The sequence below is a fragment of the Musca domestica genome, unplaced genomic scaffold (assembly GCF_030504385.1).
Source record: "Musca domestica strain aabys unplaced genomic scaffold, Musca_domestica.polishedcontigs.V.1.1 8, whole genome shotgun sequence".
Classification (NCBI taxonomy): domain Eukaryota; kingdom Metazoa; phylum Arthropoda; class Insecta; order Diptera; family Muscidae; genus Musca; species Musca domestica.
Genome location: NW_026712409.1, coordinates 3977668 through 4049756, shown reverse-complemented (window position 1 = coordinate 4049756; position 72089 = coordinate 3977668). Strand labels below are relative to the sequence as shown.

The window sequence follows — 72089 nt, the reverse complement described above, 5'->3', positions numbered from 1 at the left end:
GATTGATGGGTTGTGATGACGAAATTTTATTCACTACCTTTCATAGCCTGGGCATGCCTTTGTTTACATTTTTGTTTTACTGTTGCTCTTGGATACAGGAGAGCAGGGAATTGAACCAAAAACAAATGAACATTTCATTGCATCAGAGGGGTTTCCAAGGAAAAGAAAAACGCAAGAAGGGATGAATTGAGTATTTTTTTTAAAGAAAGAGCTAGGTACCTGGCATTGATGCAAGGAGAGGTAGATAGATGTTGTTTAAATAAATTCTCTCTCTCTGAAAATACCTTTGACAAAGTGTAATGATGAAAAATGTTTTTCAATTGGGTGGGTATTTCACTAAAAAATAAATGAATTTAGTTATTTTTCAATTATTGTTTTTGTTTCTGTTAAATTCATTATCATTCATGGGAGATCAGAATAACAAACTTGTTTTGCAAAATAATCTATTTTTCGCCAGTCATTATCTCTAGTGGCAGTGTCACTGATTGAGTGTTACTAAGACGTTGTCAAATCGCGATTGAATTTTTACCAAGAGTTGCCTTCAAGTATCATCAGACCTTCTTCCCCCAATTTTGTCTAATCACAAAAACAAAGCCATGGAAATCTACGCTAAGATGCGTGGCAAATATCGACGATAACCATTCCGGGAAGAATTACCATAAACTAATTTAAACTGGTGGGAGCAACTTTGTACCTTTAAAGCGATTTGGACCTACTGATATTGTACGGAATCGGAATGATTGGAAAACTTAACAATTTGGGAAAAATACTGAGCGGTTGGATCTTAAAAAATTAAAATATATAGCAAAGTTTTAATAATCAAATAAAAACAGTACCCAGGCACAATTGAATCTCCTATAGAGGTTGCTTAAGGTGAGAGTACGTAAAAGGCTTTTTAGACTGGCTTCAGTCATCGGCTGGCTTCTTCGTATAGGATCAAAGGAGTATTAGGTCGCCTTAGTTGGATTTTGGTCCTGCGCTCCTTTGTTATACCCTCCACCATAGTATGGAGGGTATATTAAGTTTGTCATTCCGTTTCTAAAACCTCGAAATACACATTTTTGACCCCACTAAGTATATATATTCATGATCAGCATAAAATTCTATGTCGATTTAGCCATGTCCGTCTGTCGGAGGAAATCAGTCTAGCTTCAAAACGAAACGAAGTAGGCGGATAAAGTTTTACTCAAATGTATATTATGTCTGCAGGACGTTTGGTATTAAAAATGGCCCATGTAGGTCCACGTTTTGGTGCAGCCCCCATATAATGGTACCTCCCTATTTTCGGTATTTTGGTGAGTCAAGCGACATTATTCACCGGAATTGTTTCAAATTTGGTATTTGAAGTTCTCAATGTCAAACGGCTCAAACGTCATATATAATGGTACCTCCCGATATTCGGTACTTTGATGATTTTAGCGACATTATTCACCGGAATTGTCTCAAATTTGGTATTTGAAAAAATCAAATATAATATTTGAAGTTCGTAATGGATACTACAGCCTAAGAAAGAAAAATGTCTGTGCAGGTCCATGCTTTGTATAGCCCCCATTCTACCTCACCACCCGATATTCGGTATTTTGGTGATTTTAGCGACATTATTTGTTTCAAATTTGGTATTCGAAGTTCGTAATGGTTACTACAGTCTATGACAGGTAATATCCTGTGCAGGTGCACGTTTTTTTTATAGCCCCCATGTAATGGTACCTTCCTATTTTCGGTATTTTGGTGATTCAAGTGACATTATTCACCGGAATAGTTTAAAATTTGGTATTTGAATTTCGTAATGGATACTACAGCCTATGACAGATAATTGTCCGTACAGGTCCATGCCTTCGTATAGCTCCCATATAATGGTACTTCCCGATATTCGGTACTTTGTTGATTTTCGCGACTTTAGTCACCGGAATTGTTTCAAATTTGGTATTTGAAGTTCGAAATGGATACTACAGGCTAAGACAGAAAATTCTTTGTGCAGGTCCACGCCTTCGTATATCCCCATTCTACCGCAACTCCCGATATTGGGTATTTTGATGATTTAAGCGACATTCATCACCGGAATTGTCTCAAATTTGGTAATTAAAGTTCGTAATGGATACTACAGCCTAAGACAGAAAATTGTATATTCGGTATTTTCAATATTCACCGATTTTTTTCAAGTTTCGCATTTGAATATTGTAATGTGTTATGACAAAAGTTGCGTATGCATTTCTACGTCGTCGTATAGACCCTAATATAACAGCTACATTCGGTATTTTTAAGATTTTTAGCGGATTCTTTCTTTTTTTTTTTTGAAAAAAAAAATTGCCATATTCGTTCCATATGGTGGAGGGTATTCAAAGATCGGCCCGGTCGAACTTATAGCTTTTTTACCTGTTTTTTTTTTTCAAAGAAAGCCAGCCGATGACTTAAGCCAGTCAAACGCTTTTTATGTGTTTCCACCTTTAGCCAACCAAAAATAGTCTTTTATGTACTCTCACCTTTAGCATATCTATTTCTCTTGAAGAAAGGTGTTAAAGGCCCAGTAAATTCATTTCCTTCCTCTTCAACAAGTTTGACTGTGACTTAGTTCTTTTGAATTTGACCTACACCCCCTCAACAAGAAAAACTAGCCTAAGTCAATATTAAAAGAGGCACGTCGTTGTTTACTTTTTCATTGACACCTGTTGATACACAAAACACGGGCATGGCGCATTTCTGATATAATCAAATTAGGATGTAAAATGCGTGGTAGAAGAATAAAGGTAGGTGCATGAATGTTTGTGAACACTTATATGTCAAAAACTTTAAAATGTTTTGACAAAAATAAGTAGGTTTTTATATGTTTTCTTATACCACAAAAATCGAGGGTTGTTATGATATGCATTTTTCAACAATTTTTGTAAATTTCAATAACTTTTCATTCAAAATTTTCCATTCTAAAATTGGTTTGGTAGTTCATTGTGCCAGCAGCTGTGTTGATGCGACTACCTTTATTCTTCTACCATCGTAATGTTTATAATTAAAGGCTTGTTTAAACAGAGCGTTTTTTAGTGAATGGGTTATTTAGATTGTCAATTCCTTTGAATCATGGTAGAAGAATACAGGTAGATGGGAATATTGATATTTCCAAATTTATAAATGTATTTTCTAAAATAAGTTGATTTTTATATGTTTTCCTATACACGCTTTAGCAAATTTCAATAAATTTTCATTCAACATTTTCAGTCTCAAAATTGGTTTGACAGTTTATTGTTGCAGCAGCTGTGACGATGAGACTAACATGCTTTGAAGATGCTTTGAATAGACATACGTCTAATCAAATGAAGAATTTTCGTAAAACGTGTCAGTGTAAATAAGGCTTTAGGGAGAAAAGATATCTAAAAATCAAAACAATTCAAAATTCTCTTCTAATAAAACCAAATATTAAAAACGTGGTGAATTTAAATTTAGTTAGACAATTTATTCACTGTTCACAACCACAACAATTTTTATGTAAGATATAATAGCAAAGGTACGGTAAGACAAACATTGTAGTATTATGTACATACTTAAAAAAGTCCATATCTTATCTCTTATTGTTTTTGTTGTTATTTCTATTTAGTACTTATTTATTGCAGATTTTATTCTTTCATATTAATTTTTTATATATTTTCCGACAATTTTGCCACTCACCTGTCGTTATCTATAAGGGTTTGCCTTCTTTGAAGAGGAGCTAACGAACTGCCTGAACTGATTTTAATAAAAGCAACCAGATCAAATTTTATCTTTAATGGGATTTGTTTTCTTTTTTCGAACTGATAACAAAAAGTTTTATAACTGTTCTTTATTAAACATCGTAGACAGCTTGTTTCCGCAAAAGTCGTAAAACGTTTCGTTATCAAAACTGAGATTTGTAAATTATGTATTTATTGGACGGACGCAACAATATTATTTGAGGAGATTCATAGAAATAATGTAGTAAAAATTATATTATTACAGATTCTGAAGAAGTTTGATGTTGGGAGATAGGAATATAATTATAAGTTCTGGAGAAATAGTAATTTAATTTATTGTAAGTTTATGAAACGATTCGTAATTCTAAAAAAATATATATTTCGAGTCATCATACCTCTAATTTATTTAACCCCCTTTTGAATTACGAAAATGTTAACTACCATTTCAGTTGGAGTGTGTCTTTGCTATTTCTGAAACTACAAATCCATTTACGCCAACAGATGGCAGACTTATGTTTGTTAACGTCAATGTCCCAGACAAATTTAACACATACTCGCCGAACGGCGTAAGACAAAAACGTATTGAGCTGTAAACACCGACCATGATAGAATGAACACGGTAAAGTCGTGCAATCATATGTTCACAATTTTTTTCAAAATTATACATTTTACAACATCTCATTGTCAAAATTTGTACTTGTGAGTTCATTGTTGGTACACAAATCAGAGAAGGAAACCTGTTTTCTATGCAGTTAAATTTGACAAGGTAAATTACAGAAAATGCACAGATGGATATGCTTATTTGAAAGGAATTTACCTTCTTAATTCTACCATGATGCCGACCATAATAGAGTAATATTTAAGGTAGATGGTCTATTTCAGAGCTGCAAGAATGTAAAACTTTCTATTACGATAAGCGATTTTTCCTTTATGTTATCGAAAAATGTTACAAAACTATTAGATTATATACATAAAACGCCTTTTCGACTGGCTTAAGTCATCGGCTGGCTTCTCCGTAAAGGAACGAAGGAATTTTAGGTTGACTTAGTTCGATTTCGGCCCAAGGCTCCTTTATTCTTTTCCGAAGAAGCCAGTCAGAAAAGCGTTATATGTATTTTTTATTTTTGGAACAGACGAAGAGCCATGGCAAAATAGTACAGGTAGCTGCATCAACATAGCTGCTGTTACAATAACTGTCAAACTTTTTTAGAACTTTAGAAAAAGTTATTTAAATTAATTAAATATTGAAAAACACATATTATAATAGCCTCTGAACGTCAGCATACTCGAAAAAAGTAAACAATCATGTCAATGTTCACAAGTGCTAATGCACCTACCTGTATTCTTCTATCATAAGCATGTGCATTATTTAACACATATTTGGGTTATCGACAAATATTGGTAAAATTAAAATTTAACTGTTCTTCTTTTATTTTTGAGCAAGAAAAGTTAAAAAGTTTTTATTTTGGAATTCGCAAGGCTAATTTCATGGTAGAAGAATATAGGTAGACGCGTCGGCACAGCTGCTGGGACAATGAACTGTCAAACCAATTTTGGAATTGAAAATGTTGAATGAAAAATTATTTAAATTTGTAAAAATTGTTGAAAAACGCGAATTATAATAGCCTCCGAATGACGTAGTATAGGAAAACATATACAAATTTACTTATATTTGAAAAAAACATTTACATTTTTTTGACATATCAATGCTCCCAAGCGTTGATGCATCTACCTGTATTCTTCTGCCATGGCTAATTTAATGGAAAACAGACTTTTTTTTTGATTTACGTTCTCTGTTTCTTCCTAATACAGACAAATTTGACAAATCAGCTGATTGCTTGTAAGCGTTTGCTGGGTTTCCGTCTTATTATTTTCCCATTTTTATTGCTAAAGAGGTTTTTTAAGACTTTTTATTGCTTTAAGATGCCAACGATGTCTTAAGCGAGTCAAAAAGCGTTTTATGTATTCTCACATTTAAGCTAGTAAAAAAGCTTACATTGGTAGACCTCTTCTGGTATTGCTACAAAAATATGACTAAAATATTTAGGAGAAAAAGCTAAGAAAAAGATTAATTTGTATAGTCTGATGTATATTTTTTAAAGAAAAAATCATAATATTCTTAAATCGTCTTCCATATTAATATTTTTATACATTTTCCACTGAACTGGAACCTGGGGTTCCCCTTAGTGAATATTTCCAAATGATTATTGGTACCACTCCCAAGTGATTTTACATACAACATACGGGCAACCATTTCTGGTGAATGACATCAGGCGGCGCGACAGATTGTTTACATATTAAAAGTTTCATATATTTATTTATTAAAAAACCAAAGTTTAAATGAACTGACTAATAATTATTATCAATTAAAAGCTAATCTTAATTAAAAACAAAACAACACTAAACAAATAAGCGATTTCTAATGTTGGGCCACTGTTACGAGTGCATTTAAAATCCAGGTTATCCCACCAAGTTCGTAAGTCCTGAATAACATATTTTGTCTGATTGGAATAATTTCTGAATTTTGAATTCATGAGTGGAGGATAGTACTCTAAACAACACATGACACACTTTGTGGCACTGAATTTCAGGCTCTACATTTCCCACAGTGAAACATTTTATTCTAACCTGTCTTCAGTGCGAGTTCTGTGGCTTTAAAACGGCTCAAGATATTGCTATTTGCATATTCAAATGGAATATAAGTCAGAGTGCCATATATGTATATATTGGAATCAATAAAACAATGTAACACAAACTTCAGGCTACTAAATGGTCATATATCATTGTGTCGGTTGCATAATTGAAGAAAGGACTCACTCAAGATCGAAGCATATTGCGAGTCACCCAGAGTCAGTATGACACGGTGGCAAACACACTAGTATCTTCCGTCCAGACATTAACATATGGATCTGCTCGTTTTAACATTTGAATTACGGGAGCCTGTAAAAAAGAGACAGCTGTAATAAGAACACCACCTAGTATATGTGCCTTGCTATGGAGCCAAATTGGTCAGAAATATCTAATAATGAAATATTCAAATAAGAATATATTGTAACTTACCAACATGTTGTCCACTGAGGAACCAAGTCTTACACTGGGCTTATACGTCATCGATTACTTTTGAAATTATGGCCTCCAAGAAAAAGCTTCATATATAAATATTTTAAAAATGGAATTGGAAATATAAGATCCATGAAGTTTTCCAGCTCCTGTTATCTTGTATTATCATTCCATGATTGTAAAAAAACGTAATTTCGGACGTATTTCTTACCTGTTGTACTAAAACTAACCTAGAACAACATTAATAATTGATGAAGGCACCTTAAAAACTCACACGACAAGGCAACAAGGGTGCAAAATGCAAATTTCAACCACCGCCAACGAACTAGTCAAGCTCTCTCTCTTTCTCTGCTCCCAAATGTCTGTGACCAGTTGCTTGTATGGTGGCCTCTACTATGACACAAACTGCTTGTTTTGTTTACATTTGGAATAGAAGCAGCAGGAACAGCAACAACAAACTGACAAGAAACCATCATCCACCACGAACAAGAACAGGAGCTGGAGTAGCAACAAAAGTGTGTAGATATTTGAATTTCATGCAGCAGAGTCCTTCTTATTGCTCATTATGCGCATAATTTGAGTAAGACGCAAGTGACAGTAGCAAACGACGAGAAAGAGAGTGGATTGAGCGAATGTATGGCGGAGAGAGTATGCTTCGCTTGTTGCAGAGTAGTAGAGGTCGTATTTGACATATATTGGAGAGGATATGTGTATATTTTCATCCTTTTTCGAAGCCTCCGGAGATGAATAAGACAATGATTGTAAATCAACAGTGAATTATTTTGAAATTAGCATATACTAGATGGTGTTATGAACGACGCTAGACCGACTTGCTGTATTTTTTTTAGGCAATCGGAAGCCATGAATCATTTCTTTTTTGGAAATTTATCGCCGCTCGCATGGAGGAAATTAAAACGAGGTCAAAGTTGATTTAAGGCAAATGTTTGTGTTGTTTGTATGAGGCATCGCTTTATGGGTTGCAGTTTTTGATTTCAAATGAATGAAGGAGAGACTCACATATATACCTGTGGCTTTTACATGGAGACACTTAAGTTGATTTATGACAATATGGGATGCCATGGGGTTGTAGGTCATGGTAGTCCAAATGGGAAGAAAAGTTATATTGTAGTTAAAAATAATACAATTTGTAAGGACTATATTGAAATGTCATCATTGACCCTATCTACAAAAGAAATACTCGTATCCCTACAGAATTTCGCAATCAAAGATAAAAATTCATTTGAAATTAAAACAATCAGATTTATTAGTCTGAGTTGGTAAAAATGGATCCATATGCTTCGAAAATTCTGAAAGAAATCATTCAGTTAGAGCAGACAGAATTTTCTTATCTAATTGGATTATAAAAATTTCAATTCCGTATTATAGCTTCGTATTCCGACTTACAGCATTTTGGAAAGTTCAACAATATTTTCAGCAAAATGCTTCCCCATGTTCAATGGAAGAATCAAGTAATTTGTAGAATGTTTAAAACGGATTCTCTAAAATGTTATCCATATGAGTACAGTTTATTATACCCACAGCCATACGGCTAGAGAGGGTATATATCATTTGATACGATCAAAACGTTCCATATCGAAATAACGGTTTTAGACCCTAGGTCTCTTTGGATCAAATCCGTTTCAGAACATTTGGGGTCGATCTAGCGATTTCCGTCTGTCTGTCTGGCTGGCTGGTGCGCGCGATATTATTTTTATTAACCCAAGGTCTTGTCTGAATATGGAATATATCGGTACACTCCTTCTGGTAACTCCCCCACAAAGGTTAAAAATTTTGAATATCCATGAATCTCATAAAAGACGAAATTAACACCAGATTCCATACAGACTTGGCACATCTCAATATTTCCATCAACACAAGATCTGTTATAAAGATGGTGGAGATCGGACCATTCCTTCTGGTACCTCACCCACAAGGATTCAACGTTTTGAAAAGCCAAAAATATGAAGTCCGAAATAAGCATCCGGTTCTCTTCAAATTACACTCATCACAATATTTTTTATTAGCCCAAGGTCTAGCGTTGAGGTGGAATATATTAGTCCTTCCGGTACCTGCCCCACAAGACACAAAATTTTGAATATCCTTGGAGTTCATAAAACACGAAATTAACATCCGATTCCATTTAGACTTGGTAAATCTCAATACTTCCATAAACATAAGATCTGTTATAAAGATGGTGGAGATCGGACCATTTCTTCTGATACCTCTCCCTAAAAGGATCAAAGTTTTGAATAATCAAAACGATCATAAAATCCGAAATAAGCATCCGGTTATCTTCAAATTACGCACATCACAATATTTTTATTAACCCAAGGTCTGGTGTGAAGATAGTATATATTAGTCCAATCCTTCCGGTACCTGCTCCACAAAGGGTCAAAATTTTGAATATTTTTGGAGCTCATAAAACACGAAATTAACATCCGACTCCATTCAGACTTGGTAAATCTCAATACTTCTATAAACATAAGATCTGTTATAAAGACGGTGGAAATCGGATCATTTCTTCTGATACATCTCCCACAAAGGATAAAAGTTTTGAATAACCAAAACGATCAGAAAATCTGAAATAAGCGTTCGGTTCTCTTCAAATTACACTCATCACAATATTTTTATTACCCCAAGGTTTGGTGTAAAGATGGGCTATATCGGTCCACTCCTTATGGTATCTCCCCCACAAAGGGTCAACATTTTGAATATCCATGAATCTCATAAAACACGAAATTAACATCCGGTTCCATTCCAACTTAATATTTCCATAAACATAAGATCTGTTATAAATATGGTAGAGATCTCAACATTTCTTCAGGTACCTCCCCCACATATGGTTCAAGATTTTGTAAACAAAACGCAAATTTCACACATATAAATTTTTTTGCTACCGCAAGATCTGCTGTGAAGATGATATATATATCTGCCAACCCCTTCTGGTACCTCACCCACTAAGAGTCACAATTTTCAATACTTATATCTGTCATAGCTTGATCCAAGATCCTTTACAACTAGCCATTTCTAAATATTTCTCTTAACCAGAAATCGCATAAAATTGGATATAAGTGTTCGATTTCCTTCAAATTTTTCACATACCAATATTTTATCTGTATTAGATGAAGTATGAAAATTGAATACTTCGGTCCGCTATATATGTTACCTCACGCATATTTCCACATTTTCCAAAAATTTGCACATATCTTATATAAGGTATAGGAAGTATAGGAAGACCTAAGTACAGTCTTAGGTCAGATACGAATTGGTCAATATTGGCCAACTGCTTCGGAACCTACCCCATAAAGGGTCAACAGCTTGAATAATCATAGCTCAAGACTGCGGGTATACATCTGTCTGTTTTAAAGTAGATATTGAAGTCATAGGAGGACATTACTCAAATTAGGTATTTTGACGTTCATGAATAGCTCTATTTCTCAGAAATTAAAACATCCAGGATATACCACCATGTCACAAATAACCGATTTTCATTTATTTAGCTTTAAAGTTATTTCGGGAAAACAAATCAAATATGCCACATCTTAACTCCACACAATACCTCAATGAATTCCGCATACGAGGTGTTTCAGATTATGTTTTTCAATTTCATAAGTATTTTGCAAGTTATTAATTTTTATTTTCATTTTCATATAAATGATTTTGTCTGATTATAATCACCTTCTTAACCAGACAGCCATTACCACAATGAAACAGTTACGCACGTACACATTCTCGCACGCATATGTGTGTGTGCGTGTGTGAATGATATATTTTTTCAAAGTAATTAACATAAAACGCTTTTTATATTTGCAGACATGCATTTGTGAAATTATCCTTTTAAGCACTCTCTGGTGTTTTCATTTGACAACAACAGCAACCGACCACGACGATGACTACGACGGCTGGTGACACATTTTTAATGACAAACATGGGTAATTACATATGTTGGGATTTGAGAAAATTCACACTAATGCGTAATGTCAATGCATTAGGATAATGAAAATGACTTAATTTTCAATGAAATGAATGAAAAAAAGTAATAACTTTAAGGATATCCATTTTGTTTTTGATTTGAATCGAAAACAGAAAAGCATCTGAGACCATAGTCCATTTGCTCTTAAATACTCCAACATCTCCAAACAGACCGGAGCAGTAGTCACCAGGCTCCAACCCCCAAAAATTATATCAATACTACCACACACACACTCGTCGTCGAGCAAGAAACTCTCGCCCATACAACGAAGTCGTCTACTCTCACGCAAATCATTGCCTTACTCAATGTTTTGTGCTACATACAACAACAACAGCAACAAAAGCAGCAGCAGCAACAATTCACAAGAATATTCCTTAAATTGCGAACAAGCAAAAAGTTCTAGTTGAGTTTATGTAGAACCGGGAACGCGTACGGAGGTCCTCTCGCAACGACACAACGCAACGTTGCATTTGTTGTATTTATCCCCACAAAAACAGAAAAGAACCAGAAGAAAAACAAGAAAATAATAAATAACTAAAACTAAACTAAAAGCCAAAGGAGTTGAATACAATTGCTGCTCCTGCTCTACAACTGTCGCCATCACCACCAACACGACAAATAACGAAGGAGCACAGCATACGCATACAGAAAAACACAACATAAAAAATTCACAAAACGTAGACGAGAATTAAATTGAATGTAAAACGAGCCAAACAAAAAAAGTAGAAAATAAAAGGAAATAAAATTTCCCAATAAAACGCGACATTTAACTGTGCGGCAAAGGTGTCAACAACTTAACACCTTCTTCCACAACCCAACAAGCAAGCAAAAGCGGAAATACAATAATTTTCAGTTTAGAGGAAAACAACAAAAGGTGCCTTGAAGGTTCGCCCCCGAAACAAACCTCAAAACATATTGCAATAGTCAAATGAACTCAGAGAAAACAAGGAATCGAGACGGAAGAACATATTTTCATTCGAAAAATCTCGACTCCGGTCTCCAGAAATACCATTGGAATTAGTTAGGTGTACGTGTTTCCCCATAGCTCTCCTTGTAACTCCGACAAGATAAGCTGCTGTTACTCCCAACTAAGATTTGTAGATTTTTATACAAAACAATAACACCAGTTTTTGAAAAAGAAGAACAAACCCTTGCCATAACTCCTTTACAACGCACCCAGCAATGTGTCGTCGACTCTGTCTGTGAACTACGAAATTCGTCAAAACGAAAACAAACCCAGGGAGAAGGATAACGCGGACGTTTTGAAGTTTGTGTTGTGTTGTGTTTCTTGGTTCTCCCTAATCCACAGTCACACATCTCTTTTTGGGCACCACGTCAGCCAGGCAGGCAGTCGGCAAGGAAGGACGATACGAACGAAACGACCTCAAAAACTTGTACCGAAATGCAATTTTCATCAACAACCAAACGAAATTCATTTGGATGAGTGGCTGAAAGAGAGTTCTTGCTGAGTGGTGCATCCAACGTTTTGGAAGCTGGTTTCTCAAATTCAAAAAAGAAAAAAAAAAAAAAAAAAACCCAAAAGAGAAAGAAAACTAAACCGGATAAATAAATAAAAAAAAAAAGAATTGTTTTAGTGTTGTTTTGTTTAAATTAAATCTACGTTGTAATTTTATATTTTAGTAATTAAAGTAAAGTGAAGAAAAAACGTGCCTACTTTTAGGAGCAACATAATTTCCAACATTGCAAAAAAAAGTTCGTTGTGCTCTCGTTTTATGTTTCTGATTCATTTTGTTGTTTCAAGAAAGTGAGATAAAAAGCGAACAAAAAACACACATTTATTCGTACACTTTTAATTAAAAATTCAACGGGCAAAAATAAAAGAGTATTCCGTTGCTGGCAAACCACCACCAACCAGAACTAGCATCACCAACACCAAACCGCCTATAAAAACCGGACCAGCTCCTGCTCCCGCTCCCTCCCCGTTGACATCATTTATCACATTGGATTTTCAAAATGACCACAGATTTGTTATTTCCCAAAATTGCTGATTGTTCATATGTCTCCTGCTATTGGTGAGTAATGAAAGAATGATAATCACTCTGTTCGTATTTGTTATTGATTGATAATCATTTATTCGAATTTTTCTTTAGTTGTGTGGAACTAAAATATAATAATTTTCAATGAAGAATATATATCATTTTAGGAAATAGTTGTAAGATCAGATTTAAAGTAAAGTAGAAATTAAAAATCTTCAGAGACTATACGAAATAAACATGAAGTATAGAGTTTATCTTCATGTCCTTCAAAGAGTAATTAAATTCCTTTTAGGATAAAATTTAGAAAGATCTGCAATAAGTGATATTAATCCGGAAGATGAAATAAAGAAAATTATAAAATAATACATATCATTGGACCTTGAACAAATATTAATTTCAATATCAACAGTTCGTGTATCCGAACTCAATTAGTTGTCAATAGTGACTCACCTTAAAATAATCATGCTCTGGCTATATGTAAGTTCAGAGTCGCTTTACCCTCGCCGGTATAATATAGTCCGTACTATTTAACTTCTGACTAGAAATTCTTAAATTTAAATAGCCTGCTATACTAGGTCTATGTTTGGGTTCTGCTCCATATATAGGGTGAGATAAAAAAAAAACTGGAACAAAGTCAAACGCCATAATTTTTACATTTTTTTTAAATTATATTGAATGAAACCAAAAATTGCATCAAATTTAAGAATAAGTTTAGATTTGTTCGAATTGGTCACCTTTGGCACGAATTATGGCCAAAGAAACCGTCACACGCTGCCCGAATGTTGCTCTGCGGTATTTTGACCCATTCCCGGCGAGGCGCTTGCTTGATGTGATCGACACTTTGGTATTTTTTAGTGAAAACCTTGCTTTCCATAATACTCCAGACACAGTAGTCCAACGGATTGGTATCCGGAGATTTTGGTGGCCATTGTGCGCTGGAAATGAAGCGAGGAACCTCATTTTGTAACCATTCTTGGATGTTGCTGAGTTCTGTTGGTTTTGCGGCCAAAATGTTTGCATGCCCAAGTCTTTAACACATCCTCCAGAATATTTTCGCAATAATATTCGGCATTTATTCTGATGCAACGGTCAATTAATACGAGCGGAGAGCGACCTGTTATGGCGGCCAACACCATCACCATGGCCGCGCTTGAGCTCTGGTGGCCAACCGAAAGTTCAAATGTTCAGCTGACCTCTATGGCAAGTAAACACGATCATTTTCTTTGTTTACAAACGTCTGGACAACGAATGTTTTCTCATCGGAGAAAACCAAATTCGGCAGTTCACCACTTTCGGCCAAGCGAAACAACTTTTTAGCTTTTTTGAGTCTATTTTCTTTCTGTTGCGGTGTAAGTTCTTACACTTTTTGGAATTTCAATGGCTTTACGCCGAGCTCATTTTTCAATATTTGCCGAATGGAATATTGCGATATGTTCAGCTCGCGAGCCACTTTTCGGCCACTGCGACGCTGGTTTCGATCAAGTTGCTTCTTTAATTTTCGAACCATTTCTGCTGATGTTGCTGTTTTCTTCCGTCCACTTCATGTTGGGCTATGCTACCAGTATCACGGTAAGGAGAAGACACAAAAGATTTATTCCCATTTAAATGCTGGATTGCCCTAAGGATAGCCCCTTGTGATTTTCCAGCCAAATATAAAGAAATCACACTATCATCCTTGAATTCCATCGCGAATAACTTTTTTTCTGGCGTCTAAACAATATAATGAGCTGTCACTTTAATAATTTTAACAGCTGTCGGACGAGTGGCTTAGTAATGACAGCAGTCTGATTTTGGTTGCAGTTTTTTCATCTCCCCCTTGTATATTCATGATCAGCATAAGTCGATTTAACGATGTCCATCTGTCTGTCTGATGAAATCACGATCAGTCCACATTATTTGACGTAGAGCTTCAAAATTTGGCAGAATAATTTGTATTGCTTTTAGAATGGCTGGTATTGAGAATAAGATAAATCGGTCCACCTTATAGTATTGCCGGAACCACTTGATATTCGTTATTTTAATGGTTTTCGCCACATTTTTCCATGGCTTTGTCTAAAAATTGGGATTTGCTGTTCATAATGGTTTTCAGCTAAAGTGGCAGAACATTGTACATACATGTGCACGTTTTCATATTGCCCGCCTATATCGGTACCCCCCGAATTAGGTATTTTAATGGTTTTTGCAATATTTTTCACAGATTTGTCTAAAAATTGGTATTTGTAGTTCGTAAGGGGGTTCTAGATCCGGTGGCGAAACATAGTATATAAAAGTCCCCGTTTTGGTCTAGCCTCCATATAACGTTACCTCCCGATATTCGGTATTTCGATGATTTTTGTCACATTTTCCCACGGATTTATTTAAAAATTGGTATTTGTAGTTCGTAATGGGTTTCAGCTACGGTGGCAGAGCATTGTATATATAGATCCACGTTTTCATATTGCCCCCCAATAACGGTACCTCCTAATATTCGGTATTTTGATGATTATCGCCGCATTTTCCGACGGATTTGTTTAAAAATTGGTATTTGTAGTTCTATATGGGCTCTAGATGCGGTGTCGGAACATAGTATATAAAGGTCCACGTTTTGGTATAGTCTCCATATAACGGTACCTCCAGATATACGGTGTCTTAAAGGTTTTTGCCACATTTTTCCACGGATTTGTCCATAAATTGGTATTTGTTGTTCGTAATGGGTTCCAGCTGCGGTGGCAGATCATTGTAGATATATGTGCACGTTTTCATATTGCCCCCATATAACGGCACCTCCCAATATTCGGTATTTTAATATTTTTCGCCACATTTTCCCTCATTTTTTTTAATGGGTTCTAGCTCCGGTGGCAAAGCATTGTAGCGTTGGTCTAGCCCCCACTTCCCGATATTCGGTGTCTTGATGATTTTTGCCACATTTTTGCATGGATTTGTCCATAAATTCGTATTTGTAGTTCGTAGTGAGTTCTAGCTCCTGTGGAGGAACATAGTATGTATGGGTCCAAAATTTCGTATAGCGCACATATAACGATACCAATCGATATTCGGTGTCTTAAAGTTTTTTTCCACATTTTCCCACGGATTTGTCCATAAATTTGTATTTGTAGTTCGTAATAGGTTCTAGTTCCTGTGACGGAATATATTATGTATAGGTCCACATTTTCGCATAGCGCACATATAACGATATCCACCGATATTCGGTATTTTGATAATCCCAGTCTCATTTACCCACGAAATTGTTTCAAATTTGGTATTTAAGAAGATTTGGTAGATGACAAACCTTGAAGTATAAAATTGTCGAGAGAGGTTCCCGTTTTTTATGGCCTCATACAATGGCTTCACGCACTTTATGATGTTTTGAAAAGCTTCAAAGCAATGTTCAAACGGTCTTACTCATATTTGTAGTTTAATGTGGGACACGTTTGAATTCGGAAACAAAGACATAGAAGTGTAAAGATAGGACAAGACAGAGGCAAAATATGGCAGCACTGTGCAAATACCTCTGTTGTTACGATATCATAACAGCATAGTTATCAACCGCTAACGCAATATTCAAATTTTTGGAAAGGTCTATGGATAAAAATTTTGAAACCAAAATTTTGGATTTTTCAATTTTTTATTTTTATTAAAAGTTCGAATCGGCCAAACTTAATGTTTTCTTACTTGTTTTTTTAGGTGCAATATATTTTATTTTTGGAACTTCTTATTTCTAATTCAGGGAAGTGAAATTTGGCAATTGGTAGCGTCGGAAGGACAACTCTACTAAAAGTTCTAAATTGTTACGCAATGTGATATAACATACCCCTCATATAATCCCATTCTAATCCATTTAAAATATTCTAAGAGTTTTGGGAATTCCCCTCACTTAAAATGATAAACTTCCAAAAACTTGATAATGAAAGACTAACTGGCTAAGCCGCCAGCTAGCCATTATTTAATTTATTTAAATTAACAACCCGAATATCTCCCGTGGGAATGTTACAGTCACTTAGGTGAACGTTTTTTTCTCCCCATTTAAATAATGACCTAATTATGGCCTTCAACAAATAATTGCTGTACTGCGTAGTTATTTAAAAGCCAAAAACAACAATAACAACGACAAATTGTAATGTAATTTGAAAATTCCGTTTTCAATTTTTCCCTATCTCTCTCTCGAATCGATGATACCTCAGCCAGTGATCAATGATTTATTAGAAACATGATATCCTTTGGCATTTGCAACTCGGTTGAGTTTGTGCCTCGAAAGGCATCATTAATTTTGTCTCTGCTCTCGGCAATGTGTTGGGGGAGTGGTGGATGCGTTTGAATGTGACGCTCCACCTCAAAGAGAGAGAGAGAGAGTGAAAGAGCAACGCACAAGGTCTGATGGCAAGCCACCTTTTAAGTGAATTTGTTAAATTTGCATTAATTAAAAAGATACAAATCGTTGGAGAATATACGATGCCACAGCAACAACAACAACAAGAACAAGACAAGAAGACAGCCAGCCTTGTTGACCTTCATCCTGTTTCTTGCGATGACGATGACGACGACGTCGTGGTTACGGAACGACCTACCGGTTGGCTTTTACCTTTTGAACTCGACCGAGTTTAGTTGTTTTTTCTTTATTTCTTCTTTTTTTTTCTTAATCTATAAAAATTTATCAAATCAGAAGCTACAAGTAGACTGGAACACACAAATGCACACATACACACGGCTACACGCACATTTCCAGCTCTGCCAGCCCATTCAATATCAGCATTGAACCATTCCGCCTTTACCCCCATAGCTTTAAAAACGATTTCTTTTCAATTGTTTTGTTTTTGATTGTTGTTTTAATACCCTCCACCATAGTATGGCGGGTATATTAAGTTTGTCATTCCGTTTCGAAGCATACATTTTAGACCCCACAAAGTATATATATTCTTGATCAGCATAAAATTCTATGTCGATTTATCAATGTCCGTCCGTCTGTGGAAATTACTTTAGCTTCCGAACGAACTGAAGTAGGTCGATAAAATTTTACTTAAATGTTTATTATGTCTGCAGGACTTTTGGTATTGAAAATGGGCCATGTAGGTCCACGTCTTCGTATAGCCCCCATATAAAGTTACCCCCCGATATTCGGTATTTTGATGATTTTAGCGATATTATTCACCGGAATTGTTTAAAATTTGCTATTTGAAGTTCGTAATAGATACTACAGCAAAAAAACAGAAAATGGGCCATGTAGGTCCACGTCTTCGTATAGCCCCCATATAACGTTACCCCCCGATATTCGGTATTTTGATGATTTTAGCGAAACTATTAACCGAAATTGTTTCAAATTTGGTATTTGAAGTTTGTAATGGATACTACAGCAAAAAACAGAAAATGGGCCATGTAGGTCCACGTCTTCCTATAGCCCCCATATAACGTTACCCCCCGATATTCGGTATTTTGATGATTTTAGCAAAACTATTAACCGAAATTGTTTCAAATTTGGTATTTGAAGTTTGTAATGGATACTACAGCCTATGACAGAAAATTGTCTATGCAGGTCCAGGTCTTCGTATAGCCCCCATATTACGGTACCTCCCAATATTCGGTATTTTGATGATTTAAGCGTCATTATTCACCGGAATTGTTTCAAATTTGGTATTTGAAGTTCGTTATGGATACTACAGCCTATGACAGAAAATTGTCTGTGCAGTTCCACGTCTTCGTATAGCCCCCATATCACGGTACCTCCCAATATTCGGTATTTTGATGATTTTAGCGTCATTATTCGCCGGAATTGTTTCAAATTACGTATTTAGAGTTCGTTATGGGAAAAACAGTCTGTGACAGAAAATTGTCTATGTAGGCCCAAGTCTTCGTATAGGCCCCATATATCAGTACCTCCCTATATTCGGTATTTTGATGATTTTAGCGACACTATTCACCGGAATTGTTTCAAAATTGGTATTTGAAGTTCGTAATGGATACTACAGCCTATGACAGAAAATTGTCTGTGCATGTCCACGTCTTCTAATAGCCCCCATATAACGGTAACTCCCAATATTCGGTATTTTGATGATTTTAGCGTCATTATTCGCCGGAATTGTTTTAAATTACGTATTTAGAGTTCGTAATGGAAACAACAGTCTGTGACAGAAAATTGTCTATGCAGGTCTAGGTCTTCGTATAGGCCCCATATATTAGTACCTCCCTATATTCGGTATTTTGACGAGTTTAGGTACAATACCGAAATTGTTTGAGATGTCATATTTGAAGTTCGTAATGGATGCTACAGCCTGTCACAGAAAATTTTTTAATGATTTTATTTTTTGAAATTTCCACCAAATTCGTTCCAAATGGTGGAGGGTATTCAAAGTTCGGCCCGGCCGAACTTACTGCTTTTTAACTTGTTTTATTTTTTTTTATTTTTGCCTTTCGTTTCATGCTTTGGCATTCCTTTTCTGGCCATTCTTTAGTGTTGTTATCCTTGTACGTTTGGTTTGTTGTAGAAGAAGTGGATGCGTATGGGTGTGTGTGTGTGCGGAACGGACGATTCTGCATTTCTATCCAAGAAGAAATAAAATGCTGATTTATAACTCGATTTAAAAAAGATTGATTTCTTGCTAACAAAGTGGAAAACACAAAAACTTAACAAGCAGCAGCAGACCGACTGACCCGCCGACCGATTGACTGACAGACAGGCAGGCAGGCAGAAAAACAATAAAGCATGGAAAATCCATGGGAGATTTAGTTTGGTGGGCAAGAGTGGTGGGTATTAAGATTCTACAATGTGGTCATTTATGTCTAGTTATTTTCTGTTTGTCCCAAATCAAGTTATCCGAAAAAAGATTCAAATAATCCCTGTCCTTGTTGTCATCAACATTATCATCATCATTATTGTTGTTGTTATTATTATTTTTGTTATTATCAGCATCGTAAATGTGTGGCCATTATGACCGAAGATTACCATGGTGGGCGTTGGAAAGTGGGCGGGGAAACAACAATAGTGGGAGTAGGGAGTATGAAGTTGATTGTTATTATTACCATTCCAGTTATCATTAATAAAATTAAGCATTAAATTGAAAATGTTACATTTATTGCGTTACCAAAAAAAAAACAACAACAACAAAATATGGAAACTGATTATGAGCCAGGGTAAGGATAACAAAAGAGTTTTGTTCATCCTTGCTTTTATCAGGGATAGGGATAGGGTCGGAGGGATAAAGAAGAATAAAAAAGAACGACCATTCCATTATGACTGGTTCATCCACCTATAAAAAAGGGAATAAGAACACCCCAAGCACCCTGTCAATGGCAGTTTTCTATGAAGATTAAATGAGACCGGAGAGGAGAGATTGAGGAGGAAGGATGGAGGCAGGGTTAGATGGAAAACCAACCTTCATTAATGAAATACCCAAATAGTCTCTTCTATCTCAGTGCGTTTCAACAGTGGCAGCAATATTTTGTTTTCGGAAAAAATAAATCATTAAAAAAACAAAGGGTCGGCAAAAAGTTGTTTTCAATAACTAGGGTGGAAGGTGTAACAAATTTTACTAATCACATATTTCCATAATATTTAAAAATATCCGGCACATTAGCTTAATATTTTTGTGGTGATGTTTTGAACACCTGTCTTGATTCCGGTTAGAGAATTTTCTAATTTTTTTTTCAATAATTCGGCAAGTTATGTTTTATGTAAAGGTGGCATTAAAAGTTAGCTCTACTTTTACTGTCGAAAAAATCACTTAACATATAATTCGAACATGACCTCAAGATGCCTCCTTTCCTAGATGGGTAAAACTGACGAAATAAGCAAATTCAATATCATCATCTTACAGTTCCAAAAGGATATAATTCTTAAGGATTTAAGAAAGATTAAAATCAGATTAACCTTAAAAATACTTAAAAAAACGTCGGCCTTATTGTTCATAAAAAAATATGTACGCCTTAAAATATGCAATATAAATCGATCAAATTTATTGATGCTGCACAAATTTTGTAAATGAAGGAGGAGAGTCTCAAAGGGTCTGGAAGTTACTAAAGCCGAAGTGGAGGGCGAAGAAGTCTTTGTAGACATGAAGTTTTTAACGACTGTAGCTCAGTACCCTGCTGTGGAATCTGCTGGAGTCTCGTAGAGGGCCAGTGGGTCTCTATAGGCGGGCCGGAGTCTCGTAGAAGGCCAGTGGGTCTCTATAGGCGAGCTGGAGTCTCGTAGAGGGGCCGGTGAGTCTCTATAGGCGAGCTGGAGGCTCGTAGAGGGGCCAGTAAGTCTCTATAGGCGAGCTGGAGGCTCGTAGAGGGGCCAGTGAGTCTCTATAGGCGAGCTGGAGGCTCGTAGAGGTGCGAGTGAGTCTCTATAGGCGAGCTGGAGTCTCGTAGAGGGACCAGTGAGTCTCTCTATATGCGATCTGGAGTCTCGTTGAGGGGCCAGTGAGTCCCTCTATAGGCGATCTGGAGTCTCGTTGAGGGGCCAGTGAGTCCCTCTATAGGCGAGCTGGAGTCTCGTAGAGGGCCAGTGAATCTCTATAGGCGGGTCTCGTAGAGGGCCATTGAGTACCTATACGCGAGCTGGGGCCTCGTAGAGGGGCCAGTGAGTCTCTGTAGGCTAGCTGAGGTCTCGTAGAGGGCCAGTGAGTCTCTTTAGAGGCTAGCTGGGAAGTCAAGAAATCCTTGTAGGCCAGATAGAGTCTCTATAGGCAAGCTGGAAGCCAAGAAATCCTTGTACGCGAGATAGAGCTCGAGACGTTCTAGAAAGTCCTTATAGGCTCGAGAAAGTCCATGAAGTCTTTATAGACAACCTGGAGCTCAAGGAAATCCATAGAGCTAGAACTGGAGGAAGGCCAGTAAGGGAAGTCCTTGCAGGGGAGATAGAGCTCGACAAGGGACAGGGATTCTTGAAGGAGAACCGAAGCTCGAGTTACCGGCTTATGTACGAACTGCAGAGGTATAGGGAGCTCGAGAAGGACCTGGTAGTATTTATAGACAACTAGAAGGGCTGGAGAGCTCGTCCTTATAGAAGGGCTGGATAGCTCGTCCTTATAGAAGGGCTGGAGCTCGTCCTTGTAGAAGAGCTGGAGCTCGTCCTTATAGAAGAGCGGTAGGGCTATTGGATCTCTTCGTAGTTGATCTGGAACTCGAGAGCCAGACAGTTTCTTTATAGACCAGCCGTAGCTCTGTGCCAAGGGATGCTTATGGGGAGGGACCAGGGAGCCTTTTCATACAGACATTAACTCCAGGAAGTCTTTATGGAGTCTGGCGCAGCTGCTATCATTCCCATTTCTTATGAATTGGTAACATTTTCGGGAAAATAACATATCTGGTTAGAGGAAAGTTTCATATGAAAGAGGATAATCTACATAATGATAGTAAATAATCGAAATTTATAGCATATAAGAATATAAACGGCCAAAAAAATGCAACGCCTTTTCCAAAAGGAAATGGGTCTTTTCTATTCTACTTTCAATTCTGTTATTCTTTACAAATTTTCCCTGTAAGAATTTTGGGGATAGTATTTATCCCGAAAAACGGGATTCTGGCACAACTATGTCCTTTACTATAGGTCTTATATTTAAGATTTTTTTTAATGTTAATTGTTCTCGATATTAATTCGGAAATATCCAGCCCAGGGTATATCTCCTACAATCGTTTTCTAAACAAATTCCACCCCTTTGTTAAATTTTGCCATAAAAGAAAATTATGGTTTTGAAATAACCTTTTGATTGTAAACATAATTTAATTTATTCGGAAAATAAGCTGCCGCATTACTTAACTTCCGCAAAAATTAGTCCTTGTGCAAACAAATACAGGAATGGCTTTCCGTCTTCCCAAAACTTTTCTATTGAGTTTGGAGTTTATAAAAGAATTTTATTTATTCTCAACTTTGGGACTTCTGCTGCCCGCGATTTCGCTGCTGTTTTTTGTTGTTGTTTTTTTTTTGTGTTTATCAAAATTTACCGGCCGTGAAAATTTACATTACGATTCGCAAACAACACGGCAATATCCCTAAAAGTGCGGTGACTGGACATTTCCAAAACATTGAAAATCAAACAAGCGTTTCGTTGAGGTTCAATTCGGAGAATTTGGTTTGGTTTTTCTTTTATTTTTTTGTCGCGTGGAATGAATCTGTCACATGTTTATTTTCCCATGAATCCCACTGTTGCAGAAGTTGTAGAATTTCATCTGAAGCAAAAGTTTTGTACGAATTTAAATGCCAGACAATTCCGAAGAATACCCTCAAGCCGAAATAGAAACGTAAAATGAAACACAGCGGAGAAAACAGAAAAAACAAGGGGAACAGAGATGAAAGGAGGTTGGGGAGATCCACCACAACAATATCATAACGACGATAGCCAGCCATGATGTGATGACGATGGCGACAAACAGTAGCAAAAACAAAAACTAGGTAGTGATGCAGAATCTGAGAAACCAACTACAACGAAGGACTTTTCCTAGTGCATAGTTGGCAGAAATAATCGGACATAGCAAGGATAGATAACACGAAAGACAAAAAATGAGGAAAATGGTGTTAAATTCGAGCAGGACGCACTTTATCTACTCTGCTAAACTACCAGTTGTTAAATATTTATTTTTTATTAAGGAAGCTATGGAGGAACTATAAAATATTGGGATATAAATCAAGGTGGCAAAATCCAAACAAATGTTTTCGCAACATATGTTTTGGAGAAATCCATCAAGAAAAAGAGAAACATTTTTAATTTCCCCTCCTCCCTCTCCCCTCAGCCTCAAAAACAAAAAAAAAACTCAAAAAAAAAGAAACAAGTATCTTACAACCGAATAGTGGAAAACCAGAGCAAAAGCATACGGATTATAAACTCTCATTCGCACAAACCAAAAAAAAAAAAAAGAAAAACCTGGATGAAATGAAAAAAACTAAAAGTGGAATGAAACGAAACGAAGCACCAAGAGCAGACAGACGAAACATCGGCCAAAGCAAAGGCAGAAGCAGAAGCGAAAGGAGTTAAAAACCATAACATTTCTCCCTCTAAGCGTGAGCATGACCGTTTGACCTAATTTCTGACGCGTTTGAGTAATGAAAGTATTTGAATATGAATAAAGTACAAAAGTGAGTGTGTGTGTGTGTGTGTGTGTGCTGCGTGTACAAAACTATGTGTGTGTATATATTTATGTGCGATACAACTAAACAAATTTGTACAAGAAACCAGAGTATGCATAATGTCGCTGTTTGTGTGTGTATGAACAGCTTTTATAATATAGCCACAAATGCCTACATGCATATTTTCATATCAAACTTTCAGAATTTTGAAAATGTTTTGGTCCCTTAGTGGGGGAGATATATAGAGTTTGGCATTCCGTTGATATCTCCTTGAAAAAGTGAGAAAGGTTCGAATTGCTACCTACTGGCGCATCGATATCTGTGTGTGTGGGTCATGTCCTTTATTATTTTACATATTATCATATGCGACAGCGCACAAGATCACTGAATTCTACACATGTGATATTTTCTAGCAGCTGGAAAACTGATATTTTGGAATCTTCATTTTTAATTGTTAGAATTTCCCAGCGCCTCAACCGCTCTCAAAAGTATGTACGAAGTATTTTGTACGCTCCTCAAAAATAGGTCCTATTTTTAACAATAAACCCCACTGCAGTATTTATTCACAAAAGTATGCACAATAAAAATATCACAAAAAAAATTTTGAAATATAGGTGGCGTTTATTGAAATGGCTTCATTTTAACCGTTGTAACACTTATCCGTCAAAAGTATGCTCTATGTTCCCCAATGTATAAAATTATGCTACTTACTCATAACATGGAAATGAAAATGGTGTTCGTCACAACAGCTTCATTTCACGGATGGTATTTATCCCCTAAAAGTATGCACCCTATCCCCCAAAGTACCCACTATAAAAATATGCTAACTAATCTCAAAATATACACAACTATAGATGGGGTTCGAACATATAGCTTCATTTAGGGACAAGTTTTCAAAAAAACTTACCTTTAGAAAGCTGCTCTCAATTAAGGCCAGTCTCATTTGTGCTTTGAAGTTCTGTCCATATGTCACTGATCGTAAGTTTGGTTAAAATACAGACAATTATTGGTTGGCGGGCCAACAATGAAAATTATAGGGAATAATTCTACTTTTGTAAAAACTCTTAGCTTTTATAAAGTATATGTACCCTGAAAGTGTTTTTTGGGATATCCTTTCCAATGGTAGCCTATTCAACAAGCGGTCACATGATAGGGCTTTTTATACCCTCCACCATTTCATTCCGTTTGTAACTCATCGAAATAATAGTTTTAGACATAACAAAGTACGTATGTTTTTGATAAGCGTAAAATTCTAAGACCTTTTAGCCCCGTCCGTCCCTCTGTCCGTCTGTTTAATGACCCTAGACTCAACACAAATAAAGGTAGGAAGCTAAAATTTTGCACAGATCTGTCTTTTGTCTGCAGGCAGGTCAAGTTCACAGATGGGCTATATCGGTCCACGATATCGTATAGCCCACATATAACAGTACTCACCGATGTTCGGTATTTTGGTGATTGTAGCCAAATTTTCAATGAAATTGTCTGAAAATCCACAAAAGTTCCCTCTAAGTACATTATCACCTGGAAGAGAAATGTCTATATAGGTCCACGATATCGTATAGCCCACATACAACGGTACCCTTCCGATATTCGATATTTTGACGATTGTAGCGAAATTATTCAGCGGAGTTGTTTCAAATTTCGTGTTTAGAGTTCGTAATGGATTAAAAAAAATCTAACGGATTTTTTTAATATCTAAATGGTGGTGAGAATCAAAGTTCGGACCGGCCGCACTTACGGCTGTTTACTTGTTACTTGTTAACTGATGATATTAAAATTGTCCAAAATTAAACGAAAAATCGAAAAAGGGTCTAAAAGAATATATTAAATAAGCTCATCTTGAATCAGGAATATCGGGTCAAATATGTGGGTATCCGGGTTCAAAAAAAAAAAAACAAGTTAAATAGTATCAGTTTTGCCGACTGTTGTTTATGAGGGAGGTTCCGAAACAGTTGGCCAATATTGACCTAAGACTGATATAAACATTACATCCTACCACATTTGGACTTTATCGACTACTTCCTATACTTTATGTGCATATTTTTGGAAAATATGGAAATATGCGTGAGGTAACAGATATAGGGGGCCTAATTATTCCGTTTTCATACTTCATCTAATACAGATAAAAGTATTGGTATGTGCAAAATGTGGATGAGGTACCAGAAGGGGTTGGCAGATGTATATCATCTTCACAACAGATTTTGTGTTAGCAAAAATTTTTGTATATGGGGAATTTGAGGAGATGGATGGATTAAAAGCTTATTTCGCTTTCTTTGAGCGTTTTGTTTTTGAACCCTATGTGGGGGAGGTACTAGAAGAAGTAGTGCGATCTCTACCATCTTTATAGCAGATCTTGTGTTGATAGAAATATTGAGATGTACCAAGTCCGGATGGAATCGGATGTTAATTTCGCTTTTTATGAGCTTCATGGATATTTGACCCTTTGTAGGGGAAGTACCAGGAGTGGACCGTTGTATTCCATCTTCACCCCAAACCTTGGGCTAATAAAAATATTGTATGTGTGTAATGTGAAGACAATCGGACTCGTACATTGCATTTTAGAAGAGTTATAATTGTTCAAAATTTTGACCCTTTTCTGGAGGAGGTACTTGATGAAGTGGACCGATGTTGTCCATTTTCTCACCTGACCTAGTACTAATTCACATATTAGGATTTGTAAATTTGGAGCAAAATCGGATTATCCTTTCTCCTTCTTGCAGTATTTTTTTTTTTTTAATTTCGTATTTAGTTTACCTACGGTATATCACTGTGCATGATGTTTTACAACTCCAAATCATATTTCCCTCAGATTTCTGTTTTCATGAAAATTGGCATCACTTTTTTACCAATTTTTTGAAAGCGAGCTCCTTGCACAGCCCGACACACACACAATTCATACACACATGCATCCATGGTTCGCACAGATTTTCCATCTTGAGTTTTATGAAAGGAGATCTTCTACTTTAACAGACTCCTAAACTTACAGACATGCCGAGACACACACACACATAGAGAGATGTGCGCTCACACACATAAACACACGCTTAGTGAAGGAAAAATTGGCTGGTTGTGTCCTTTTTTAAAATTTAATGAAATCTTTGCTAGCATTTTTCCACGACAAGAAACAGCACAACCTGTCGTTTGTTTATTTAAGTTAAAGCCCGAGGCTAGGCGAGCAGGCAGACTTCAGCTGGTGCCACTGCTGCTTGCACAGAAAGCCCAATGACTTGGCTGTATATGAGTGAATGTGTGTGTGTTGGTGTTTATATATTTTAGCAAGTCTGTGAATGTCTATGAAAATCTTGTTTGAATGGAATTTGGCTTTTGTATCCTGGCTGAGGCTGCTTGCCATTGTCGTCTGTTTTATTGCCACTGCCGCTGCTGCTGTTGTTTGTGACGGCTTTGTTCTCTTTCTTTCTTTCTCTCTCTCTCTCTCTCTCTCTCTCTCTATTTTATCACAAGATATTCCTATGCAATTTTTATTCAATTTCAATAGAGGATTTGATTAGGTTTTTCGTTTTTTTTTCGGGAGTTCCTTTTTTTGGAATATAATAGGAGCATAGCTTCAGGGTGGAGATGGTGGTGTTTGTAGGTAATGATTGAAATAGGCTCTAGATTGAATGTTTGTTTAGGGCTTTTGTAAGAAAAAAAGAAATACAACAATTTAGGAATTAAAGCCCCAGCAATATCTGCACTTGAGAACGTTTTTTTTTTGTCATTGTTTTCTTTCGCTTGAGGAAATTCCCAAACCTTGGGCAAAAAGACAATAACCAAATCGTAGTTAAACATTTGAAAGGACATTCACTGATGATGATGATGATTTTTTTTTTTTGGAGAAGAAAACTTAAGTTGGCCTAACACAACACGAGTTTCCCTCTAATGCATTTGGAGAGGTTTTACATCCTGGAATGTGAATTTGCCAGGGAAATGTGTCTGTCTCATTGGAAATTGCCCGAATGCGATGGGTGATTGTTGTTTTTTATTTGTTTCGTTGTTTTGTTTTTTCTTTTGCCTTTTTATTGGGAAATCGGATTTGAAAGGTGAATTATTCAAAGTGAAATTAAAGAAAACATTGAAATGTTTTGATTGCGGACAAATGACAATGATGTGCCACGGAGGGTTGGAACATTGAGATTTTAAGTCGTATATGAGGAATTAAAGAGGTTTTTCAAGTTTATTTATTTTCCTTAAATTAGAGAAAGAATTGGGTAAAAGCATATCACTATGTTTTCTATGCTTAGGAGAGCTTCTGTAGGTATTCTGAAGATGGTTATATAGCTCTTCTATATATAGAAGACTTACAAAATTTATTCCGAAGGTTTAGATCAGTTTAAGTCGCCTCAAGTTCTAGCGGACATAGACAAAACCATGAAGTTCGACATGCTTTATGCAGTTTTAAGTCGTTTAGTATACAGGGTGAGATAAAAAAAACTGCAACCAAGTCAAATGGCATTATTTGTACATTTTTTCTAATTTTATTGAATGAAAGCAAAAAATGTCTGAAAAGGCATCAAATTTTATAATATGTTTAGATTTAGACACTGCCCGAATGTTGATCTGCGGTATTTTGGCCCATTCCCGGCGAAGCACTTGCTGGAGGCGATCGAAGCTTTGGTATTTTTTTGTACCATCCTTGCTTTCAAAAATACTCCAGACACAATAGTCCAACCGATTGGTATCCGGAGATTTTTGGTGTCTGGAAATAAAGCGAGGAACCTCATTTCGTAACCATTATTGGATGGCGCGAACTGAGTGCGATGGTGTAGAGTCCTGTTGGAATGGCCAAGGTCTGCGGCCAATATGTTTGCGTGCCCAAGGCTTTAATACACCCTCCAGAATATTTTCGGCATTTATTCTGGTGCCAAGGTCGATTAATACGAGTGGAGAGCGACCATCGGCTGTTATGGCCCTCACGGGCCCACACCATCACCATGGTCGGCGCTTGAATTCTGGTGGCCAACCGAAGGTGCACATTTTCAGCTGAACTCTTTGGGAAGTAAACACGATCATTTTGTTTGTTTCTTTCTAGTACGGTGTAAGTTCTTGCACTTTTGGGAATTTCAATGGCTTTACCCCGAGCTCATTTTTCAATATTTGCCGAATGGAATATTGGGATATTTTCAGCTCACGAGCCATTTTTCGGGCACTGCGATGCGGGTTTCGATCAAGTCGCTTCTTTACAGGCGCTAGGCAGCAGACGTTCTTTAGCTGCAATGGTTGGGGGTACTCCGAGGACGGCATTAATTTTATAACTGCTAATAGCATCCGCGACTGCGTCGGTATGAATGTCACGCCTTGCGGATCTTGTTGCTACTTTTCATCTTGTCGCGGAATACTTGAACATGCCGTCGAATGTGAGCCCTAGAATCTTGGGATAGTTCGTGGTCGGTATTAAATTTCCCTCGACCTGCACATTTAGCTGTGGTCATGGTGTGGGCCGCCATATCAGCCGATGGTCGCTCTCCGCTCGTACAGGGTTGCCCATATTCGACGGACCCATGACTCTTTGGGCCCATTCTAATCGACGAGGCTTGTCCGCAGGCAACATTCTTTGCGTCAATTGAATTTTGTACGGGAACAAATGCAAATCAATGTGAATAATCCGTTGTAAAGTGGACCGAGCCAACTTCTGAGAACGGCGCTCATACGGCAGCGACATTCTCGGCCGATCGCCTTGGTCGACTTTTATATGGCCTCTTCGGATTAGAAAGAGCCTTACCAGTCGAAAATTTTTCGTATAAACGCTTAATGGTGTTCTTAGAAGGCGCACTTCTCACATTTTTTAATGTTTTAAAAGCACGTTGAGTTTTCACAATTGACTTCTTGTAAATTTCAACTATTTCAGAGCGCTCGCTTGGCGTGTATTGGTTCATGGTAAAAATCTGCTTGGACTGACGCTTCAAACGCGGTATGTCATTAAGCGATGTGACATCTCTGTCAAAAGTTATGGCGTTGCCAGATGGGTCCGTCGAATATGGGCAACCCTGTAAGTGTCGATCACCTCAAGCAAGCGTTTCGTCGGAAATGGGCCACAATACCGCAGAGCAGCATTCGGGCAGTGTGTGACGATTTCATTGGCCGTTTGAAGACCATAATTCGTGCCAAAGGTGACCAATTCGAACAAATCAAAACTTATTCTAAAATGTGCTACTATTTCCGACATTTTTACTTTCATTCAATAAAATAAAAAAAAAATTTAAAAATTATGGCGTTTGACTTTGTTGCAGTTTTTTTTATCTCACCCTGTATTTGGAGTTGTGACAATCTATTTCGATGGAACGAACTAGTTCCTAACCTAGTTCCGGGGACTCTAGTCGTTTGTATGGTAACTCGGCGTATGAGTGACGTGAAGTATATGAAATCACTCATACGTTTAGGAATTGGTGTACTGAACTGTGAAATAGGTTGTCACAACTTAAATCCTATTAGTGTGAGGCTTAAGAGTATGAGTTTTTAAAAATTCTAAGTAAAAGTACTAATAATTTTAAATACTGTAAATTTGGACTTCTGAAGTTTCGTATGTGGTTCCTTCTAATAAACTTAAAATATTTGCCTTAATTCGAGTTTTAAAATTCTCAAATCTCGATAATTCAATTTTCAAGTTTATAGTTGTCTTTATATTATTCTTTAGAAAATTTCTTCTAACCAAAGATTCGACTCAATAATTGATAATCGCTATAATGGGAAAATTCAATTTGCATATTAAATTATCCATCAATTATGGCAACACTATGGCATTCCTCTGTGGTTAACCCAAAAATGTTTTCAAGTATCACGTGTAGTTCTCTCCCTCCCTCCCTCTCCCTCTCCCTTCACTCAATCCTAATGAGTTGCAATCATTTGCAATTTCCGTTGTTTTTTTCTTCTTTCATTCCAAGGAAATCTTAACAATTTCATGATGTATGGCTAACGATTGATTTGTGGTTAACCACACAAACACACCGACCCACCCTCACACATTCACATCACCACCAAGTGAGCCACTAATGGTTGTTTAAAGGAGTACATTCTACTTCCCAACAAGAACAACAACAGCAACAATATCGACTAACCGCCAAACATCAATGGTAAGCAAACATTAACGCCCTCTTCTAAGCCATACTTTTTGCCACAAAAATGCACCAACAACAACAACAAATAATAGTAGTTTAAACCAATGTCAAGAAATTCTAAACAAACATCCATCCACCCGCAACCACCCGCACACACACCCATAGACATTTACCCAGATTGCCAGTTGTTTAAACCAATTCAATAGCAACTACCACCAGCTCCACCGCCATGTGGTTGTGAACCATCGACATGGGCATCACATCACCATCGTCATCACCGACATAGGTCTCGAAGTTTATGCCTCGTCATCATCAGCATCAGCATCGGCATTGGCATCTCCTCGCTCTGTGCTGTCTCGGTGTGGAACAGCAGGGCACACAACTTGTGGTTTCTTGAGGTATGGCAGAAATTAAATTAGTCTGTAGTTGACTCTAGGACCATGACCTAAAGACGAACAAGAGAAGGGCCATTGAGGATGGGCAGGGCATGACAGGGCACGGCAGCAGACATTTTTCAATTAAACTTCAGCTGAATAAAACTATTTTCCCGCCACGCCACCCCGCCCTCCACACTCCCAACAGAATTCCAAAGTCCTTGCAACATACGGACGTAGTAGATAACCTTCAATATTCATTCATTCACTCATTCACTCACTTGTTCCACATTTCCTGATGCCTGTCATCATGGCATCAGTGGTGGCTGGAGCACCAACACCATCACCATGCGAGGCAGGTTGCATCACCATCATAATATTTATCCATCATTCCATCCATAAACATTCTCTAATGAAGATAATTGAATCAAAGAGCCAGAGCTTTCAATCGAATCATCATCCATCATTCGCCAGCAACTATGTGCCATGTTCGCCCCCCTAACTCCTCCTCCTCTCCTCTCCCATCCAGCATCCATCGATTTGTCATTCATTGAAATCAGCCAGAAAAATAGTTGTGGCCACATTCCTACTCCTACAACCACATGTCCGTAATGTGGATTGTCTCAGCCCATTGGTATGCAGCTTGCAAGGTTGACCATCCTCGCAGCATACCCATCATCGACAGCAGCAACAACACCAACAACATCATCATCATCTGTACAGTTCAAGTATTTATCGCTCCATTGAAGAGCGGGAGCGAGCGAGCGAACTACACAAGACAATAGTTGGTCCTTTAAAAAATTGTTAACATTAAACAATCCTTAACATTTATCCTTAAGCCATATAAAGGAAAGGAGACAACAACAACGCCAGCGACACAATGCCAGCTGAGCACAGAAACAAAGAAAAAATCGCCAAAGTACCATCAAAAGACATTCTTTTGTTTTCCATGCTCATCCATCGCAAGTCCCCAGTGGTGGTGGATGTGTGTCTCCGACTGGCTCTGCTTTAAGATCTCCATCTTTAAATGTGTGTGTACAATACAAATATAAATATTCAAGACTGGGGGAGGGGTGGGAGGAGGTTCCACCAGCTGCCTGGCCGCCTGCCTGCCATTCGAGTATTAAGAACGAGTCAGCTGTATTATAATGGAATCATAAGCAGTCGCAGGAGCAAACCCACTCAACCGAACAATCCACAGTCGTGGTAAGAACGGAAATGGTGGGTAACAGAAAGCAACCCCATCAGAAACCAAATGTGTCATGTGGATTTAAATGGAAAAGTTTCGTTTTTTTGTATTTTTTTTTTTTGTTGGTCGGTTGTCGCATGTATTGGGATGGCCGTATTCAAAATTAAATTATTGAAATTGAGAAAATTTTGGATATATTAGGGTTATAGATAATATAAGACGTATTTTTTCAATGGAAATCCTAAAATTATGAAAATTTTCAAATGGAAAACGTCTTCTGTTCATATAAATCCTCACACTTCCTAGAGGCTCCTAAGTCCATCTGTAATAGAAGATAAGCCAAGAATTGACATCTTTATGGAGGTGTATGGATGGATTTTTATAGTTCCTCCTCTCTTTGAAAGTTCCACCATAAAAAGAACACCTTTTACTGGGCTTCTATTCAAAGAAGGCCTCCTATATATGTGGTATACCAAAAATAGTTTTCTATATAATAAATATCTAGAGGTCTTATATTTGAAGAGTGGTTCCTATAGGTCCTCTGTACAAAAAGACCTAGGAATCGTTTATACAATGAAAGTCTCTTGGAGATCTTCCATAGGATTTTCATAAAAAGTGGACATTCTAGAGTTCTTTTGAGTAAAGACGACCTTCTACAGGAATGTTCTCTATAAGTCTTTTGTTTGAAAACTCCCTTCTAGACATATTTAATACAAAAGAGGCTCTCTAGAGTATTAACGATAAGAGTATTAACGATAAGAGATTTTATAGACAAAAAGTTCTATATAAGAGAAACATTCGAAAGGTATTTTAGTATAAAAGACCTTCTGAAGGTCTTCCATATAAAGAAAATATATAGAGGTATTCTGTAAAATGAAAAATTTCTAGCTGCTTCTATAAAAAGTCTCCTAGAAATTGTCTGTACAAAAGAGGTCCTTCATACCAAAAAAAAAAAATCTAGACGTCTTCTAGAAAAAACGTGTAGGTCTTCTTCACAAAAAAGGTAGCCATAAGTCTTCCAGAAGGTTTCCATACACACTAGATATTCTGGAGCTTTTCTGCACAGCGAGGATCTTATGTAGGTCTTCCATAATGATCCTCTAGAAATCTTCTGTTTGAAAAATCTCTTCTACACATATTCTATACAAAGTTGATCTCTTAAAAGTCTTCTATAGCGGAATGGGTTTTCTATACAGGGGAGACCTTCTAAAAGGCCTTTGAAACGGAAAAACTTATAGCTGCTCCTATACAAAAAAGGCTACTAGAAATGTTCTGTACAGAAAGTCTCTTCATACCAATAATAATTTAGGGGCCTCTTAAAAGGATCCTGGAGGTTTTCTTCCAAAAAAGGGTAGCCATAAATCTTCCTGAATGTTTCCAAACACAGAATGTATTGGTCTTTGATACAAGGACGGTCCTCTAGAAGTCTTCTCTATGAAAAACACCTTCTAGACATCTTCTATACAAAGTAGGCTTCTTATAAGTATTCTATAGATGTATGGATTTTCTTCACAGCGGAGCCCTAATGGCCTGCTTCTATACAAAAAAGTATTTCTAGAAATTTCCTGTGCAAAAAAAGGCTATCATACCAGAAAAAATCTCAAGGCCTTCTAGAAGAATTATAGATGTCTTTTTCATAAAAAAGGTTAGTCATAGGTCTTCCAGAAGGTTTCCATACACAGAAGATATTCTGGAGTTTTTCTTTACTGAGAAGACCTTATATACTAGGTCTTTCATGACGGTCCTCTAGAAGTCCCTCTATATGAAAAACACTGTCTAGGTACCTTCTATACAAAGTAGACTTCTCAAAAATCGTCTATTCAGGGAAGACCTAGAGGCCTTTGGACATTCTAGAGGCCCTAGAGAATGTATTGAAGAGTTCTATACAAAAAGGCTTTCTATATGTGGTCTATAAAATGAGACCTTTTATAGGTCTTCTCTACAAAAACAACAATATATGAGGTTACTGCACAAAGAAATTCTCCTAAATGATTTATAAGCAAAGGAGGCCTCCTACATATGTTCTTTACATTGAACCATCTGAGAGTTCTATATACAGAAGATCCTAGACCTAGTATTTTCTATTGAATAGCATTTAGAGATGTGCCCTACAGATAAAATCTTCTATAGGTTCAGTATAGACAAGAGGTTTACAAAGTTCTATACAAAGATACCTTTTAAGGGTCTTCTATTAAAAGAATGTCTTCTGGGAGTCTTCGGAACCAAAGGGACTTCTGGAAGTCCTCTATAAATAGAAGTTTTATATACAAGTTTTATAGGTCTCCTATACAAGTAAGATCCATACAATGGAGCCCTTTAGAGATCTTCCATACAAAAAAACCGTTAAATCCAAGAAGACCATCTGTAGGACTAGAGGTCTTCGTACAAGGATGGCCTTCTGCAAGCCTTCTATATACGTAGAACATTCTACAGGATTCATATATTTGAGGAAGACCTCTAAAAGAAAATTGAGACCTCTTAGAGGTCTTCTTTACAAAAAAATTCGTAGAGGTATATCATACAAAACATATCTTCTAGAGATTTTAATACAAGGAGATTTGAAGATTTCTATGCAAAAAGGACTTTTAGAGGTTTCCTTCACCTAGGAGACCTTTTAGAGGTTCCTATAATAATAAGAAGTCCTTCGGGAGGTTTTCAATGATAATACGACCAGTGGAGGATTTCTTCGAGGGAATACCTTCTGAGAGTCTTTTTTAGAAAATAGTCTTTATAGTGGCCTTCAACACTCCGAACGCCTCATAGAATTCTTCTGTATAGATAAGACTTTTCAGAGGGCTCCTATGGCAGAAGACATTTTAGAAACCTTTTGTAGAAATAGAACCTTCCGAGCTGTCTTCTATACATAGACAAACTTTCAGAGGTCTACTTTGAAAACCTCTGAAGGTTCTTCTTTATTTAAAAGTCCTCTATAGGCCCTTTTATACCTAAAATTCCCCTTGGATGATATTTCCCATTCATCATTCCAACCTATTGAACACTGCCACGCATTTGTTTATCATACCACCTCCCCCCCCCTCCTCTCCCTTCCTCCCACATGTTTGAGGCTGAATTGAGTTTGAAGTGAACGGAACAGAACGAAACAAGTGTTTGTTCGCCTGTCACAATGTTAAGACTATTTAAACAGTCAAACATTCCGCATACATCATCTGAGTATTAAAATGACAATTTCATAAGAAACTTTCTCTTTGTGTCGGAATATCCAAAGAGATATCCAGTCATTCATCCAACCAGCCAACCAACAAACATCCACACACACACATGTGGTTAGTAAGGAACAAGTTGATGGGGTGGGGGAGGGGGGAGTGTGCATAATAAAAATAAAATATTCTTTGTTTATAAATTTATTACTGATAAATGTCAAAGTTGCTCCGTTCGGCTACTTTAAGTGTAGAACAAATGTCATAAAATAAATTTCCAAAAAGAGAATTAAGAGAATAAGAAAAGTTTTGTTGGGGGGGGGGGGGGGGGGGGGGGGGTGGAAGAATGATGAACAACTCTTTTAGGTTATGTTTAGGATTTTAGGGGTCACAATAAGTACAACTTCCATGTGTACGTTGTTCGATAGTGATAGTCTGAAGTTGGAGGGAATAAATAATTGTCAAAAAAAAACTATTTTCATAGGAAGGGGATGCTGTAATTAAAGTAAGGTGCGGGGGAATATAGGACTAATTGGATCAATTTATGGTTTGTTTGAAAAAAAGGAAAAACAAGAAATCCGACATTTGGAGTTGATCCAGACTTGTCCCTGTCTGCCTGAATGGGTCATATCGGTCAATTACTTCTGTACAAAAACTAAGAAGAGAAGAGCAAAGGGAAAAAGCAAGGGCCGGTAAATCTTCTGTATAAGAATGCCAAAATCATAGTGTTGTTGTTGTTTTTGTACAGAAATTTCAACGCTGTTTTTCTCCGCTTGGCTTTTGTACAGAAGTAATTGACCCACTCGTAATTGCCCTTTATCGAATTAGCCCCTCTCAAATTCGGGCATAGAACAAAAATCCTTCGAATTAATTTCGGAGGTATGCATAAATCACATATAAATCGAGCGGATTCCACGCATTTGTTAAAACTTTTGGAAACACGATGAAGATTGACCTAAGGTCCATCCATATCTTTGGGTCACACATGACTCGTAGGCAAATATATGTATTATATGCGGATTTTTTATACCCTCAGCCATATGGCTAGGGAGGGTATATGTTATTTGATACGGACAAAACGTATCTAATCGAAATAACGGTTTTAGACCCTAGGTCTCTTTGGACCAAATCCGTTTCAGGACATTTGGAGTCCATCTACCGCTAGCACCGTCTGTCTGGTTGGTGCGCACGATAACTCACGAAGGGAGTATCCGATTTGGTCCAAACTTGGTACACCGTAATATTTTTTTCAAACTTAGATCGAGTTCGGAGATGGGCAATATCGGTCCTCTCCTTCTGGTATCCTCCCCAAAAAAGGTCGATATTTTGAAAAAAAAAATATTTTACTCAGAGAGCAGAGTACAGAGAGAGAGAGAGAGAGAAAGAAAGAATGGATAATCCAATTGTCCTTTAACTTTGCAAATCCTAATATTCCCATAAGTTCTAGGTCAGGTGCGAAAATGGACAATATTGGTTCAATCCATCAAGTATCTCCCCCACAAAGGGTTAAAATTATGAATATCCATGAAGCTCATAAGACGCAAAATTAAGATGAGATTCCATTTAGACTTGGCACAGCTAAATAGTTCTATCAACACAAGATATGTTACAAAAATGGTGGAGATCGGACCATTTCTTCTAGTACCTCATCCACAAAGGGTCAAGATTTTGAAAACCAAAAACGATCATAAAATCGGAAATAAGCATACGATTCTCCTCAAATTTCACACATGCCATTAGTTTTACTAACACAAGAGCTGCTATATATCGGCGCACTCCTTTTGGTGCTTCCCCCAAAGGATTCAAAATTTTTGAAAAACTAAACGCTCATAAAACTCCGCCAAGTAACGGTTCCTCCCAATATTAGGTATTTTGATGATTTTAGCTACAATTTTCACCGGAATTGTTTCAAATGTCGTATTCAAAGTTTGTAATGGGTACTACAGCCTATGCCTCAAAACATCGTATGCATGACCACTTCTCCGTATAGCCCCCATATAACAATTTTCGTTCAGGCTGTATTTTTCTACGATTTTTTTTTTTTTTGTTTATATCCATTCCAAATGGTGGAGGGTATTTAAAGTTCAGCCCGGCCGAACTATGGCTCTTTTTTACTTGTTTTTTTTTTCTAGAGTAGGGTGTTCTCTCTATAGAATTAGAAAAAAAATTAATCAATTCCCTGGCAATTAAAATAAAATTATAAGCCTCAGATATCTTTTTTTTCGACCCAGCCGCATATTATCTTCTTGACCGTATTTTTCTAAGTTTTATTGGCCACAGTTTTATTTTAATTTTCTTTTTTTATTTGAATGAAGGTCATATTATGACTAAATTTGATAGACGTTGAAGTTTTAATTCATGTTGGCCTCAAAGAAACACCTCAGAAACCAGGCAACCAGTCGGACAAACAAAACAACTAATCCTCTCAACAAGTTTGCAATTCTGCTTCTCTTTTTCAAAAAAAAAAAAAAAGAAAAACAGAAAAATTACTCGGAATCAAAATTGAAAGTTTTGCCCCCTGCCCTTTGGTTGGGCCATGCCAGGGACTAGAACATCAATAGATGGCACAGAAACAAGAGGACTATTATGGCACTTAATCGAAAGCAATCATCTCTTTTTTAAGGGGGGAGGAGGTGGGAGTGTAGATGGGAGCAATATATGTTTTTGCAATTTTTTGTTTTTATTTATTTATTTATTTATTTTTTTTTTTTTTGGTTAATGTGTCTCTTAAAAAATACTGGGGATGTGGGTCCTTTTTGTATGTGTTTTAGTATGTTAGGATGGAACTATCATTTTCCAAAGTTCTCTTACCTTTTTTATTTGGTTTCCTTTGATACATCTTTTTTTTTTTTGGGGGGAGGGGGGGGTGGGAGAGGAGGAGCAGAGCAACAGAGAGACACTGAGCCATCCAACCATCCAGGCAGCCACATGATACAATGAACATTCCACCAGTATCAAATGACAACGACGAAAGAATGACAACCAAAGTAAAGTGGTTGGGATACGAAAAATAGACAAGAAAAAGAATTTGATGATGTTGCTACAAAACTCCCCGCCTTGGCCCCCTCTAACCTCTCATTCAAGCTCCAGAGTCGCCGCCAGCATCAAAGTATCATCATAAAAAAGTGTAAAGCACTTTTGCTCCCTCTCTCACTTTGCCAGGGAAAAGTTTCATGCTTGTGTTGGCGTTATTATGAGACGGAGAGACATGAACACATACATATAGCCAGACAAACCGACAGACATACAGACATACACACCAACGTACATGCATGCACGGACTGAATAGAGATGTAGAAAAACTAATGCTTTTGGCCCATAAACTCCCGCGGGAGATGTTCATTGATTAATTCACAACAGAATAAAGTCGTGAAAGTAGGTGGATGGATGGATTCAAATGTGTGTGTGTGTGCGTGTCCTTCCCCACCCCCTATACCACCCTTGGCACAAGATGTATGTAAAGTATTTCAGTCATGAATTTTAGCCCACAAGTAAAAGAACAACAAAAACAACAACAAAAAGAACAAGCAATAAGACATCACATCAGCCGAACTACACACATAATACTTTATGCTTTACGTGGAAAAACTAGATGTAGACAACGGTATTTCATTTGCAGCTCAGCCACCGCCCTCCCCGCCCCAGTGCACGCCATCAAACATCTATCCGCACGCTTCTCGGGTGCTCATCTTTAACTTTGATTGGCATAATGGAGCGCTGCTGATGATGAATGTACACATATTCATTTGGTTTTATTCTTCCTCGAAGTGGATGAATATTTCATATGTCAAGCCAACCCACAGTGGTGGCAGATTTTTAGATGGACTAAAAGTTATTCTGTAAGCCGCTTATCGCGACTAAGCCATTATCGGGAAAATCTGATGACAAATCTTTCTATGGAAAAGATTTTATGAGGTTTGAATTATAAATATCATTTAAATGCTCTCATGTGAATAAAAGTCCTTTGGAGAGTTATTTTTAAAAAGATTGAAGTCCCCATATAGGTCTTCTGAGATGGAGTCGTATATAGGGTAATATACAAGCAGTATACAAAGAGATTATCTTCTGTAGGTTTTCTATATAGAGAATAGCTTCTATAAATGGGAAAACAAATAAAGCAGGAAAGTAAATTCAAAAATTTTCACAGGTTTTTTTTATAGAAGGACATCTAAAGGTAATATAGAAAATATCTCATTTATAGGAACCTTCTTTAAAAATACGATTTTTGGTCTGATTGTCCTTGCAAAAATATACCCATTGATGACTCATGAAAATATATTCTTAAAAAGTTGCACGGTCCCTTAAAAATATTTTTTTTTAACCATATGGTCAGAGGATCCTTATGTATTTATTTGAAAAATTTTCGATTTTTGGATTGAGGGTCCTTAAAAAAATATTATTGAAAAATTCACGATTATTTGTCTGGATGTCCTTCAAAAAATATTCTTAAAAAATCTTTCAAATTCGATTATTAGTCTGATTGAGCACAGGTTGGTCCCGGTGCAAAATTTTTCTTAAAAATTCGCGATTGTTGCTCTGAGAGTCCATGTGAAAAAAATTTTAAAAATTGACGAATATATTTTTTATGATCCTTAATGAAAAAATGTCCTGAAAAAAAAACTTCTTTTAAAATCCACGATTACAAGTCCACAAACCTTGAACTGAGGGTCCTTGAAAAAAAGTGTCCTGAACGAATGGGTTTTAAATATCAACGAAAGGTAAAAAAAATAAATAGTCTTTAAAAATCCATGAATATTTGTCGTTTGCTCATTGAGAAATAATTTCAAAAAAAATCCTCGATTATAGGTTTGAGGGTCCTTGAGAAAAAATTGTTTAAAAATCCATGATTGTGAATCTGATGATCCTTAAAAAAATAATTTTTAAATCCACAATTATAAGTCTTATGGTCCTTGAAAGGAGCTTCTTTTAAAATCCTGTAAATCCTAGTCCCCTAAAAAAAATGAAATTTATGATTATTAGTCTGAGGGTCCTTGATAAAATATTATTAAAGAACAAGGCTTATTAATCTACAAGTCCATGAACAAATAGTTTCTAAAAAATATCACGGTTGTTGGTCCGTGTTTAAAATCCATAAATATTTGTCGGTTGTTCTCTGAGAAAAAACTCATCAAAAATCCACGATTAATAGTTTGAGGGTCCTCGATAAAATATTCTTAAAAAACAAAGCTTATTGCTATACTAGTCCTTGAAAAAATAGTATTTCACAATTCAGGGCTATTGGTCCGAGGGTTCTTGAGAAAGATTCTTTTAAAATTCATGTTTATTTTTTGGTTGATATTTGAGAAAGATTCTTTAAAAATCCGCGATCCGCGTCCTTGAAAAAAATTCTTTAAAAATCCACCATTATTGGTGTGAGGGTCCTTAACAAAAATTGAAAATCCATGATTATGAATCTTTAAAAAATATTCTTTAAAAATCCAATATTATTAGTCTGAGGGTACGAAAAAAATCTCCTCCTTGAACTGAGGGTACTTTAAGCATTATATTCTTAAAAAAGCTTATTGCGCTACTAGTTTCTGAATAAATAGCCTTTAAAAATCCACAAAAGGTAAACATTTATATAGTTTTAAAAAATTTGTCGATTCGTCCTTGAGAAAAAATTCATTAAAAAAAGTCCATAATAAAGTCCCTGAAAAGCTTTTCAAAAATCTTTAAGAAAAAACTCTTCAAAAGTCCTCAATTATTAATCTGAGGGTCCTTAATAAAACATTCTCAACGAATAAGGCTTATTACTCTACGAGTCCTTGAAAAATACTCTTTAAAAATTCATAATCATTTGTTGAGAACTTTTTTAAATCTCCGAAAATTGGTCTGAGGGTTTTTGAGAAAAAATTATTAAAAAATCACCGGTAATATTTTTGATGATCCTTAAAAAGTAATCCTTAAAAATCCACTATCCACACCTTCTAAATATATAATACTTTCTACAGATAAATAGAAGAAACTATCGTCTGTAAAACCAAGACCTTTCACTAGTGTTTAATATATACAAGGTCTTTTACAAGTTCTTCTCTAGCAGAAAATACGTTTCAAAGGTTTACTGTAGACTGAAAGACTTCCAAAGATTCACAGCTCATAGCACATGACTTCTATAGATAAAAGACAAAGTTTCATAGATAGCACACCTTCCATATGGCTCTTCTATAAATAGCTCATCTACATGTCTCCAATAGAAACAAGGCCTTCTACAGGATTTTTACTGATGTAAACCATCTAAAGGATTTCTGTGATAGACTACATTCCACACAATTTCTAAAATTAAGAAGATATTAAAAAAGGTCATAAAAGAAGAAAACCTTCCAAAATTTGGATACAGTTGGAAGTCCATCCCAAAATCTGCCATAAAAAAGAGACCACTCACACCACCATGGCAGAGCAATAAATATGCGGCCTTCCATAGATCTCCGGTGAAAAGAAGACATTTCACAGGTCTTCTGTAGGGCGAAGAACTTCTATAGGCCTTCTAAAATGAGAAGACGATTACATCTACTAAAGATTGAAGGCCTTCCACAGATTTGCTGTGAACAAAATAACTTCCACACATAATCCATAGATAAAGCAGCTTTCACAGGTATGCTGCATATATAAGACGTTCCATAATTTATTTATTTAGCAGTCGACCTGTCTCAGGTTTTCCATAGAAAGAACGCCTTCTACAGGTATTCTAAATATATAAGACATTCCATACCTCGCCTATAGATAAAATACCATCTAGATATCTGTTATTGATAGAATACCTTCCACCGTTCCTAGGTCTTCTATAGATCGGATACTTTTCTATAAAAAGAAGACCCTCTAAACGTCTTGTGGAACTTTCGCAGGTATGTTTTAGGTAAGAGTCTATATAGATAGAAAATCTTCTACTATCTCCATAGCTCAGTACATATGAGTCCTCGGAACTAGTTAGTTCGATCTATTCATCTACGTATACACAACATTTTATGATGTCCACTGGCTTCTTATCTAGTTCCGTGGACTCCGGTCGTTTTTATAAAATCTCTGCGTATGAGTGCTATTAAATTTATGAAATACCCATACTGAACTATGAACTAGATTGAGACAACACTACTTTAAGCTATAAATAAGAAATTAAGTTGTTCTAATTCTGTTTCTAGACATGTTGTAGATTTTAAATATTTGTTTTGTCACTTAATTCTTAAATACTTAAGTCTGGAGTATTCTCCTATTGGCTTAACTTCTATTACTCTCTATTACAGAGAGCTATGTTTTTCAAAACGAATCTTACAGCTTTGCATTATTTGCTAATCGTTACCAATATCCCATCCCCTCGAAAAGAATGGCTTATCATTTTGTAAAAACGTTCTAGGGTGTTTTTTAAAATAATTACGCTAAAGAGCCTTCCTAAATTTAGATATATTTAGCAGATATATCTCCCATCTAAATTTCCTCAAGATGAACGTTCATTAGATTACACATCGCCTCCCGATGAATTAGCATTTCTATGGAAAAAGAAATGGCATAATAAGGAGAACAAGAAGAAGAACAAAAACAACAAAGCCAACCATAATAATGGAAGAGAGTATAAAAATATTCTTATTGTTCGAAACGTGCATTTCTCATGGAATTATCTGGGCTTGCTGCTGCTGTATAATTATGTGGCAAATGAATTGATTTGTGGGTGCTCTCTCTCTCTCTCTCTTTTTGTTCCCCTTCTCTCTTTCTTTTTTGTAGGTTTTACTCTTATAACCCATGTAATTGTTGCACTCTTTTGCATTATTAATGAATGGTTTTAACATTCGAGAAAGGAAGAAATCACGTGTAAATTGTTTCGTATTTCATGTTCTCATACACACACACGCGCGTACACATACACATACTCATGCATATATTCGAAAGTAAATTGTGATATCTCTTATGTGCCTCGTTGGATCCTAGCTAAGATTTGATGTCGTTCGACAACAGCATCATTGGCAAATGGCAGCCCAGCATCAGTGCCATTCTCTTACCCCTCCCGTCCTCGTCCTCATCAGCATTGGCATCATCAGCAGGGCCATCATCACTTCATCATATCATCACATGGCAGCATCTCATAAATGTTTCAAATAACATAAAATACCAACGAGGCAAACACGAAGAGACCACCACAACAAAAACACCAGTATCGCGCACAAGACAAAATTACTCATGCTGCACACACACACACACGGAGATACCCACATCGATACACATATTCGCACACGTCCGGAGAACGAAATGAATGCCTTCAGTACGGAGACTGGCTGAGACTGATTCGAAAATATGGAATCCCCTTTGGATTGAAGGATATACCTATGTTTGCTGGCGTGTATGTGTGTTTCTCCATTGACATCATCAACAAAAATTCGGCTACATTGCATTGGAATTTTTTGCTGTTGTTGTTGGTGATGATGATGGGCATGGATGTATTTCAGTTGTTGCCATTGCCGCCTTATTATCCTTGGTCTTTATGTTGTTATCCGGGCCAAACATTAAAACATTCATTCATTCATTCGTTCACATTTAACCAATTTTGATTGTCCTTGCTTTGGGTTAAAAGTTGAAAGACATAAAGTCTCATTACCCCCCACTTTCTCTCCGAGAATATTTCGCTCACTCGGTCAATGTGTGTGCGTGTGTATGTTTATGTATTAAGGAGCCAGCCATGTCATTTGTGGCCGTGTGGTGTTCCTTTTTTTGTTTGTGTTTGCCTGTTGGCATTTATTGTGGCCCTGTCCTAATTGGTCTAACAAGTTTCGGTGCCCTACGCATTTTAAACAGGATCATGTTTAGGTTTGTTTGTGTGTTTGTTTTTTTTTTTCGCTTGGCACATTAATGATGGCCTCTCATAATGTGGCAGGAAGGCAGGCGATGAAAACCACAATTCCTGAAATTACACACAATCGACCTACCCCACCCTTCCTTCCCCTTCGTAATAAGTCTGGTAAAAAGTAAGCAACGAAAAAAAGTTTCCAAAGTTATTGTATATTTGTTGTTATTGTAACTGTTGATATGCCTTGTGGTTGTTGTGTGAACAGCGAGCGAGCGGGCGAGCAAACAAAACATAAAAATAAATATCAAAAGTACCAGCTTTAACAAACAAAGCCCCAAGTCTCACCATCACCACCTCTACCTCAATCAAGAAAACCCCCCACCAACAAAGGAAAATGTAATAAAATACCAATAAAACATCAATACACGCCACGTATTTGTGTTCAATTCTTTTCTCCACATCATTGTTGTCGCTTTTTTAGGTATCCAAAAAAAAAATCGTAAAAAAACATTCATAAATCTAAGATGAAAATCTCAACAATGCACGCGTCAACGCATATTTTAGGCCGCCTTTTGCCATGGGTTACTGTTTGGTTGTCTGGATCGGGAGAGTTGCCATTTTGCAATTTTATTCTCCAATGGCTTTCCGAAAAATGAATAAAAGAAGTCCAAAAAAATATAGAGGACTTTGAAAGAAGAACAGACATGGTCTCGGAATTGCAGTTTATTTAGGGGCACATCGAATTCACGGTTACATGAATCAACTTATCGATTTACCTTTGCCTGTGCAAAAAATTCGGAGTCGATTTTTCGCAATCCATTTTCATTTTTGAAGTTATGGATGCTTATCTCTTAGTGAAATTGCACATTAAACAAATTAAAAAATATCACTCGTGTTGTTTGCTATTTAATGTATACCCTCAGCCTATGTTCAATTATTAAATATATTTTGACTTGTGTTATGATTATTCAAATTGTTGACCATCTATTGTCCATTTCGTATCGTACAAATATGACATAAATATTGCGACGTGCCAAATTTGGACTACGTTGGCTACTTTCCTCACTTTATATAAAATCTGTGATACTTTTTAGAAAATGTCAAAATGTGCGTGAGGTACCGATACTTCATCTAATTCAAATAAAAAATATTGATATTGGCAAAATTACAAGAAAATCGAACATTTTTATCTAATTTTATGCAAATTCATAAATTCTGATAAATTTCATATTTATATCCGGTTTCTGGTTGAGAGAAATATTTAGGCATAGCAGGTTGTCACAGATAAATGTATTGACAATTGTGACCCTTTGTGGGTGAGGTACCACGGTGAGATGAATAAACGGCAACAAAGTCAAACGCCATAATTTTTTCATTTTTTTTTAAATTTTATTGAATGAAAGAAAAAAATGTCGGAAATAGCATCAAATTTTAGAATAAGTTTAGATTTGTTCGAATTGGTCACCTGTCGCACGAATTATGGCCTTCAAACGGCCAATGAAACCGTCACACGCTGTCCGAATGTTGCTATGCGGTATTTTGGTCCATTCTCGGCGAAGCGCTTGCTTGAGGTGACCGACACTTTGGTGCCAACCTTGCTTTCCAATCCGGATATTTTGGTGGCCATTGTGCGCTGGAAATGAAGCGAGGAACCTCAAATTTTAATCATTCTTGGTTGGCGCGTGGTTCTGTTGGAATGTCGAAGGTCTGCGGCCAAAATATTTGCGTGCCCAAGGCTTTAATACACCCTCTAGAATATTTTCGCGATAATATTCGGCATTTATTCTGATGCCACGATCGATTGATACGAGCGGAGAGCGACCATCGGCTGTTATAACGGCCCACACTATCACCATGACCGGCGCTTGAGTTCTGGTGGCCAACCGAAGGTGCACACTTTCAGCTGACCTCTTCGGCAAATAAACAGGATCATTTTGTTTGTTTACAAACTGCTGGACAAAGAATGTTTTCTCATCAGAGAAAAAAAAAATCGGCAGTCCTCTTTAGCTCTTTTAAGTCTATCTTCTTTCTGTTGCGGTGTAAGTTCTTGCACTTTTTGGATTTTCAAGGGCTTTACCCCGAGCTCATTTTTCAATATTTTTGCCGAATGGAATATTGCGATATGTTCAGGTCACAAGCCATTTTTCGGCCACTGAGACGTGGGTTTCGGTCACGTCGCTTCTTTACATTTCGAACCATTTCTGCTGATGTTGCTGTTTTCTTCCGTCCACATTCTTGACGTTGGGCTACGTTACCAGTATCATTGTAACGAGGGTTGGAACGAGACACAAACAATTTATTCACATTCAAATGCCGGAGTGCTCTGACGATAGCCACTTGTGGTTTGTGAATTCCATCACGAAGAACTTTTTTTCTGGAAAATTCTCACCAAAATGCTTTTGTAGGCTTGTGAACAATATAATAAGCTGTCACTGGAATAATGTTAACAGTTGTCGGACGAGTGGCTGAGAAATGACAGCAGTCTGAAGTTGGTTGCAGTTTTTCATCTCACCCTATATATCTATTATTTCGCTTTTTTTGAGCGGCTTGTTTATCAAAAGCTTGAATCCTATGTGGGGGAGGTACCAGAAGAAATGATCCGATCTCTGCCATCTATATAACAGATCTTGCGTTGATGGAAATATTGAGATGTACCAAATCTTAATTTCGCGGTTTAATTTGCAATTTGGAGCAAAATCGGATTATCCTTCCTCTTTCTGTGCATTAAATTATTTTCCTTGAAAATGTTGACATTTTATGGGGGAGGAACCAGAAGCAGTTTGATAATTATATTACGATGTACCATGTTTAGACCAAATCGGATACTCCCTTCGAGAGTTATCGTGCGCACCAGACAGACGGACGGACATCGCTAGGTCGACTCCAAATGTCCTGAAACGGATTTTGTCCAAAGAGGCCTAAGGTCTAGATCCGTTATTTCAACTAGGCATGTTTTGACCGTTGATATATTGACATATACCCTCTTTAGCCATAACATAACCTCAGCAATGGTTATAAACATTTCTAATCAATTCATGTCTTTTATGTTTTTCATTAGCGAATTTTTTTATTTCAACATATAAAACATGATTCTAATCTCTCTTGGAGATTTAAAAAATGTCCCATTTTTTGTATAAAAATACCAAAAGGCTATCCTGAGTAGGAAACTCTACGCTCTTAGACTTTCCTGGGATTTGATGCCTTATGAAAAACCCTTAAAATATTTATGGATTTCGACACGATTCTAATATTTCCATTGGAGCATTGCCGTAAAACATTTATTGTTTTCGACTTCTAACCTTGGCTGGCTACATACCTCATTGGCCCCAAATGGTTGGTATCGCGGATAGATTAACTGGCTGGCGGACATCATAAAATCATACTAAAAGTTAACAGTGAGAAAAATGTATTTTTCCAACTCCCCCCACCCCCAAAACATTCCCAGCACTTTTCTATTCGTAAATTTACCGACTTACTTTCCTAAAGTCAAGTACAGCAAATTTCCATCAAAGCAATGTCTCACACAAAGAGGAGAGGGGGTGAAAACGAAAAACATAAAAAACTCTTCACATTATTTAAATAGCAATTTTTCGTTTTTGTTATTGTTGTTGCTTTTCGTTCGTTAGCAGTCTTCCTGTCTAAGAGAGCTTAATTTAATAACCGAAAAATATTTTTTTTTTTGGGAATATTTCCTGCAATGAATTCACAGAATTTTAATCCCATTCATTTTGGCAAAGCGAGCAACCGAACAACCGAGCACCTGCTGTGAAAAGTCCTTAATATTTGCAATGAAATGACTTAATCAAAAAGTAATTCCACAGCCCCTTGTGCAGGGTAGGAGGGGTAAATCTGTTTTACTTTAATGGTTGATAATTTAATTAAATAATTCTCCTAAAAGTATGAAACACAATGGAAGGGAAATTCGATAAATTTTGTTTATGCGGTAATAATTCAGATTGAGAGAAGGAGCTATTTAACTCGAGGAACAAGAAAATATTGTTGTAAAAATGTTTATGCCTAAGATATTCGGCAAAACGTTTCTATTGGGTGATTTTTGAGGAGCTATTGGTCACCAGATCATAAACGGTACCAAACTGTGGTCTTCACTCCAAAATAGATCATTTACGTACCTATTGGGGCAAAAATGGTCTTCGTCAATGAATGAAAGAAACTTTTTTAGCAGAGCAGGAATTTTGATGATATAATGCGTGAGATGTCACTGATCCGAAAAGGTGAGCTGAATGTTTTAACCAACAATTTGTCGAGTTCCCGAGAACGATCGAGCGAAGCAAGGGGTACTACATCGTATCAGATCTCTCTTTTGCCGAGAAAGCATCGTCACAGTTTACGATGGGTGATGTTGAAAATGTTATTCGAAACCCAAAGCCATCCAAAGCGTTGGACCCTGACGGAATATTAATCTCATTCTGTCGATAGCTAACCACATCGATCACGAAGCATGGAAAGTGGACCGGTTGGTCCCGCAATTGAAGCCAGACAAGGATGCCTGCAAAGGCGATTTATATAGGCCAAGTTCGTTTTTGTCGCCAGTAGCGAAGGCTGTTGAGGTTTTACTTCTCCTCATCGTCAGAGAAAGCTATTCAGTTACCAACCATCAACACGGATTCCGTCCCCACGCACGTTAGTCGAGGATTAGACCGAAACAAGCCGGGCCATAGAACAGTGTTGGTAGTTCTTGGCCTATCAAAGGTATTTGATACTGTCATCCACGCCACACCGTTTGGGGATGTAAAGAGAACTACCCCGGGCAAGTTTGGGACGTTGGGCGCCAGTCGTACGTGGATTTCCATAGAGTGACACAGGGAATTCCCAAGGTGGAGTGATATCTCTGAAGCTGTGTTACCTCCACATTGCCGGAATTCTTCGCTCTCCAGGCGACATCGTATCGAATGTGGATGTTCGTACGGTCATGGCGTCAGGCCCTGGTGTTGATCACATATGCGTAAGGTTGAACACCTATCTCACAGTGCTTGATGCCTACTTCCACGTTAGGAATATGAAAATATCCGCCACTAAGTTAAAGGCCCCACTCTTTACCACATGATGTGCGGAGATGAGAATAGAGCTGAATGGGCAGGTCGAGTAATAAAATTAGATCACAAACTACCCCAAGACCCCAATGTTAGCCTGAGAACTGTGACAGGGTGCCTTCTCATGACACCGGTGGACCATCTATATCCTTCCCTTACGTCAGCATAACCATACGCTGTTGTTGCATTACCTGCTTGGACGTTATCAAGGGAGTCATCGAAATCATCATATGATCGATAAAACTCCCCCACCCAGGCGTGTCAGGAAGGACATACATGATATAGAGATCTGAAGATTATGTATTCTCCTCCTTACACATCTGGTTGAAGGCGTTTTATCTACCATATGATGGTACGATTATTATATGACTTTCACGACAACACCCAAGTAGTTACTGACACGAAAGCACATGATTATGTTGAAGTACGGGAAGGACCTTCGCCTCCTCATGAGAATAGTTCACTTGTATCATGAGGAGACACCATATCGTAATTTTAAGGTAATTTTATGAAATTTTGTTGGCGGCCTAGCCATTAAAAAAGTTGTTAGGTTTCTACGGGTCTCTGAGGACTGGGAACATTTTTCCTTAATATTTTATAGGGCTCGAAAATTGTCAAGCTCACTTTTTAGGAATTACAGACACTTTGGCGAGTCCTTAAATGGCAATTCTGATCAAAGACATAAAACTATAAAGATTGAACAAAATGCATATTTCCGTTCAATATTTCGATCAGGCAGTACATTGCCGACGACATGATAAAAATGCACCATCAACATTACGAAAATATATTATTCTTAAATCACTAAAAATGGAGAAACCCACAAAGAAAAGTATCGGAAATGATAGACATGGACTCAAAAATATATTCCAGAGCATTTTTTTTGTAAATAGAATCGATACAAATCAGCGATTCAGGACTGTTAGATAACAACATAATGTTAAGTCATTTTTTTTTTTATTTTACCAACGCCATCTATTGAATCCCACCAACAATAAAATGTCCCATCTTTATATATTATGTGCCTTTGTAATAATATAAAATATAATATGCAAAGCTATATGAAATATCCATTTTCATTTTCTATATAAAACACCCACTTCTCCTATGTTTGCTTCAAGCGCCATCTGTGTCAGTACCAAATTCAACCGGCATGCCCACCCGTCAAATTCCACCAAGGCCAAGACAACTGCTGTCTGTCTGTCTGACCAGCACCATTAGTAGTGGTTCACACTCGTCAGTTGGGGAGTGTGTAAACATTATCAATTATTTACTTCTATCCGACCAACTACGTAACCTACTTATGGCCATACATTTGCCTGCTTTGCTGTTTTCCGAAACGGCTACTTAGTTCTTCGGCTAATGCCCTCCTTTACTTCTCCCACCTCTCGTCTGGGCCGTATTGATAATCATTAAATCTTTGGTAATTACACAAGTCTCGGCATATCTGCATGCCCAGTGGCATATAAATTATCTACGCCTTTCTATTAGCCATTTTGGTAAGTTAACAAGCGGCGTAAGAAAGTCGAACCTCCTCTTCTGCAGGAAAGAAACGCAAGAAAAAAGTAATGGAAGAGAACACAAATAATTCATTGTTTCTTGTCTTGCCATGATGTAATGAATGTAAGTTTGGTGAGCGGGCGGAGGTCGAACATAGTAAAGCCGAAACGAAACGAAAAGAAGGAACTATGGGGAGTTGATTTCGATTTAATCGTAACTAATTTCCGGAATAAGGCATTTTTGTGTGTTTGCTTTGCTGGCCATGTTCTGGTTTTTCATGTAACTACAACAACAACAACAATTTTACTCCATTGCCTTTCTTTCCTTCAGTTTCCTTCTTTTTCTTCTCCTTCAGTTTTCCCATTAATTTACGACGTTTAATTTAGGCGAAAGAGAGATTCAACATTTAGATTCCAGTCCAAATAACCTTCCGGTTAAGTTTTGGCTATCCGCCTCCAAAACACTTGTTAGCCCAAGGCAATCAGGGGGGGCTCGATCGACCCGAAATGAATTGTATCTTCTTCTTCTTCTTATTTTACTGGTTCTTATGACAGATGAGATATTTCCGAAAAAATCCACTTAAAGCTGTTCGCCGAACACACTTATCGATTATACTCCCTGAGAGGGCGTAACAGAGGGAGAGGGAGGGAGGGAGGGTTGGTGGCAGGAGGGGTATGGAAACTACTAACTCTCGTTGAAGGTAATGATGGCCCAGGCAAAGAGTCAAATTGCAATAATATTTCGAAACAAGTGGCGGCAATGGGTGAGTGGGTGTGTGGGTTAGGGTAGAACATAGCCTTGTGTGTAGGACCAGCAACTAGCCACTTTTAGTCGGCTAATAAATTATCAAGATGATTGCTGGCTGGCTGGCTGGCTGGCTGGTAGGGTTGGATGACTATTTGACTGGTTGGCATTTCGTGCCAACCTGAAAAAGGCGTCTACTGTTGCTGTTGCGGCTGTCGTCGTCGTGCCTCTTTGCAAAACCATTTCACTTTACGAATTGTGAAGTTGCTGTTTTTGTTGTTATTAGTATTGTTGTTGTTATTGTTTTGGAAATACCTTTTGCGACATGGACGTGTGGAGTCGTGTGCTGGGTTATTTGTTTTGAGTGTGCATAGGTAAGTTGTTCTACGTGTGAGAGTGAGTGAGTAAGTGAGTGTGTTTGTGTGAATGTCACATTGTTGTTATTGTTGTGCTGGCGTTGTATCCTTTGACGACCAACACGTTGTTGCTTAACGGCCTGCCACTCCGCACTGCTGATGTTGATATGACTGACCACAGACACAATGACCCCCAGCGCACACACCAACACACAAATGCACACAGCGCAGCGCACCCACCCACACACACAGACAGAGAGACCCACACATTTACCCACACGAATTTTAACGTCCACTCAAAAACATTTGCCACCATTGGTCACGTGAGACTACAACTAACCCCATCCGCATCCTCCTGCCACTCAACCATTCGAAATCGTACAATTTTAATGTTTGCATGCATTGAATGTAAACCGAGTGAGAGGTGGGGGAAGGGGTGGAGACAAATGTTTAACAACAGTCAATGACAAATGTGAACAATTTGGAGAATGTTTTTTTTTTTTTTGGGGTTCCAAAAAAATGGATATTTGTTTTATAGGAGAGAAAATCGCATTTTTTGAAGATATTTAAGTTCTACTCTCATTTTAAAAACGTCAAGAAATAGTCTCTGCTGTGATTCCAAAAGAATCGAATTCCACGGCTTCCAATTTCATTCCGGTTAAGCCGACTGATACTATGTATATACCCAGCCTTGAGTTATGATTATTCTAACTGTTGACCCTCTATGGGGGTGATTTTGAAGCAGTTTGCCAATATTGTCCAATTCGTATCTGACCGAAGTCTAATATAAATATTACAACATTCCAGATTTGGACTATATCGTCTGCTTCCTATACTTTATATGAGATATGTGCAAATTTTTGGAAAATGTGGAAATATGAGGTGGAAACGTGAGGTAACAGATATAGCGGATCGAAATATTCCACTACATTTAAAGGAAATAAATTCCGATAAATTATATATTCATTTAAATACAGCAAGTTATATAGAATCGCCGATTTGTTTCGAAAATTATTACAGACATAAACATTGGAAATTGTGAAGTTTTGTGGTTGAGGTACCAGAACGGATTGGCATTGGTACCAGAACGGATTGGCGATAGCAAAAATATTTGGATGTGTGAAAGAGTTGGGTGCTTATTCGAGTTTTGTTGGCGTTTTTTTACAACAGATTTTGTGTTCGTAAAATTTTGGCATGTGTGAAATTTAAAGAGAACCGGATGCTCTTTTCGGATTTTATGATCGTTTTGGTTATTCAAAATGTTGACACTTTGTAGGGGAGGTACCAGAAGAAATGGTCCGATCTCTACCGACTTTTAAGCAGATTTTGTGATGATGAAAATATTAAAATTTGCCAAATCTGAATAGAATCGGCTGTTAATTTGGTGTTTTGCTTCATGAATATTCAAAATTTGAACCCTTTGTGGGGGAGGTACCAGAAAAAAAGGTCCGATCTCTACCGTATTTATAACAGATCTTGTGTCGATATGAATGTTGAGATTTGTCAAGTCTGAATGGAAACCTACTTTAATTTCGTGTTTTAAGAGCTTCATGGTTATTCAATATTTTGACCATTTGTGGGAGAGGTACCAAAAGGAGTGGACCGATATATTCCATCTTCACAAAAGATCTTTGATTAATAAAAAATATCGTGATGTGTATTTTTTGAAGAGAATCGGATGCTTATTTCGAATTTTATGGTCGTTTTCATTATTCGAAAAACATAACCCTTTGTGGGGGAGGTACGAAAAGGAGTGGTCCGATCTCTACCAATTTTATAACAGTTCTTGTGTTGGTAGAAATATTGAGCAGTGCCAAGTCTAAATGGAATCGGCTGTTAATTTCGTGTTTTATGAGCTTCATGAATATTCAAAATTTGAACCCTTTGTGGAGAAGGTATCAGAAGGAGTACGCCAATATATTCCATCTTCACAACAGACCTTTGATTAATAAAAATATTGTGATATGTGTAATTTGAGGAGAACCAGATGTTTTTTTTCGGATTTTATGATAGTTTTCTTTTTGAAAACGTTGACTCTTTGTGGGGGGTACCAGAAGAAATGATCCGATCTCTACCGTCTTTATAACAGATCTTGTGTTGATAAAAATATTGAGATTTGCCATGTCTCAATGGAATCGGATGTTAATTCCGCGATTTAATAGCTTCATGGAAATTCAAAATGTTGATCCTTTGTGAGGGAGATACCAAAGGAGTGGGCAGATATCTTCCACCATCACAGCAGATCTTGTGTTAGTAGAAATAATGGGATGTCTGAAATTTGAAGAGAACCGGATGCTTATTTTGGATTTAATAATCGTTTTTGTTATTCGAAACATTGACCATTTGCGAGGGAGGTACCGGAAGAAATGGTACGATCTCTACAATCTTAATAACAGTTCATGTGTTGGTAGAAATATTGAGCTGTGCCAAGTCGGAATGGAATCGACTATTAATTTCGTGTTTTATGAGCTTCATGAATATTCAAAATTTGGACCCTGTGTGGGAGAGGTGCCAGAAGGTGTGGGCAGATATCTTCCATCTTCACACCAGACCTTGAGCTAATGAAAATATTGTGATATGTGTAATTTGAAGACAATCGGACTCATACATCATATTTTGTGGGAGAGGTACTTCATGGAGTGGACCGATATTGTTTATTTTCGCATTTGACTTAGAACTGATGTAAATATTAGGATTTGCAAAGTTAGAGCAAAATCGGAATATCCTTTCTCTTTCTGTGCAATTTTTTTTTTTTTTTTTTTTTTTTTTTTGAAAATATTGACATTTTGTGTGGGAGATACAAGAAGGCGTGGACCGATATTGCCCACCTCCGAACTCGAATTGAGTTTCACAATAATATTACGATGTACCAAGTTTGAATCAAATCGGATACTCCCTTCGAGAGTTATCATGCGCACCAGCCAGACGGACATCGCTAGATCGACTCCAAATGTCCTGAAACGGATTTGGTCCAAAGAGATCTAAGGTCTAAAACCGTTATTTCGATGAGGCACTTTTTGCCCGTATCAAATGATATATACCCTCTGTAGCCACATGGCTCAGGGTATAAAAATAACAAAAAAACATTTTCTGTTTATTGGGCAAGTCGGCGTATAATCGATGTGATTCTTCATACGACAGAGTTTATAAGGCCGCTTACACCTTTTGCCATTTTTCAAAACCGTTCTAAAACTCGTTCTCATAATCGAAGAACTAATAGAGCTTGTAAGCAATTTTAAGAGAATGTGGGCAAATTTGACGCTGTCTTTTACTACTTTTTGAGAGACGAATTTGGCCGAGGTCTATCATACGACTGATATCCCAGCGGATTTTTTAGCACATACATCTTCCAACTGAGACCACTGGCAATGTAGGTGCGACTCATCCAAAACCTGTATACAATTTCTACTTACATTTGCACAGCGAAGGCCTAGGCGAATGTTGGATGGGTCCGAAATATAGCGACATTGTAAGCGAAGGCTGGATGGGTTCGAAATCTATCGACATCCGATACAGATGCAAGTGCGACGACACATTATTTTATATTTTGTTTTGTTCTTTAATTCTAATATGGATTTTGTTTCACAATGTAATAGCAATACGACTCGTCTAAATCGGATGCTAGTTGTATGCTCTTAACCACTGTTATTTCTTTTTTTTTCTATTGACAAAATAGCATACATTTGGATGGGTATTGAATTGTAATGGCCAGCGGACTGCTGGGATGATGAACTGATACATTGATTTTGAGAATTGCCATCTAATTTCCATGTCTTTACCAGTTTTCCGTTCTCTTACTTTCTGGGAAAAGTTGTTCTCTCAGAACGATTATAATATTTCGCTCTTTGCAGTTGCAGTTGAAATGATTGAGATTTGATTCAAAATATATTTGCCTGCTTTAGTCATCGATCAAAAAATTTGTGGAGCTATCAACCTCAAATTTTAAAAAATTTCTTTGGCCATTTTTTAAAATAAAATAAATTTTGAAAATAATCTCCATTATTTTCGCTGCAACTGTGCCACCCCCACCAATCAAGACACCAGTTGGTTGACCCATCAATTGCAATGGAATTTCTTTCCAATGAGATTTTTTGTTGTTGTTAAAACTGAAGCAGGCACTCAACGTCGACTATTATTCCAGCAATAAGACCAAAGGGACACCATTTGGATATTCGTTGACCAGCGATGCCAACACCATTTCCCCGAACAACGATGGCCATGTTGATGCTTTTGTTGCAATAATAATAACATTTAACTGCCCTCGTGGTGTAATCCGAACGAAAGTCTTTCGCCAACATGTCATATCATAGCCATGTCATGCCAGGCCATTTCTAGAAATTACAGTTGCAGAACAAAATGGATAAGGGGAAGTAGGTGTAGGTGTGTGTAGCCGTCATAGAGGCAAGTCATTCATATATGTGTTAATTAAAATTAGAATTTCCTTTGGAAGACAGAAGTGATTCTAGTTGCACTGTTTTGCTACAAGTAGTGGAAGAAGTATGCCTAAACATGGTCAGATGTATCAAAAATTATAAACTGTTTCTAGAAGTAAAAACGGTGTATGTAAAGATATACAGGGTGAGATGAAAAAACTTCAACCAAATTCAGACTGCAGTCATTTCAAAGCCACTCGTGCGACAGCTTTTAAAATTATTCCAATGATAGCTCGTTATAGTGTCTACAAGCGTTCAAAAGCATTTTGGAGAGATTTTTCCAGAAAAAAAGTTATTCGTGATGGATGGGAATTCAAGCGTGATAGTGTGATTTCTTTATATTTGGCTGGAAAACCACAAGTGGCTATCGTTAGAGTACTGTAGCTTTTAAATGTGAATAAATTTGTTGTGTCTCGTACCATCGCTCGTTGCCGTGATACTGGTAGCGTAGCCCGACGTCAAGTGGACAGAAGAAAACAGCAACATCAGCAGAAATGGTTTGAAAAGTAATGAAGCGATCGAAACCCGCGTCGCAGTGGCCGAAAAATGGCTCGTGAGCTGAACATATCGCAATTTTCCATTCGGCAACTATTGAAAAATGAGCTCCTGGTAAAGCCATTGAAATTCCAAAAAGTGCAAGAACTTACAGCGCAACAGAAAGAAAATAGACTCAAAAGAGCTAAAGAGTTGCTTCGCTTGGCCGAAAGTGTTGAATTGCCGAATTTGGTTTTCTCCGTCTCCGATGAGATAACATTCGTTGCCCAGCAGTTCTCCATCAGTGTAAACAAACAAAATGATCGTGCTTACTTGCCAAAGAGGTCAGATGAAAATTTGCACCTCCGGTTGGCCACCAGACACCAGAACTCAAGCGCGGGCCATGGTGATGGTGTGGGTGTGGACCACCATAATAGCCGATGGTCGCTCCCCGCTAGTATTAATCGACCGGCACATCGGAATAAATGCCAAATATTATCACGAAAATATTCTGGAGGGTTTATAAAAGCCTTGGAAACGCAAACATTTTGGCCGCAGACCTTGGACCTTCCAACAGGACTATCGTACTCAGCACGCGCCTCCCAAGAATGGTTACAAAATGAGTTTCCTCGCTTCATTTCCAGCGCACAATGGCCACCAAAATCTCCGGATACCAATCCGTTGGACTATTGTGTCTGGAGTATTTTGGAAAGCAAGGTTGGCACTAAAAAATACCAAAGTACCGATCACCTCAAACACGCACTTCGCAAGGCAACATTCGGGCAGCGTGTGACGGTTTCATTGGCCGTCTGAAGGCCATAATTCGTGCCAAAGATGACCAATTCAAACAAATCGAAACTTATTCTAACATTTGATGTTATTTCCGACATTTTTTTTTGCTTTGATTCAATAAAATTAAAAAAAAAAATAAAAATTATGGCGTTTGACTTTGTTGCAGTTTTTTTAGCTCACCCTGTATATATCCAGATACAATAGTTTTTATAAAAATTACATTCAAAACATATGAATGATCAACTGGTCAGGAACAACATTTCTCAGGAAGAACATTTTTGACTTTCAAGAAGAAGGTCTATTTTAAGTTTTAAGAGTAGATTTTATGGTTTCAAAAAAGGGACCTATGTGACCTTCTGGACCTGTTAATTTTGACCCCATATAAGAAGACATTGGACCTTCAATAAAATAGACCATTTGCATGGAATTCTCAATAATATTTTTTAAACAGACCCAATTATCTATCAAGAAGGTTGTTAAAATGGTATTCGATAAGAATATCAAAACGTTGATCCTCCGTAGATAATCAGAAGACCTAATGATTTTTTATAAAAAAAAATTGCATATATTTCATTAGAAGAAAACGGTTTTACATAAATCTTCCGGAGAATAATAATACGACAGCCTATTTATTCTATTACAAAGAGGGATAAACTTCTATTTAAAAATCCAGTTGATAGCCCGTCATAAGAAAAGGTTAATTCTTTCCATAAAATATTACCAGGCTTATCGACGTTTTATACATTTGTATCTGACATTTTTGACATGGCATTCGACAACATTCGTTGCAATCCCAAAAAAAGGAAAAAAAGTTGCCCACTCCCTTTCCATGTCTGGAGCTGTTGCCCGACATTATGATGAGAAGGATGATGATGATGATAATAGTTGTTGTTGTTGTTGTTGTGCGAAACATGTGAGAAAATGTTCTTTCTCTATGCTGCTGCTGTTGCTGACCTCATTTCCAGTGGACGACGCAATGTTGAAATGGAAACAGCAAAAAGCAAGCAGAGAAGCAAAAACACCAAAAAAAAAAAACAAAAACAAAAACTGTAATAATAAAATAACAAAAGGCGGCTCTTAACCGAAAAGCACGAAACAATGACTAACCAACGTTTTATTTCTCTTTCCCAACATTTTTTTGTTTTTGCCTTCTTTTTTATTTTTTGGAATGAACAAGAATTTACGAGTTGTACATTTGTTTCATATGTTGATAAATATGTGAGTGTGTGCCTGTGTGTGTGTGTGTGTGTGAATGAACCAAATACCAATTTATATTTGTCTTGTATGGAGCAGAGCTACATGTGATACATTCTTTGTGTCTAGTACGAGTTTATACATATTTACAACACCCCTGATGTCAAAACAATAAAGTGAAAATTGCAACATATGTGTTGGACGACAAAACGACGTCCAGGACGGACGAAGGAAGGCAAAGAAGTCAAGGCAACCATCCAGCCAGACCCCCTTCAAACTTCACAAATTATCGTTAGAGGTTCACATGACTCCAGCAGGGCGCACACACACATTCACACAGCTTGGCCTTCCACTCTTTAAGAAAAAATATATAAATCATTTAAACCAAACACCAGAAAAAAAGACGAGAAGAACTTCATTGGAAAATAAATTTAATATGAACTTTTCTCATTTTTGAATTTTGGAATATTTTATGCAAAAGGCATAAAGCTAAAATAATTTCCCTTATTTCTCTGATTAGGATCTTTCGGTTCGTTTTGAAAATTTATGGGTGGAAGGTTTTCCTTCTCCTTTTTTTGTTTGCTTTTTTTCTTGAGTTCTCTGCCAATCAAATTCTAGTAAATATTTACATATTTTTTTCATAATATTGATAGGCGTATAAAAACAAAACGAAAAAAATATGAAAGTGGAGGTACAAAAAGAGGTTCCTGAATATTCATATGAGGATGTATGCTTGTTATTTTTTAAGGCCCAATAAATTTGGCATATTTTCATAAACCATGAAGAGAATCAAAAAAAAACGATTTTTAGAAAGCCTTGCTGAATTTAATTTCATAAATTATTGCCAAAGGAACGTCTAGGCGTATGAAAGTTAATAATACTTATACGCCACCCAACTGTTGTGCACCTTTGAATTTTATGGCAGAGAATAAAAGTTCTGCATTTTAAGAACAACAACAATGGGATTTAACCAGGCTATTTTGAAATAACACTAAGTAATAAAAAAACAATCTGTCGGTCGGGAGGATCGACATAGTCCATTTATGAACTTAACCTGCCTACTGGCAAAATACACATGTGTGCCTTAGCCTTCTATCTCACTTCGTTGAAAAGATAGTCTGATTATAAATCGTTTTAGAATTTTACGCTGATCCATATTAGATATACTTTGTAGGGTCTATCATGAATATTTCGAGGAGTTACAAACGAAATGACAAAGCTAATATACCCTCCATGGAATGGTGGAGGGTATAAAAAGGTTGACCCTTTTGTGGAGAAGTTACAAAAAAGAATGGACCGATAAGTTCCATATTCATAGAGATAAAGAGATGCCAGTATTGCATTGTGGGAAGCAAATCAAAACATCGAACTTTTTTCCGATTTTAAGAGGCTAGTAATTATTCAAAATTTGTGGGTGAGTTATCAGAACCGAAAAATTTCAAATTCATATCAGTTCTGTAGTTAAGTAAAACGTTAAGAAATACAGAGTTTAAAGAGAATCACTGAAATGCTTTGCAAGTTATAAGTACTCAAAATTTTGAATCTTTGGAGGAGAAGAAGTACCTGAATGAGTGGTACGCTATATTCCATCTTCTCATTAGATTTTGGGGGGTTGCAGGTGTATTTGAATGTTCGAAGTTTAAAATGAATTGATGCTTATTGGCATTTATACAGAAATGTGACCCTTTGTGGGCTGGCGGAAGTACCAGATGGCAGAGTTGTGCCAATTTAGTTATTTCGAACGAACTGATTCCTTATCTAGTTCCGTGGACTCCGGTCATTTGTATGAAAACTCGGCGTATGAGTTATATGAACTTTTATGAAATCAATCATACGATTACGAACTGGTGTACTGAATTACGAACTGGATTGGAACGACTCTTTCAGATGGTGTGGTACGCTTTATTCCATCTTCACAACAGATTTTGTGGTGATGGAAATATTGAGATGTGTGAATTTGAAGACAATCGGAATCTTATTACTCATTTTATAAGAGTTGTGATAATTTAAAATTATGACCCTATGTGGGGGAGGTACTTGATGGGGCCGATATTGTCAATTTTTGCATCTGGCTTTGCACTGATACAAATATTAAGATTTGCAAGTTGAAACAATCTGATGATCCTTTCTTGTTCTGTGAGCTTATTTTTTTTTGAAAATGTTGAGATTTTGTGGGGGAGGTAGTGAATCGGTATTGAACATCGCTGAAATCGCACTATGTTTTTAAAATAAAATGATGAAGTACCAAGTTTGGATCAAATCAGATAATCACTTTGAAAATTAAACTTATGGACGGATGGACACCTCTAGATCAATTCCAAATATCCTGAAAAGGATATTGCTCAAAATGACGTAGTGTCTAAAACCGTTATCTCGATAGGACACGTTTTGGTCGTTTCAAATGATATATACCCTCTGTGGTCATATGACTGAGGGCATGAGAAGGAACTGTATTTCTCTATAAAATGAGATCGAATGGTCCTAAAATGGTCCATTATGTCCAGTTAAAAAAATTGTCTTCAACACACCCAGAAATAGATCTCCAAACTATCTTTGGGGGAGTAGTAATTTTAAACGTCACAGAAAAGTAGTTTTTGAGTTTTTGTGGGGTATCAGGTATCAGAAGAAGTGGACCGATCTAAACCGGATTTATGTTTTGAAAATAAAATTTCTATGTACCAAGTTTGGATCAAATCGGATAATCATTTCGAAAACTAAACTGATGCACGGATGGACACCTCTAGATCAATTCCAAATATCCTTAAACGAATTTCGTCCAAAGTGGTCTAGTGTCTAAAACCGTTACATCGATAGGACACGTTTTGGTCGTTTCAAATGATATACCCTCTGTAGCCATATGACTGAGGGTATAAGAAGGAACTGCACTTCTTAATAAAAAATGATGGAATGGTCCTATTTGTCCCATAAAGAAAATCTTCTGTAGGATTCTGTCCAGTTAAAAAAATTGGGTATGTTGAAACCCAGAAATAGATTTCCAAACTATCTTTGGGCGAGGAGTAATTTCAAACGTCCCAGAAAAGTAGTAATTGCACGCCCAGCAAACCATTAACCAATTGGTAGAGAGGTAGAAAATGAATGTCGATAATGAAGCCCTTTTGGGAGTACGTGAAGAAGGCAGAAGGAGAGATAGGGGCTTGAGTCGAGCTTTAACGATTTTTTTTTTTTTTTTGCTGGTGGCTCTTTAGTTCCCCCCTCTAACTGGTTTACTTGTATATCCTTTTTGTTATTTCTGCCTTGACCGTAAGATAAGTAGGCCAGCGTGAGATTTAAATATGATTCCCATGGACCCTATTGTTTGACTATCTCTGTGGCAATTATAATTTGTAATTATCAATAAAAACAACTCCTGTAGCCATGGGGGAGCATCACAAAAAGCTTCTTATGACAAACCTAAACGGAATCATTTTCTTTTGTTTTTGTACAAAATATTGTACTTTAATATATTATATTACATATACGTATACATTTATATATTTACAACAACAAAAAAACAATAATTTCCAAAGTATCATTGTTCTTGTGAGACAAGCTCATCCAATTCAATGTCAATCAAAATTCCATTCAATCCATTTTCAAATAAACAAAGGAAAAAAACATCATTGTGACACAACAAATATTCGATGGAATTGATAAGACGAACAACAGCTTTTGTATTTGTATTTATGAATTGACTGGATATCAATTTGAAAATTATGGATAAAATTACAAAAATATTAATAGGAAGCTGAGGTGGTAGTGGTGATGTTTCAATATTGTACACATTTAAGTAGAATTGATTCAATGCTGTTATTTAATTTTTTCGAAATGTTTAACGATATTGTGTAAGGTATTCATGGTTACAAGACTAGAGTATTGACGAGATAAATGCTTATTCATATTTATTTTTGAATTATAACGAATTGGAGATGGGAACCTTTTTTTAGGATGTTAAATTTGGCAAGGTAAATTATAAAAAAAATGCAGAGCTGGATATTTGTTCCATGGAAACATGAAATGAAAATTATTTTCTTTATAAAAATTTTCATATCACATTTTCATAGAACGAAAGTTGATAACTTAGATATCTTTCTTTAAAAATATGTTACATTCTTAATTCTACCATGGAATTATATAAGATTTACAAACTTGGTTAGTACTTACAAAACATAAACCCCTGAAAATAGAAAGTGATAAAAATATACCCCTTTAATGGATAAAATAATGTCATATTAGCTCTGTTCCAGAATTGCAATAATGTAAACGTTTTTATTATTATAACAGACTTTGTCTTTCTTATATCGAAAAAAAATTGAAAAACTCGTAGGTTCTTGCAGGTTCTGGAGTAGAGCAATTATTACATCTCGTCCAACAACTCATGCCCAAAAAAGTTTTTAAAATATCTATGCTGATAAACATTTTTAAAAAGTAACCCAAAATCCGTAGGATATAACGTTGTGCACCAACGGATTCTTGAAATACAAGGATCGAACAAGAATGAACAAGTAAAAAAAACATTAAGTTCGGCCGGGCCGAAATTTTTCGTACTCTCCACTTTTAGATAAAAGAAACATTTGTACATATAAGTATCTGAATCCAAGCATGTTCCGCTTTAAACTTCATATACCAGTAAAGGGCTAAGTACATAAGAAGCTTGAATTCATGGCTAGGCATATTTTGTGACATTTCACAAAGGGATTACAGAGCCGCACTAAAATCCAGCCGTCGTTTTCCATTATAATTTGACATTAATATGCCTAGCCATGACTTCAAGCTTTCTATGTACTTGCACCCTAAGACCGTTTGGATAATGCAGTTAAACCTATCAAAAAAGCCAAACCACAACGAGTACCGATATAGAGAACTTTATATTGCAACGATTGTTATCTATTGCGAGTCTTAAATGCCAAATTTGAAAAAAAAAAAATCGTGGGTAACTGTGGCTAGGACTATCTAAATACCGAATATCGATGGGTAACGGTATATGTGCGCTATAGGAAAACATGGACCTAGATACTCAATGTTCTGCCACCGGAGCGAGAACCCATTACGGACTACAAATACCAATTTTTAGACAAATTCGTGATAAAATGTGGCAAAAATCATCAAAATACCGAATATCGGGAGGAAGTCTTATATGGGGGCTTTACGAAAACGTTAGCTGATATATCTCATTTTCAATACCAACCATTCTAGACACAACATTGGAGTCGATCTAGAGATGTCCGCCCGTCCGTCTGTCCGTTTGGCTGTTGCGCACGTTAACTCTCGAAAGGAGTATCCGATTTTATCCAAACTTGGCACATCGTAATGTTATGGTCAAACTTAGATCGAGTTAGGAGATGGGCAAAATCGACCACTCATTCTGGTACCTCCCCACAAAATTTCAACATTTTAAAGTAAAATAATTTACTGCACAGAAAGAGAAAGCATCATTCGATTTTGTGCAAACTTTTTATATCCCAATATTTTTAATAGTGCAGGGTCTGGTTTTAAATGGGTCAATATTGATCCACTCCATCAAGTACCTCCCCCACAAAGGGTCAAAATTTTGAATAATTATAACTCTTACAAAATGTGAAATGAGAATCCGATTGTCTTCATATTTCACACATCCCAATATTTTTGTTAACCCAAGGTCTGATGTGAAGGGGGGACATATCGGAATGGTCCTTTTTGTATCTCCCCCATAACGGGTCAAAATTTTTAATAACTATGAATCTCGTAAAATGCGAAATTAGCATCCGATTCTTTTCAAATTTCACACACATTCCAATGCTTCTTTTTAAGCAACATCTGGTGTGAAGATGGCATATATCGGGCAACTACTACTGGTACCTCTCCCACAAGGGTCAAAATTTTGAATAATTATAATGTCCATAAAATTTGAACTAAGAGTCCGATTATCTTCATATTTCGCACATTTTAATATTTCCACTAACACAAGAAATTGTATGAAGATGTAGTATATCGGTCCACTCCTTCTCGTACCTCCCCCACAAAGGGTCAACATTTTGAATAATTATAATGTCTATAACATTTGAACTAAGAGTCCGATTATCTTCAAATTTCGCACATTTTAATATTTCCACTAACACAAAGTCTGTGATGAAGAACGGATTGAACAGGCCACTCCTTCTAGTACCTCCCCCACAAGGGGTCAAAATTTTGGAATAACCATTAAGCACATAAAACGCGAAATGAGCATAAGATTAGTTTCAAACTCGGTATATCCCATTGCTTCTACTAACGCAGGATGTGTTGTGAAGATGGAAAATATCGGACCACTACTTCCGGTACCTCCCCCACAATGGGTCAGAATTTTAAATAATTATAACTCTCACAAAACGAACTTTTCAAAATATTATCAAATACCTCCTATAAAGTGAAGCCTGTAGTTGATATAAAATCCAAATGTGATACGTTTTGATATTTTTATCTTACTTATGTCAGATACGTAATGGAAAATATTGGCCCACTCCTTCGGAACCACTCAGCAACAGTTTCAATAACGCAAGTCAAAACATATTTAAATAACAGAGCATATGCTGAGGTTATGCAGATGTCGTCAATACCGCCGGATTCCATTTAACTTTTTGTTATGAAGTGTTCTGTCTCCCACTCACAAGAATCTTTAATAATTTGTGTCATTTCATGAAAAGAGCGCCAGTTGGCGTATGAGTATTGTTGTTCACGTTGATGTATGAATCATACGCCACCTGGTACTACTTTGAATAAAGAGCTTTATTTAGAAGTCAAACACCTCCAAGGAAAGTGGCTGTAACTATGAATAGTGAGATATTAATAGCGTATACTAGTCGGAAATTATTATTATTGAACTGTTTAAGATGTTGACAGAAACAATAATAGTATTTTGAAGTTAGAATGTCAAATAGTTGTTTGTTGGGAAATGGAAATGAAAAAAATGCTGGTAATTTTCTTTCAATTCATTTTACGTTTTTATTTTTTTATACAAAAATATGATTAAAAAAAATTACATAAAAAGCAATAAAAAAATAAATTTGCCTTGCATAAATCCAAGATCCGATTTTTAAAATCCCCACTCACAAGAATCTTTAATAATTTGTGTCATTTCATGAAAAGAGCGCCAGTTGGCGTATGAGTATTGTTGTTCACGTTGATGTATAAATCATACGCCACCTGGTACCACTTTGGATAAAGAGCTTTATTTAGAAGACAAACACCTCCAAGGAAGGTGGCTGTAACTATGAATAGTGAGATATTAATAGCGTATACTGGTAGGAAATTATTATTAAACTGTTACAGATGTTGGACAGAACCAATAGAAGTATTTTGAAGTTAGAATGTCTAATAGTTGTTTGTTGGGGAATGGAAATGAAAAAAAAAATTGCTGATAATTTTCTGGCAATTCATTTTACGTTTTTATTTTTATACAAAAATGTGATTAATAAAATGACATAAAAAGCAATAATGAAAAAGAAAATGGCCTTGTATAAATCCAAGAGGCGATTTCGAAAATTTACTACAAAAATTGCCGCCCGTAAACTCGCCTTGGATAAAATCAGGACTTAGAAGGAGTACATAAATTGAAGTATTCTTTAAAGAGAACCACGACCAATGTTTATTAGTTCAAAACTATATAAGAAAGTAGAATTTAGAATAATTCCCTTATTCACTAGTCATTTGTTTGAATTTTTAGCTGAAATTATGGTATAACCATTCCGAGCCAGTTGAATATTAAAAATAATTTACAATACCATTACCAATTCCTTCATTTGCCATTTTATTTCATTTAATTTTTATTTATTTATTTTTTGTATCCATTGGCGCCTTCTATCCGTTGGTAGTTACTCTCAAAAAATTATGCATTTTCACCACATTATCCAATATTCGTGTCATGGTTCTCTAAATAAAAACCTTTCTCAGTGAAATTACTTTCAAATTTGAAATTCATATTTGATTTAAAATTCTAAAACATTTTTCTATTCCGGCACGATTTTGCCATTGTCCCTGTTTGTTGTAATTATAATAAATAAATTCAAGAAAAATATATATATATATATATATTTTTTCATTTACACATAAATATGTACGTGCTGCTACATACCTACATATATAAAATGGAACATGGATCTGTTTCTGCTTCATAGTTCCACAACGCTCGAACACAAAAAATGCATTTCAGTTGTTACTTTTGTGCATTGGCTTGAGAAGTGGGTATGTGTGTGTGTGTGTGCAAGCGTTATGGTTTGCAACTCTTAGTCTTAGTCAGTGGATTTTCTACGTTTTTTTTTTTTTTTGCTGCTGCTATTCTACAATAATATTTCATTTTTTCGTGTTCTCATACTCTTCCGTTTTCTTCATCTCCTTCCTTTTTTTCTTCTTCTCAATTCCATTGCAGCGAAGAGAACGTTTGGAAGCTTTGCGAACAAGTGAAGAAAACACGTATCGATGAACTCTCGAAATGCTATGCCGTGTTTGTATCAAATGAGGGTCGCACTGTACCGCTGTGGCGCCAGAAAGCAGGACGTGGCGATGACCAAGTTGTGATATGGGTAAGTGTTGCGTTTTTGTGTTTTTTTTTTCAGCTTTGTCTCCCTCTCCTTTCCCCTTGAAACTAATCCCTTTTACTCCCTCACGTCCAGTCAGGGACATGCACAAGGCACCATCCACCATTGTCGCCGTAGTCGTCTGGCACCACTGTGTTGCCGTTGGGGCCCAAGTGAATTCATTTTGTTTTTTTTTTAATTTCGTTTTACATTCAAATCTGCATTTTACGTTGTCGACGTTGTTGTTGTTGCTGCTACTGTTTTTGTATTTTATTTATGATAATTTTACTCATTGTTCTAATGTTTTACTGCTGCTGCTGCCGCTGAGCTTTTACTTAACTAAAAATTATTTACTACATTTCATTTCGTTTCGTGTGAGTACCCCCTCGAGGGACATGCTCGAAAGGACCCTCCAGGGCTCAGGGAACCTGTAATAATGTTCGCAAACACGCACACTTGTTATGTGTTTCTGTCGTTCTTTTTTCTCGTTTTGTTTTGTTTGTTTGTTTATTTGTTATGGCGAATAACAGCGGACGGCCGTCGAAGGAGCTGGGGCCCCCGGCAGTGGCTTAAAAACTTTATGCATGACCAGCAACAACAATGTAAATATGACCAACGCATTTACAACGAAAAAAAGCGCAATTAACACGCATTGTTTTAGCAAAGAAACAGCAAAAACAACAAACAGAAAAGAGCCGAAGTCCTTGCTCACATGTATGCCGCCATTATTGTTGTTGTTCGTGGTGGTGGTGGCCCATGCGTGTCCACAATGGCCACCCCGTTTCACCATTACCACAGCCACAAATGCGCCACATGTCCGGTATGTAGACAACACTGGATTTTCATGTCACCATCACTGCCCTCACCCACGGCCTACCTCTGCCTTGCCTCCGCTCGGTCACAGGTGTTTTTCCAACAAAACAGAGGCACTTAAGTTCTGCGACACTATTTAATTGAAGTGACAGCCATCAATGGTCATGTCGAAACTTACACTGATGACAAATCGCGAAGCGCTCCAAGGTGTGTAGAGGGAGGGGTGGAGGTGGGAGATTTAATGACAGGGGAAATTTAAACTTTCAAACATTTACAATAATGGTTTTGGACAGCATTTGCTGTACTTAGAATATTCTAGTATGTGTTGCCTCTGGGGGAAAAGGCTTAGGTTAAGTTACAAAAAGCAGTGGAACCCTTCGTCGACAATTTCTAACAAATTCCAGGGTAGGATTAATTTTTTACCTATGAGACCTAACATTTTGTAAAAGGTCTACAAATATTTATAGAAAAAGCCCCGAAGGTCTCCACAGGGAAACTCCTCCAAAAACATCTGAGTCGAATTTTTTCGAAGGGTGACATGAAAAAACTGCAACCAACTTCAGTCTGCTGTCATTTCTAAGCCACTCGTCCGACAGCTGTTAAAATTATTCCAGTGAAAGCTCATTATATTGTTTACAAGCGTACAAAAGCATTTTGGTGAGAATTTTCCAAAAAAAAGTTATTCGTGACGGAATTCAAGCGTGATAGTGTGATTTATTTATATTTGGCTGGAAAACCACCACCAAGTGGCTATCGTTAGAGCTCTCCAGCATTTAAATGTGAATAAATCTTTTGTGTCTCGTACCATCGCTCGTTACCGTGATACTGGTAGCGTACTCCGACGTCAAGGAAGTGGACGGAAGAAAACAGCAACATCAGCAGAATTTCTTCGAAAAGTAAAAAAGCGACTTGATCGAAACCCGCGTCGCAGTGACCGAAAAATGACTCGTGAGCTAAACATATCTCAATATTACATTCGGAAAATATTGAAAATAAGGTGACGGTCGGGGAAAAGCCATTGAAATTCCAAAAAGTGCAAGAACTTACACCGCAAAAGAAAGAAAATAGAATCAAAAGAGCTAAAGAGTGGCTTCGCTTGGCCGAAAGTGGTGAACTGCTTAATTTGGATTTCTCCAAAGAGGTCAGCTGAAAATTTGCACATTCGGTTGGCCACCAGAACTCAAGCGCCGGCCATGGTGATAGTGTGGGCCGCCATAACACCTCTCCGCTCGTAGTTATCGATCGTGGCATCAGAATAAATGCCGAATATTATCGCGAAAATAATGTGGAGGGTCTATAAAAGCCTTGGGCACGCAAACATTTTGGCCGCAGACTTTGGACATTCCAACAGGACTCAGCATCATCGCACTCAGCACCAAGAATGATTACAAAATGAGGGTCCTCGCTTCATTTCCACCACACAATGGCCGCCAAAATCTCCGGATACCAATCCGTTGGACTATTGTGTCTGGAGTATTTTGGAAAGCAAGGTTGGCACTAAAAAATATCAAAGTGTCGATCACCTCAAGCAAGCGCTTCGCCGGGAATGGGCTTTGGCCCAGACCGCAGAGTAACCTTCGGGTAGCGTGTGACGGTTTCATTGGCCGTTTGAAGGCCATAATTCGTGCCAAATGTGATCAATTCGAACAAATCTAAACTTATTATAAAATTCAATGCTATTTCCGACATTTTTTGCATCATCGTTAAATCTCGTATTTAAAGTTCGTAATGGGTACTACAGCCTATGACAAAAAATTTCGTAAGCAGATCCACGTCTTCGTGTAGTCCCCATACAACGTTTTTCATTTATGTGGTAATTTTCGGATTTTTTTTAATCTTTTCAAGTTTCTTCCAAATGGTAGAGGGTATTAACAATTCGGGCAGGCCGAACTTTTTTACTTGTTCAAAATTGTTTTCCCTTCCGTCCTTAGAATTTATTTATTTAATTTTTTTTTTGTTAAAATCGTAATAATAACTCTTTCGTTTTCTTTTCAGGACTATCATGTCTTCTTCATGCACAATCCAAGTCCGAATAGGTGTTTGGTATTCGATTTAGATACAACGCTACCATTTCCCACATATTTTCACAAATATGTGACAGAGACATTTCGTTCCGATTTAGCTTTAAGACCAGAACACCACAGGTGAGTAAAGTTAACATCAAATATTATCATCAAATAGTCTTAATGGTTTCAATCTCTCTCTCTCTCTCTCTTATTAGATTCTTTCGTGTCATACCTGCTGAAACATATCTTGCGGAATTCTCCTCGGATCGTAGGCATATGAGAAGGCCAGACGGTAGCTGGATAAAGCCACCACCCTCTTATCCGCCCATACAATCTTGCAGTGAGTAGTACAAGCAACCACTGGTTGAGACTCATTTGACAAATTTAAATATGCCTATCACTCTCTCTCTCTCTCCCTAATTTATGTTAATTTGTAGGCAATGCCCATACCCTTGGCGATTTCATATGCATGAGCCCCGGCAAAGGTCCCGGCACGGTCTACAGCCTATCTGAGTTTGTGCAGAACTTTTATAAATCACCCAATGCTGTGGCCCAGCAAAACAACAAATAATATCATCCATCATCGGCTATGTTTAATGGGTAATTAATTAATTAATTCATTATTTTTGAGTTAAATGCAAACAAAAACAAACAAACAACAACAAAAACAAAGGCAAAGAGGAAAAAAAAATACAAATTACTAATTAATTAAGTTATTTTTTAATACTACTTAATAAAGAACATTTAAAATTACTTTTAATTTTCCAAATAAACAAAATAAGCAACCAGACAAGTTAAAAGAAAATTGACAACATTAAGATGATGAATAAAAATTAATAAGACTACAGCACTTTATATATAAATTAAAAAGAAAACATTATATACAGTGAAAATAAAAAAAAAAACAAAAATTTTCTTAAGCAAAGATTTTTAAGCTCGTGACAAAAATTAAAAAAAAAACAACAAACTTTTTGAACAATTTTTTATTATTATATTTTATAATATGGCTTAATTTTTGTAATAACTTCCTCTCAATAAAAAAGAAACCCTAACACAACAACACCAACACAATCCCATTCTATGTCCACATTTGCGTTGACCCTTTGAAAGAATGAATCTATTATTAAGTGTTTGTCCATTCAATCGTTTCCAGTTTTTAACAACAATAACAAGCAGTCAACACAAGCTATTATTTATTTATGGGAAAAAATGGAGTTTGTATGTATGTGTGTGCTGATATAAGTTAAGAAAAAACTACCATTGTATGATGCCATCCAGGCAACATCGAACGACAACAACGGTTGTGCACGTCATTTTAAATTATTTTCACAGGAAATTGGCCTCTTGATGGTTAAATGCAATATGTCATGCATGCCTGTTCGCCTGCCTGCCCGGTTTGCAACTTTTTCCCAGTTTTCTTCTTCTTCGAAAACAGAAAACAAAATAAATGCACTCGAATTTGGGACATGTGTTGAAAGTTTAACTTTTTCTGTTGATATCATAAATTATCCAAACTCACAGCTAGCAATTGTTTTGAGAATTTCTCAAGTGATCGGCAAAGAAAACTTTTATTGTGCAACAAGTTTTAGCAAGAGGATTATCGAGCAAAGGAGAATGCCAACAAAAGAACTATTCCAAATTCGTAGTACATGTAATTTTTATAAAAATATATTTTAAATTCCCCAATATAAAATTTTCAGTAAGGCTTCAAAGGTTTGTTGGGTCCATAGTTCTTCAGGATTATGAAAAACTTCTGGAACACTCTTGAATATGTATCCAAATACTAAGATAGCATATCTACCACCGTCATGTGTTGCAAATATTGCAATCTTTTCTCAAGAAATAGCCTTCGGGGAACTCCCATTTTATATTGTTTGTCTTTACATTTCTATTAGGGTGTTAGTAGAATT

At 36.8% G+C, this 72089-nt stretch overlaps 1 protein-coding gene across 1 annotated transcript; it reads left to right on the top strand.

Moving 5' to 3' along the window:
• Positions 1-12375: 12375 nt before the first annotated feature.
• Positions 12376-71250, top strand: LOC101892736 (protein N-terminal glutamine amidohydrolase). Its single transcript, XM_005186249.4, has 5 exons — positions 12376-12761; positions 67213-67366; positions 70169-70317; positions 70395-70519; positions 70617-71250. Exons 1-5 carry the CDS (start codon positions 12703-12705, stop codon positions 70748-70750), a joined length of 621 nt encoding a protein of 206 aa, XP_005186306.1. The 5' UTR covers positions 12376-12702; the 3' UTR covers positions 70751-71250.
• The last annotated feature ends 839 nt before the right edge of the window (positions 71251-72089 follow it).

Coding starts and splice junctions, on each gene's coding strand:
- LOC101892736 (XM_005186249.4), top strand. CDS start 12,703: ATGACCACAGATTTGTTATTTCCCAAAATTGCTGATTGTTCATATGTC. Junction 12,762..67,212: donor TCATATGTCTCCTGCTATTG/GTGAGTAATGAA, acceptor ATTCCATTGCAG/CGAAGAGAACGTTTGGAAGC. Junction 70,520..70,616: donor TCCGCCCATACAATCTTGCA/GTGAGTAGTACA, acceptor GTTAATTTGTAG/GCAATGCCCATACCCTTGGC.